This window comes from Corvus cornix, chromosome 3, assembly GCF_000738735.6.
Source record: "Corvus cornix cornix isolate S_Up_H32 chromosome 3, ASM73873v5, whole genome shotgun sequence".
Taxonomy (NCBI): domain Eukaryota; kingdom Metazoa; phylum Chordata; class Aves; order Passeriformes; family Corvidae; genus Corvus; species Corvus cornix.
Genome location: NC_047056.1, coordinates 13052503 through 13122539, shown reverse-complemented (window position 1 = coordinate 13122539; position 70037 = coordinate 13052503). Strand labels below are relative to the sequence as shown.

General features: G+C 43.7%; 3 protein-coding genes across 8 annotated transcripts; 2 read left to right on the top strand and 1 right to left on the bottom strand.

Moving 5' to 3' along the window:
* Positions 1–4211: 4211 nt before the first annotated feature.
* On the top strand, positions 4212–10586 carry SDE2 (SDE2 telomere maintenance homolog). Its single transcript, XM_039568662.1, has 7 exons — positions 4212–4356; positions 5208–5325; positions 6313–6424; positions 6937–7106; positions 7777–7888; positions 8493–8886; positions 10297–10586. The coding sequence occupies exons 1-7, from the start codon at positions 4231–4233 to the stop codon at positions 10513–10515; spliced, it is 1251 nt and encodes a 416-aa protein (XP_039424596.1). The 5' UTR covers positions 4212–4230; the 3' UTR covers positions 10516–10586.
* Positions 10587–17109: 6523 nt separating this feature from the next.
* LOC104685567 (left-right determination factor 2-like) lies at positions 17110–33422 on the bottom strand. 6 transcript variants are annotated; one of them, XM_019282260.3, is made up of 6 exons: positions 33344–33403; positions 24387–24507; positions 20785–23362; positions 19665–19902; positions 18645–18884; positions 17110–18344 (listed from the first exon to the last, which is right to left on the bottom strand). In XM_019282260.3, exons 3-6 carry the CDS (start codon positions 21047–21049, stop codon positions 18005–18007), a joined length of 1083 nt encoding a protein of 360 aa, XP_019137805.1. In that variant the 5' UTR covers positions 21050–23362; positions 24387–24507; positions 33344–33403; the 3' UTR covers positions 17110–18004. The 6 variants fall into 6 exon arrangements, with proteins under 6 accessions (XP_019137805.1, XP_010391787.1, XP_019137807.1 ...); XM_010393485.4 differs by lacking the exon at positions 24387–24507 and having other exon boundaries at positions 33344–33422; XM_019282262.3 differs by lacking the exon at positions 24387–24507 and having other exon boundaries at positions 23075–23362; positions 33344–33422.
* Positions 33423–36662: 3240 nt separating this feature from the next.
* TMEM63A (transmembrane protein 63A) lies at positions 36663–68309 on the top strand. The gene is made up of 24 exons (XM_039569331.1): positions 36663–36773; positions 37569–37909; positions 38599–38795; positions 41016–41095; positions 42584–42647; positions 43855–43892; positions 45016–45158; positions 47683–47734; positions 48876–48984; positions 49369–49439; positions 50204–50284; positions 50914–51037; positions 51391–51524; positions 53739–53876; positions 55669–55822; positions 56563–56669; positions 58280–58366; positions 59002–59064; positions 59931–60093; positions 60947–61052; positions 62020–62187; positions 65464–65579; positions 66543–66605; positions 67205–68309. Exons 3-24 carry the CDS (start codon positions 38610–38612, stop codon positions 67373–67375), a joined length of 2418 nt encoding a protein of 805 aa, XP_039425265.1. The 5' UTR covers positions 36663–36773; positions 37569–37909; positions 38599–38609; the 3' UTR covers positions 67376–68309.
* Positions 68310–70037: the final 1728 nt, after the last annotated feature.

Below are 70037 nucleotides of genomic sequence, written 5' to 3'. Positions count from 1 at the left end.
TACTCATCTGTTTCATACTTTTAGTGAAGTCCCTCATCCTTTCTCTTACCTGTGTCTAGGAGCATTTTTAGAAGTGAGAAACACCGAATTCTTACCAGAACAACTTTTGACCCATCCTTTGCTAATGTGGGCACCTCGTGAACAACTGGGTTTGTGTTCTTCACTCCCACAGGCATCTTTCAGGTGTCATTAGAAGACAAGGGCCAGCGAGTACCTTACTCTTTCCTTGTTACAGTCTTGCATAATGTGATCCTGGTCTTGACAGACCGTTAAGAAACACCGGGAAGCACTGATACTACCATTGAAATGGAACATACTGGAGGAAACAATGAGGGTGAATGAATGAACAAGTGAAGCAATAGCAGTGCTATGACAGTTACACGACTGATGGCTCCAGATAGACTGAAAAATCTGTGTTCCATGTTAAATCAAGTAATAGATTTGAAGCAGATCACAGCCTGGTCTCCCACACTGCATACTGCAGGCCACAGAACCCCACCCACTATGTCAGGCATCACACACATGGATATCAGGATGAAATATGAAAAGGATGGGTGGTCTTATCTCTTAAATTATGTCAAGAAAGCAGGAAGTTTTAAATTCTAGACTTGATCCTTTGACTGACTAGAGAAGGTAGTATAACCAGTTTGCCTGAGTGTCACCATTCAAATAGTCAGAGTACTTACTTATCCCACAAGAATACTGTCAGGTTTAATTAATTATGTCTGTGAAATCCTTTCTAAATGAAAAGTGGCAAGTATGATTTAGTAACTAAGTCTAAAGCACCACTGCAGAATCAGAGTGTTCATTGTTTTATCAAGAGAATAACATTTCTCATAAAATACATTTCAAATAGGAAATTATAATAACAGCCCTTTTGACTTATTTAGACTTTTCTGTGAGGAGCAAGGCAATAGAATTTTGATGAGTTCTAGGAATAGAAGCATAATCAAGAACAAGAGACACAGGAACACTCGCCCACTGACATGAACGTGGCACCAGCTAAACGGCATTGCATAAATCCTGAGAGCAGGGTCTGCTGTAGGGCTGAGCTGAAAGAAAACCACTCCTCTGCCTGCTAAATGCTGCTTGCTTGTAGTCTGACTGTGTGCAAGGATCTGGGCAAGTCTCATAGATGCAATAACCCAAACCCAGACCCCAGCACCGGACAGAGAATGGCACTAGTAGCCCAAAACCACCTGTTAGGTGGTAATGTACAGTCTGCAAAGGGCCTGATCTGTGTCAGTATGACTCCACTGCTGTCAGCTCTCCTGCTCTCAGGGTGTCACAGCTCTAACCTGCAGGCAGAATCCGGGTGTCAGAGTTAGGAATGACAGGTTGCTGTCATGGATGGGCATCTCTCAGGATGCAGTGGGACCTCTTTTTAGGTCTGCTTTTCACTTCGATGACATAAAACCCCAGAGATAAAAGAGTAGACTGAAACATTCAGAAAAGCCACGGCTCAAACAACCTGTGAATTACAGTGATTCAGAACATCCACAGGGCAGTTCAGCAGCCCAACTCTTTCCTGGACAACTCCACCTATTTGCCCTGTACTGGCAAGCTCCACACCCTCCATGCCAAGAACAGGAGTTTCAGAGGAGGAAATTATTCATGCCCTCAGAATGCAAGTGAAATCCCACAGATCTAAGAAAACACTTACTCATCTGCATATGTATACATGCATACCTCACATTTGCCCATTACATTTCAATTAGGTACTGCACATGAATAAAAATACCCCCAAATCTAGTGGAATTTAACATCAGGTGGCATGCCACAGATATGGCAGTGATTATAAGTGAAACAAGCAGTACCATGTGACTCAAAATACAATGTCAAATGAATTTGGGCCTCATCCAGCAACAAATAACCACAGCTTTTGCAGGCTACAGACACACAGGGCTTGAATGGCTCCACTGTGTCAACATGACGCATAATTCAGAAATATCAACTTGTTACAGCAAATAAAGACAGTAAGGGATTGTCTGGACGGGGTCAGAATCCTTTACAAAATTATTTTAGCTAAAATTATAGTGTAAGAAATGGTGGGTGATGTTTGATTTGCAAGCTGGCCAAGACAAACCCATCAGGAGATGCCCTCAATTAAATTATTACTCATTTGTTTACATTTTGAAGTCTCCACTTCGAGTCATCTCTCTGCCTCTTTGTTTCTCAGCTTCCTCCTTCTTTATCACATCCACTGAAGACAGCCAAGCACGAGAGCCACTTACCCATGCTGGCACAGGCCTGGCCACGCAGCACAGCTCTTCAGCAAGCTGAAAAGGTGGGACAGCCACGTCACCAAACTTTCGGGAACATCCAAGGAGCTCAGACAAAACCCCCATCTTCCTAAAACAGCACCAGAGACATGCTTAAGAGCTGATTTCAGCTGCAAGCTCCAGCACAGAAACTTATCGCACTTGCTAACAGGGATTTTCAGGGTGCCAGGTGCCACCCTGGCAGGGAAGCCCCCACCTAGGGTGGGGACACACCTGAAGTGGGCAGATGACACCGTGAGCAATAGTGCTTGCCCATGCTGCCGTTAAACAAAAAGGCACTGCAGGTAACATTGTTATTTGGAAATAAAGTGACAGGTGTGTCACACTGCAGATCTCAGGGCAGTCCAACCACACCTTTGCTAGTGTTTGAAACAATTCCCACCAGAGACATCTGGGAGCAACCTGCCTTCAAATATCCTCTAGCTAGATAGTTGTATTGAAGACATGGAGGAGATTTGAAAGCACCAGAGAGTACAATGGTTGCACTGCCTGGACCACCATCATACCTCTGTAAACAAACTTTCCTGAACAGGTAGAGGTGGGATTTTTTTTTCCTAACCAATTCTTCAGTTTCCTCCTTCCAGGTAGTTACCATATGCCATGAAGAGCTGATTGTGAAGTTTGCTCCAGATCAACTTTCACTCTGATTTAAACACATTTTATGTGACTACATAATCAAATCATAGAATCATAGAAAGGCTTGAGTTGGAAGGCACCTTAAAGAGCACCTCCTGCCAGCCCCCTGTCATGGGCAGGGATGCCACCCATTAGACCAGGTTGCTCAAAGCCCCATCCAACCAGGCCTTGAACACTTCCAGGGACAGGGCATCCACAACTTCCCTGGGCAACTTGTGCCAGTGCCTCACCACCCTCTGTGTAAACAACTCCTTCCTAATAGCTAATCTAAATCTCTGCTCTGTTAGTTTAAAACCATCCCCTCTTGTCCTTTCACTATCTGCCTCTGCCTCTTTTAAATAAGCCTCTTTTAAGTCCTGGAAGGCTGCAATGAGGCCTCCCCAGAGCCTGCTCTTCTCCAGGCTGAACTCCCTCAGCTCTCTCAGCCTGTCTTCATAGCTGAGGTGCTCCACCTCCACTGAGCATCTTCCTTGCCCTCCTCTGGATCCACTCCAACATGCTGCCCTTCTTGTGCTGAGGATGAGCCAGGCACAGCCCTTCAGGCGGCGTGTCATGAGGGGAATGGGGGCGAAACGCCTCCCTTGGCCTGCCAGCTGTCCTTCTTCTGATGCAGCCCATCAGGATGTCTTTGGTTTTTGGACTGGAAGTACACACTGCCGGCTCATGTCCAGCTTTTCACCCACAAGAACCCCGAAGTCCTTCTCCGCAGGGCAGCTCCCAATAAATTTATCTCCCGGTCTGTCCTCACGCCTGGGATTGCCCCGACCCAGGCGCATCGTCCTTAGATACCAGAGCTCTGCGCCTGCTCCCATCCCTATGCAAAACCACATGGGCGAGTAAACAAGGCGAAGAATCCACGGAGACTGATTCCATCACCCTGCAAATCCTTGCGTGAAATTCGCACCGTGTTTGACAGGCCGATGCAGGGCCGCGCATCTCCGCTGCATCTCCTGCACTTGCGGCGGTCGGCGGCGCCGCCGCTGCCCCTTCCCTTCCCTTCCCTGAGGGGGCACGAGCGCTCCCGTTCCCGCCCTCCCGCTGCCGCCGCCAGTGGGAGCCACGGCGCGCGCTTCCCGCCGCTCGGTCCGTGACGGGCTGTGGAAGGGCTTTACGACCTGGCGGGCTGCACGAATTCCGCGAGTTGGAATGGCAGGGCTCCCTGGATTCGCCTTCAGCCGTTTACATAGAAACCCCAAACTGCAAAATGAGATAAAAACGGGGCCGAGAGGCGCCGGGCGGGGCTGAGGGAGCGGGGGCGGGGCCTGTCCGCCCCGCCCGCTTCCGCGTCACGTGACCGCGCGGAGCCGGAGCGATGGCGGCGCCGGGGCCGGGCCCGCTGTGGGTGCGGGACCCGCTGGGGCCGCGGGTGCGGCCGCTGCCGCTGCCCCCCGGGGGCGGCTCCGTGCTCTGCCTCCGCCGCGACCGCGCCCGGGAGCTGGTGAGTGCCGGGGGAGTGGGGGGCCGGAGGCGGGTGTGGGGCCCTCCGGCCTCGGGAGGCGCTGCGCTTCCGATGGCGGCGGCTCCGCGCAGGCCGCCCGCGGCCCTGCCCGCCCGCCGTGAGGCTGCTCCGGCACCCGCTGAAGGGCGGTCGCGATGCCCACCTGTGCGCCCTTGCTTTGCGTTGCTGTCGCTGAGCAGGAGGGTTTGCTGTAAGAGAGCCCTTTAGCCTCTTATCTGCAATATGTATATGTGTGTGTGTGTGTATATATATACAGATACACATTGTGGTGGGTTGACGCCAGGTGCCCACCAAAGCCGTTCTCTCACTTCTCAGCTGGTCAAGGGAGAGAAAACGGAACAAAAAGGGTCAAAGGTCGAGATAAGGGCGGGGAGAGCTCTCAGCAGATCACGGTCAAAACAGACTTGACTTGGGGAAATGAGCTTAGTTTATTACCAGTCAAAATCAGAGCAGGATTATGAGAGGTAAAATAAATCCTGAAAACACCTTCCCTTCTCCCTTCCCTCTTGCCCAGGCTCTATCTCCTTCCCACCAGTGGCACTGGAGGACAGGGATTGAAGGTTATGGTCAGTTCATCACAAGTTGTTTCTGAATTTTTCCCATGTTATTGCTTTTCCCCGTTCATGTTTACAAGTTGATTTAGACTGCGTTCAATCCTTTGGTGACCAGGAATTAAAACAAGCACCGCAGAGAGTGTTCATGCTTTTCAGATTGTCTGATTTTTGCTCCCCTCTGGAAGGAAGAAAACACGACTGCTTAATGATTTGCTATGTTAGAATGTTTCATTTTCTCTGCCTCAAGGATCTGACTCAATTTTGCTGCTTCTTTAGAACATCCCAGAAGAAAGCTTGTATGTGAAGTGTAACGGGCGACTGGCCAGTGATGAAGATGAGTTGCAGAGTGGAGTCGTTTATAGCCTGGAGCCAAGGCTTTGTGGTGGAAAAGGAGGTTTGTTGTTTATACTGTTTTTAGATTATTAGGTTAAAAAACTTCTGCTGTGCCATAGTCTATACTGATAGCAGGAGTCCTCAGGTATTGGCAGATCTCTTGTGTGTGTGACTGATACAAAGTCTCAGAGCTGAAACCAAAGTGTACGTGCAAAGCTGAGGATTGACCAGGGAAGCTGCAGTCCTGATCTTCCTCACATCCCTTTTCAGCTTATCTCTATTAGTAGAAATCTGTAACATGCACCAAAGTGACTTCAGAGTTGAAATTGTGTTGAAAAGGACCTGTCATCTTAGGCTCTGAAGCTTCATTCGTGGTCACTTAGGACAAGTATTTCAGGCACAGATAGTCTGTGATTTGCATCTGTTATGTGACCTAATTGATTTTATCTTCTCTTATTTAAAAAAGAACGTATAAAGGCCAAGATGCCAAAGTAGCCAAAGAACTAAAGAATTCAACCTAAGCTGTACTCGTTATATTGATGAAGTATTTTAACTGTGTTACTGAAGGTGTTTATTAGCTGAACACAATACTTTTTTTTGCCTCACGGTACAGCAGGCTGCGTGGCCTGTTTATAGCACTCCTTAAAGGTCCTTTTAGGGCGCTGAAAAGTACAGATTTTTTTCAGTTTCCAGTTCAAAAACAGTGCTTGGCACTTTGCAGTTGCATGAAGAATTCTGTTGCTATTAATCCACACTCTGAACTTGTTAAATGAGGGTCTTTCTTCAGCTGGAGACAGAGTAAGGTGGGACTGAGTGAGAGAAATTAACAGTCTTGCCATGAGTAATTAGTGGCTGAGGAATGTATAGAAATCTGTTGGGGGGGCTCTCTAGCATAACACTGTGCAACTTTTAACTTTACTTCAGTTACATTGAGGGAAAGGGCTGAATTCTGTGTATTCTTTTTCCATAATTATTCTTCTGTTGTGTGCCAGCTCATCTCCTTTTGTTTCTGTTTAGCTAACTCCTGATTACTTTCTTTCTCTGAAAGGGTTTGGGTCGATGCTGCGAGCCCTTGGTGCTCAGATTGAGAAGACGACAAACAGAGAGGCGTGTCGGGATCTCAGTGGAAGGAGACTGCGGGATGTCAACCACGAAAAAGCGTAAGGCATTTTCTTAGAAGCTGAAGTCATGAAATAACCTGATCCTGTAGCTCACTGTTACCAAAAGAGGCCAAATGACAGCCTGTTGTAGTAATGGAATGGTATTTTGAATGCTAAAAAGAGCAAAAGTGAAATCTTAAGTGCAGGTGGATTGGAAGCCAACAGGGCTCTCCTGGCAAAATAGATGTGATTTTACTGCGGCCTGCATCTGAGAGACTGTTCTGCACCTCTTGGATTCCTCGTCTGGAATTCTCACAGTTCTCTCTGAAGCTGCAAAACCACAGTCTTGGGGATGTGTGAACTTAACTGCTGTTTCTGGCTTTCAAAAGAAACTCTACTCTCTTCTCTGCAGCAGAATGTCTGTTCCCTTGGTATTTCCCCTGAGTGCCGTTGTCTTTTCCCATTGTCTCCCATGCTAGCAGGTGGTGGAAGCGTTCTGTAACTGCCAAGCAGCGAACTGCTGTTACAGCAGCTGCTGGAAGCGCTCATTTTGGTGGTTCTGTCGTGCGCAGGATGGCTGAGTGGGTGAAGAAGCAGGCGGAGCGGGAGGCGGAGAAGGAGCAGCGGCGCCTGGAGAGGCTGCAGCGGAAGCTGGCGGAGCCGCGGCACACGTTCACCGACCCCGAGTACGAGCGGCAGTACCGCGAGATGGCCGAGCGCCAGGAGGAGTCGCTCCGCATCGGTACTGCCGCCTGCCCTCACTCTGGCCTCACAGCCTACAGCAGATTAAGAGCCTCTCTAGCCTCACTCCAGTAGGAAAATGTGCAGAAAAATTGGTTTCTTTCAATTGAATGAAATTTTAAGTTCCAGTGAAATTTGTTTGATTTGATTTTTGCGCTTTGTCTGAAGTGTGTGTTAAATTTTATTGAACAGTGTGATGCTTCACCTTGCTTTGCGAGGTCACCTCATAACAGCCAAATTCTGTGAAGGTGGTGTTGCTAGTTGAGCTGTAAGAATTACACAGTGAAACTATAAAGAGGTTGGACATAAAAACTTGACTTTGGATCCAACTACAGAATACCTTGTTTCGCTTCCTGGTCTTTGTAGTTACTTTATTTATCTCCATATTGTTCCCTTGCTGTCAGCTAGATAGTGAAACTTGAGGCTGAATGGGTTGAAGAACCTGATAGTTCAGTTCAGGAATCCAATTTTAATTGACTCTGTGCCTTAGTAAATCCATGCAGGAAAGCTTTTGCTGCTACTGAGTTTATGTTCAAGTTTTGAGTCTATATCAGCAATAGTGATTCTTTCCATTAGTGTTTTAAATTACATCTGAAGTGAAAAGATAAGTAGAACTTAGGACAGGTATGAATCGTGTACTGATGAAGTTCACTTTCAAATTTGTTTTGAAGGCTTGCAGGTTATTGCCAGCAAAGCAGTGTCATCAGAAAGTGGCAAGAGTCGGAAACGTCCCGGTGAGCCTGGAAAGAATGAAACAAAATGTGAAAAAAGAAAATGTCCTTGGTAAGAGTTACACCTTGTTTTTATACTCAAGTCTTAAGCCTTGAACAGGATGAAACTATAGGTACATCCAAGTAAGCAGAATCTAGTCTGAGATGTAGACTGAAATGGAAATAAGAAAATTGAACTGATTAAATCAAAGAACTGAAAGTAAACATTACTGCATTCCTATAATTCTGTCCCAGGTGGAGCGGATAAATTTCATTTGCAAAAACAGACACTTTCTTCCCCCACCCCTTATAAATGATTGTACTCTACAACTTCCTATTGTCATTTTCTTCATTAATGAGTTCTATTTACAATGAACTTTAAAAGATTATTTTTCTCCCCTGGCATCTCTCAGCTAATGTAACATGAAAGAGAAGTCAAGGATTCCAGTCATTTCTGTATTGGGAATGCTGTAATACCTGTTTTGGGGGGTTGTAGGTCCTGTTCAGTATCGACAGCTCTTCCATTAACTAAACTAACCTAAATAGCTGTTAGAGTAGGTCGTGAAATCTCTCTGAAGTGGGTTTTGGAAAGAGAAATGTGTCAATTAAAAAACTTATTTAAAAGAAAAAAAGTTAAAATAGATGCATGTTAATTTGTAACATATTCCCTGTGCCAGGCCAGGATTGGATGAGGCCACAGGCTCAGGCTGTGAGGATGACAATAAGGATGACTCCCCTTGTGCATCTGACAGAAGTTGTCCATCAGGCAGCAGATCCAATGAAAGTGTTGGAAATTCAGATGAGTGTTCAAGCAGCTCTGTGGCTTCAGCAGAGGATAGTCCATCTACCAGTGCAAGCAAGAAACCACTGGAGCAGCCAGAAGGTTCTGGAAGAGATCTGCAAGGAGAGGTGTGCACAGGGCAGGCTGAAATTCTGGCTGAAGAAAACAGTAAAATGACAGAGCCCCCGAAGGAAGAGGCCCAAGGAAAAAATGGAGTGACTCAAGCTCAGAAAGAAGAGCAAGAAAATGTTCCTGCTAAGGCACAGGAAACAAACCAGTCACAGAGCACAGTAAGTATGAAGCAGTACAAAATGTGGTGTGTCCTCAGCTGCTTTTAGAGCTGAAGAAGCAAGCAAGCTCCAGCAATGTAGCTTTTACCACTGATGAAAGCCCAACTGATACTTGGCAGCAAAGGGTGCCAATACTTGTGCTTTTTGGGTTCTTGCATGATATTACTGTTAAAGATTTGTGAGGGTGATGAATCTGGGCTTACTCTAGCAATAAAACAAAGTGTAGCTCTTTTTTTCAGGCTAGTGAGTTACTGGGATTTTTTTTTCCACCTTGGGTGGAAAGTCAGCCACTGGCAGTGACTGAACTCTGATGTGTGAAAGTTTATCACAGTTCAGTGGGAAAAAGACCAAAGATGTAATCTGATCAATTAGATCCTTGTCATCTACTGTACTATTAGAGCTGGCAAATTTTAAACAGGATGTTTACCATTCTTCACTGTTTACCTTTTGCTCAGTATTTGCGAGACTTTCTATTCCTAGAACAGGAAACTCCACCAATGCTGTGGCAGATTGTTATTGCAGGTGGAAATATTTTTATAGGAGTCCTTGATGAATATATTTTTTTTAGAAGTAGGGTGAGAATAATGAGGCAACCAGTTGGGGTTTTGTATGCTTAGCAGGACAAAGGTTCTGATTCTGCCAGCAAGAATTGTTTTTGCTGAGTGCATAATGGGGTACACTCATTCCCACTGCTGTTATTACTTGCTCTGAAGTCTCTCTGGTACAGACTATAAGACCAATATGTGCATTTAGATATTGAACAACATGGGCTTAGATTTTGGTGTCATTTTTAGTGTTAGTAAATTCCAGCGCTTGAATTATCCCATCTATTCCATGTTCTTTTGTGGACAAGGCCCTGGGCTTGGACTAGACAATCTGCAGAGGTCCCTTTTACCCTCAATCAATTTGCAAATATACCAATTCCCTTTCCAGATGAAATTTTAGTCCATATTTTCTTTTTGCAGCAGAATGAGGTGTGAACTTCAGAACTTCTTTGGGTTAGTCTTACTGAAAAAGTGGTGCTTTTATATCTATTTCTTTTATTACAGTGTAACTGAATTAGAAAAACCATTTCATCCTCCTTCCTGCTCCTGCTGGAGGTATATTGGTTATATTCTGCATCAGGCTAAAAAGGGGCTGTCAGCTTTGCTGTGCCTCTGGAAGCTGAGGTTAAGCTACTGAACTGCTGGGCACGATGGTGAACTGTTGTTTTGAATTCAGTTTTCCTGGGAGTATTGAACTTTCCTGGGGATAGTCATAGAATCTTCTGAGGTATAAGGGACTCACAGGGATCAAAGTCCAACTCCTGGTCCTGCAAAGGACAGCCCCAATAATCACACCATGTGCCTGAGAGTGTTGTCCAAAAGCTTTTTGAACTCCTGTTTTTCTCAAACATTTTTCTCTTTTCAGGAGGCAGAACCAATAGACCTGCTGGCGTTCAACTCTGCTTCAGAACTGGAAGCCCTGGGTCTAGAGAAGCTGAAGATGGGGTTGATGTCTTTGGGACTGAAATGTGGAGGCACTTTGAAGGAAAGAGCAGCAAGGCTGTTTTCAGTGAGGGGTCTGTCTAGAGACCAGATCAAGCCATCCTTATTTGCAAAGCCCCCTAAAGGGAAAACCTCTGGTTAGATTTGAGAATATTTACCTTTTTTGCATGTGTATTTGATGTCATTAAATAAAAGCTCTTGGTGTCCTTTCAACTGAGTATTCCCAGCTTCTAAACTCACATCCACAAGCTTTGTTAGCATCCCAAGGAGTTATGGAAAGGATGGACAGGTGGTAAGGATATCATCATAGACACAGTGCTTGGGGATCTGTTCCACAGTGTTCTGGAAGGAGGAGAGAAACGCTGAGGCCCTGCAAATCACATATGGAGGTTGTGACAGGACAAGTGGACTCTGTGTAGAAAGGAAATGGGTGTGTTTACTGAATGTTTCATTAGGAAACTGGGATGGAGGGTGCTTGGGAGGTCACCTTAGCATGATGAAGTTTTGCTGATGTAGATCCATTGGCTGGGGATGTTAGATGCTGGCAGTCCCTGCCTGGATGGCAAACCTTTGATGTCACCAGCTCTGAGAGGCAGGGACAGTGAGAGAGAGGAGAGCCTTTAGCTCTGAGCACACTGAAACTCCTCTAATATGGGATGGGTAGTGTGGGACAAAAGTGAATTGACCATGTTAATGATGTGTCTGGGCAACAACCCTTACCCAAGTTATTTCCCCTCCCTGCAGTTGCTCTCTTGCTTCAGTTGCACTGATGCAGCCACGTCCAAGCCTACCCTATGTGTCACCTACTTGCCTTTAGTGTTGTGGGTTCCTTGTGAAACCAGATCAGTTCCCTGGTGTGGCTCTAACAAGTTTGCGCCAGCACAACGGAAGCGGGATTACATAAAACACCGGTTGGTGAAGAGAGATCGGAATATTTTAGACCACCAGTAGCACCTAACACTTCAGTGATGATCTGCATCTTCAGTAGTGCCAGAATTGAAAGAAATGCCCTACATCTGTCTTGGAGGACAAGAGCTATACCTTGAACCAGCTCCACATTTTCACAAGTTTGTTTGGGAATTGTTTAGCTCCTGCTGAGTTAAAAAGGAGCAAGCTCTTGCTCTGGGATGTGCCCACATCAAAGGTTACCCTAGAGCATTATTGTGTCTGGAGAGCCAGAGGGGTGCTCAGTGACAATTCAGGACTTTCACATGTTTAAAGGGTATCCTTTTGAAAACAGCTGGATAACAACAGGACTTGGACTGATCCTTCAACAGATGTGAAACAAGTAGGTGAAGTGCTTGAAGCTTTCTAAGAATTTGGACAAGAACAGAAGAGTCAACAGTTGAAAAAAAAATTGTAAACTAAAAGTTCCAATGTTTCCAGTGTTCTATGGGCTATTTCTGTAGGACAGAATGGCCTCAGTAGAGGTGATCTTACTGGTCCAGGGCCAGAGGATAATGCAGCTGGCAGCCTGTGTCCGTCTTTTCCTGAGTATTTATGTAGTTTTGGATTTCAAAGATGTTTCTGGTTGTAAATGCACCAAAACTGTGAATATCTTCCCAGAGAAAAGGTTCATCCTCCCACGGAATCACTTCCCCAAAAAGCAAGTGGTGCGACTCAGTCACACTTCTGAAGTGTCATTTTAAATGCATTTATTTCAAACACCTAAGCACTGCCTCGTGTTTCACTGGCATCTCAGAGTTACTGACTGAGAAAAAGTAATCAGTGAAAACACTGGCACAAGCCCGAGGGAGGCCTTTTCCTCACTTCATACGGATCCATCTCTTCCCTGGCATGAAAGAAGTACATCTAATACACAAACCAGCAGGGAACAGGGCAGGTCACAGAGGGAAAGAACTGGTGGAGGTTTAGGAATATCACCAGCAGCAGACACAACAGCTGCCAGCCTTCAACCAAAAGGCTCCATTCCATTGTCCTCACCTCTACAAATAAGCAAGTTGCTCAAAAGCCACTCGTGAACATCCCTTTTGCTGGAGCGTGCAGGAATTGCTTCCCTTGGTTTCCCGAGTGCTGCAGCTTCTGCTCTCGCTGCTGTAGGTGGCACTGGACTGACGCGGAGGATGTGTCCGGCTCCAGCAGCGCTGCCAAAGCCTCGCCCCTCGGCACAGGGCACCTGACCCGAGTCCCGCGGGTGCAGGCACACGGTGCTGCTGCGGAGCAGGGACACTGGGTCACCTTTACACCATTCTGCCCGTTCCTGTGACTGTCACAATCAATCCTTCTGATCCCCCCGCAACTCATTCTTGCGCAACATTTAGCTTTCTGGAGAAGGTTGGCGTTTGAAAGGTTTATTTGTAGCCATGCCTATTCTCGGGAAGGTGCTATTTTTAAATCCTAAGGTTTCCTCCAAGACATTTAACTGGAAATGGCAGTGCCTGCACCCCTCTTAGTTAGCACTGCCACCTCAGCTGGCTCGGCTCTGACTATAGCTGAGCAATTAGAGTGGCTTTGCAGATTAACATGCCTAATGATACCTGAAGGGAGGGAGGTGACAACTCTGACCTCACCCAGCTGCAGAGGAGGGGCTGGGCAGGCACCATTGCTTTCCAGCACTGCTAGAGGCTGGGCAAATCCAGGACAGTTAGTCTGGGTTTAAAGCCAGAAGCTGTGCCTGCTTGGAAAGTGTCCCGGTGGCCTGAATGCACGAGCTGCCTGTCCTGCTTCTCCCTGCTGCCTTCACTGGGTGCCTCTAACCAGGCACAAGGAGCCAGGAATTTGCACAAAACTTGCAGGGCAGAAAGGAGCAAGGAGCTCTTGAAGGACCTGCCGGGGCTGTATGGAAAGAAATGTTTATAAGGAGCCAGCCAGCCTGTGAAACGTCTGCTGGGAACATTGCACATCTCAGTGAAAACATGAACTGGCTGCCCAGGGAGGGGGTTGAATCACCATCCCTGGAGGTACTTCAAAGCTGGGTAGATGTGGCTCATGGCTTAGTGGTGGGCTTGGCAGTGCTGGGTTAATGGTTGGACTCAATGATCCTGGAGGTTTTTCCAACCTAAACAATTCTCTGAGGTCTGGTGGTTATAGATGGCACGTTATGGCCAGTGAGATGCTGTATCCATCGTACAGTGACCAGCTGAGACCTCATAAGGTGACAGAGCTATTGACCACTGGGCTGGAAGTTGGCAGTCACCTGGGAGGTAACGATTATGAACTAAGTGCATTCATTTTCAGCAGAGAGCAGACTTTCAAAGGGGATACAGGCATCCCAGGCTTTCAAAGAGGCAGATTTGTCATAACTGAGAAAATTAGAAGGAAAAATGCAAACAGAAAAAACCCACATACAAATAAAGATCAGGAGGAGCTTTAAAACGAAATTTAAAAATAGGTTTGGAAAAAAACCCAAACAAAAATATCCCAAAACATTTTCTAGCAATTGTCAAAAAAGGATATTGAGAGCTGTGGATTATTGACATGACTTTCCAGTGCCCAGCATCTCCAGATAATTTATTATCTCCTGCCATGGTTAAAAACTGTTTCTTGGCCATTCTGCACCTGCTGGTTTAACCATAGGAAACCAAGGCAGCCCAGCAGTTCTGGAGTGCCCAGCATTTCCAGAGCACAGGCCAGAGGCAGCAGTCACTATGAGCTTTTCATTCTGTTTTATTCTGAAATGTGCTGATGCTGTTCACACTGCTCCAGGAGTGGACAGAGGAGCTCAAGTCCTCTAAAAACATCAAAGTCCTGCAGGATCTCTGTCATACTCCCTGCCACCCCCGTCACCTCCCCACCTTCCCCCCTCCCTTTTGCCCTGGCTTCTCCTTTCCCAGACTCCAGCTGTTGCCAGCCAAAGCCAGAGGAGCTCCCTGATTATCACCTTTGCTGGGATGTGGATTGGGCACCTGACTTTCCACTTACACAGGCAATTAGAAGGCTGCCCTGAAAGGCAAAGTGTCAGACACCCTCGGTAGGAGTCTGTGAAGTGCAAAAGGGAAAAAGCAGGAGAGGGAGAGGAAATAAGGTCTCACCAGCCAGGAAAGGCTGCAACTTCTCACAGATTTTGAAAGAAAATGGGAAAACAGCCTTGGTTTAAATAAAACTGTGGAAAGATCACACAGGGCAATGTAGCCTAGCTAGCAGTGGCATTTAATGTGGCTTGAAACTTTTTTCTCTCTCCTAGAATGGAGATAATGGGTAGAGATAATGGAGAAAGTGCTGCTGGGCATGCCCAAACCGCTCTCTTCAGGAAAGCTTTCCCAAGACTGATAGGGCCATCACCAGACCTCAGGTCCAGCTCCATCAACTACAGCAGGCCCTTAAAGGTCACCCTGTGAGCAGTGCCATGAGGGCCAGCCAGAGCTCACACTCGTGATAAGCTCATGCTTCTGATAAGATTTAGTTCAGGCACTGCCACGCGAACACTCACACAAGAGCCTAACCTGGAGTGTGGGACTAACAGGGCTGTTGAAGTCCTCCACATGAGGAGCACACACCTCCTGCTCCTTGAGCAGCACCGGGGCGCTCTGTGCTTTCAGCAGTGCAGGAGGAGGCCCAATGGTTTAACGCTGCTTCTGCCTTAAATCACCTTTCATTTTTTAATACCTTTTCTGGTTTTATGTGGTTCATTACGCCCCTGCGCTGCTCTTCCTTTTTATTTTATTACAGCACAGCATCAATGACAGTGCTGAACCACACTGCTGCCAGGTATGGGAGATGTTCTGCCTTTCCTCAGAGACCGTGGTGCTGCTCAGATGTAAAGGAGAACATGACAGCTTGGCAGGCTTTGTGTGCATTACAAGTTGTACCCATGCAAGTAGCACACAGAAGGTGTCACAGCAAATGCAGACTGGATTGAAGATGACAGGCTGGGAGATAATTTTCTGTAGCACGGGCTGATGTCTGAAAAAGCCCCGGGTGTGGCAGTATTTCATCCACAGCCTTCTGCCCAGGAGTTTGCAGTGTGGAAGTCTCTGGAGCCTTCTCCACATCAGCCCAGCCTCCAAGTCTGCAACGTTTTCATTGCAAAGCCAGCTGGAGTTTAGAGGAGTAGTGTCCTGTCTCCCCAAAAGTGGGGAGCTCCAATCCAAATGTCAGCTCAAAACCAGCCCCAGCAGAGATGCTGTGACATCTGTGCAGCTCCCCTAGCAATATCCAAGTGTCCATGCTGACAGCAGGGCAGGTATAGCTCACAAATCTGCGCCCTGTCCCTGCCCTGCAATACCCACAGTTCTCCCCACAGTAACACCAGGTGTCCTTGGCCACCGCCTCTCCCTCCCCACCTTCCAGGTGTCACAGACACAGACTCACCGCTCGCTTCTGTGTACCTCGTGTCCGCAGGACACCCGAGCAAAGGCAGCCAGACGCAGGGCAAGGGGCGCCGGACACAGCACAGGATCCTGGCGGAGGGGAGGAGCCTCGTCCACCGCGCGGCCCCTGTGATGCTCTGCTCCCCATTTCCCGCAGCAGCCTGCCCCAATCGCACTGCATGGAATTTCTCCTCGGATGGAGAATGAATAGCGTCTGAAGTGCAAGTGCTGGAGGCTGGAGTAAAGCCAGGGTTAATGCTCTTCGTTCTCAGGCAGCAACCAGCTCAAACACTTTCTTCTCCAGGCACAGTGTGTGGCTAAACCATCGGCTTTGTTCTTCGTGGTGATAACTGAGCTCCTGGCCTTCAGGCTATGCCCTGGCAAAGGATCTGGGGCCGGATTCCAATGCCATTAAGATAGATGCTAGGTAGTCATGAGAAGGAAATGGCCAGAGGTCATTCCGGCTCATCCAACTCTGATTCCAGCCACCCATGGTGCTGTAGCCCAGTGCTGATGAATGGTGAGTCTGTGCTTTTGTGGTTTTTTTCTCCCCTTAAAGCTCTTTTGCCACAGGTGTTTACACAAGTGAGAGGTGCCAGCCTACCCACGAGGTGATGGCAGAGATGCCTGGGTGACCTCAGACTTGGGGTCCTTTAGGGCAGCAGGAACACTCACATTTTCCTGATGGATGACACTGCAGAGTCAACAGGTCCCTCTTTTCCTCGGTCCATGGTCACCCTGTCTAGCCAGACGAACACATTCCAGAGTCCTTGCACCAGCAGCAGCTTCAACCAGAGCCTCAGGGACCACATCCCACCACCCAACAGAGATGGTCAGCAGCAAACATTTCATCCCCAGAGCCGCTGCTATCTCGGTGGCTCACAAACCAAGGCGAGGAGTCTGACATGAAGGTGGAAATCATCAGCATGGGTGACATCCATGCCAGCAGGTCAGAACAGTTCACAAAGGGATTAAACCACATTATCATGGCATTTCTCCAGGGGATGTGTTGGTCAGATGTCCAACAGGAAGGGTCAGGGTTAAAACGCTTCACCAGGGGACGAAGGGGGAGGGGGGGCAGCTCCTCCCTTTCTGCACTACAGCTGCAGCTGACCCCTGTTCTGTCACCGCTGCAGCTCACGAGGAGAGCATCACCTCCTGCTGGCAGATAAGATTCTAGGTTTTCTGCTTAAGAAAGTGTTGTCTTAAACTCGGCAGTGTTGTCTTAAGCTCAGGATGAGGCGCTGGCAGTTTAGGCTCTGCTCTGCCTGCTGATTCAGCCCAGTCCCTGGCCCTGGGGGAGCAGATAAGCTTCACCAGGAGCAGGTGGGATCACACAGGTAGCTGGGAAGAGCTCCTACTGTGTGTATGTTTATAGGAGCTGGGCATTGGATACTCTCAGAAGTAGGACAGATCTTTTCCCCTCCACTTTTAGATCTAAGAATAAATATAAGCAAACACACAGCTACTTTAACACTTGTATTTTATTGTTTCCTTGATTTTGACAGCACACACAACTTCAAAAATATCCCAAAACTGAAATAACTGTAATACAGAATCAGAAAAACAAATTATTATTCATACAAGCAAAACTAAGTCCTAATGTTCCCGTTGATTCCAGGACTCTAAATCCTGCCTAAAACTGTGTTAAGCCTGTGGGGCCAAAAATATAATCCTTTGAATTTCAGATAGTGTTATATGTACATGCAGATATGTATATGTGCATTCAATACATCTGTTCCTTTGAGCTCTAGGCAATATTTTATGTACATACATATGTGTATATAGTCAATATGTATGCATCCAGTATGTAGACAATACACACATATATTCATATACTCTGTACATGTATGCACGTGTGTGTGTATTATATACATGTATTATATACATATACAAGTGCTTCTGCTCTCCAGCTCACCATAAACGTGGCTTGGATAGACAAGGACCAAACCCAGCAGCCTAGGAATGAACAGCTGAGCCCATGCATTTGTTCTTCACCTGGTGATGGGCGCTCTTCTTTTGCCTGGAGCTGTTTGCAATACTCCAGGGTGGCGACTGAAATAAATTCAGTGAAATTCAGCTGTCATGGAGGGAGCCCCGAGAAGCACTAGGCTCCTTAGGTACCCCTCACATATGTGAAATGCTCGCCCCTCTGAGCCCATCTACACGGACAGTGCCTCGAAGTGCACCCTCTCTGCAGGGCAGCAGGGCGCAGGGGAGCCCCAGCCCCAGCTGCTGCTGACCCTTGCAGGCAGGAACCCCCCAGGGCCTTCACCACTGGCCCCGGGGATGGGGGCCGGGTGCCGGGGTGGCTCTTGGCAGGGCTGCGGGGAGTGGGTGACCCCCCAGGCCGCCCATTTGTCACACCAGCGCCACGCCGTCCGTGACACAGCTGCATCTCTCCACGATCATGTTGGGGAACTCGGCCGCCTCAATCTCGGTGCTGTTGCCCCTCTTGACGAGGTAGATGATGGGCAGCGCGGAGCTCCCGGCCGCGGCGCAGGAGCGCTGCCCGGAGCCGAGGCGGCGCAGGGCGCGGGGCGGCTGCAGGCAGCTCCCGGAGCAGCGGTACGCCTGGAACCCCGCCGGCTCCAGGATCCAGTGCTGCGCCCAGGACAGCTCGCGGAAGCTGATGTAATGTTTCTGCCGGCAGCAGGTGGATTTCCCCATCAGCGCCTCCTCCCTGCAGTCCCCAGGGCTCCTGGACGCCAAGGGAGAAACAGGAATGGGTGCTGTAACTGGAAACTGGGAAGCGGGAGAAATAATCCCTGCTGCTAATAGCACAGGTGGGCTCTGAGATGTGAAATCTGGGCCGTGCTCAGGGTTTGTTTGAGCATTCAGACAACAGATACGGGAAGACAAGACGTGTGACTAAGCAGCAATTTTCTAACTCCTCCATTCACAGCTGGTAAACACTTGTGAGGGTAAGAGTTTCCCCTCCCCCAGTAATTCAGGGGCAAAATTACACCAGAGTCAATACAGATTTAGGCTTCATACATACCCATAGTCATCCAAGTTGAGGGTGTAAAGCACCAGCTCAGGCTTGCCTAGGGCTTTATCCTTGGGGTCCTGTGAGGTGAAGCGCACGGCTTTGGCCATTTCTGAGGCGTAGCTGCCCACCCTTTCCCCTTCGATCCACACCTCCAGGAACATCGGCTCCCGCCTCTTGTTTCGCAGCCAGTAATGCACAGCCTGGGTCACATCAAAGCTCTTCCAGCCCGACTCATATATAGGAACCAGCCTGTGTGACAAGGGCTTGGCATCAGAAAAGCCCATCAGATAAATCCCGGGCTCGCAGCTCTGTTATTGCAGCAGAATATTTTACTTCCTGTAGATTGTCACATGCCTTGATTACATGATCATTTTTGCTCTGGGCAAGCACCCACAGCAGTTAACTGCCACCTCAGAGAGAAGCAGACACTGAAGGGCCGGAAAAAACCCTCTCTACAAGCTCATACAAAAAATTAGGCGGTGCAGGATCATGTGCAGCCTCAGTATTGATGACAACAGCCTGGTGAACAGCCTGAGCTCCCACCTGCTCCTGTCTGAGCTGCAGTAGGGCCATAAGTTTCTACCCACCCAGGAAATGGGTTTCATGTCTCATTCTGCCTTTAAGGGTTGTGAAAATTCCACAGAGCTCATGGCTACAGAATCAGATGCCTTTTGCATAATTTACTTATTTAAACCATATAATGAAATGGCCAGTGGAAAGAATACCAGCAGCCGGTAACCCACTTGAGTTAGTGACAGAGAATTGAACCAGGTGGGGGATTTTAGAGGGGAAGATGTAGCAGTACATGGCATCATTTCATACATTATTTCAAAGAATCATCATATATTGCCACTTTAGCATAATATCTGCTCTAACAAGCTCATTCTGGGTTTAGAGGCCATACAGCCTGGTTGCACAGATGCAACCCCATCAGACTGAGCTGAGGCACAACCATGATACCCAAATGCACCTCAGAGGATCCAAACTCTGTAACTAGAGTCCTGCCTCCAGCAGAGGCCCCTTTCTTACCTGGAATCTATCAGGGAGGTCCTGTTGGTACCATCGTGCACCCAGTACACGCTGACTCTGGCGTTGGAGACGGTCCTGTGAGACTGCTTGGCAGGCAGGTTTGCTCTGTCCAGAGGCTTTTGGAAGAGTTTCAGTTCAGCCATTGTGACTTCGCTGTTTTTAGGTATTCTGCCCTCCATGTCAAACATCAGCTTCTGGCGCGTGATTGTGTCGGAGTAGAGGACTTCTCCTGTCATACCTGTGCAGTTGGGGACAGAAAAGATGGCCTGTCACTGCCATCCTGCTGAGCAAAGCCCCCACATTTTGTGCACAATTATCATCACAACACTCTCCTTCCATGCTCCCAGTCGAGCCCTAGTGGCAGAGACAGCCACTAAACACATCTTTTCTAATGCATACTTGAATCAGTGTCTTGCAAATGCTCTAATTCTTCTCCTATGTCTGAGTCTCTGCAACCTGGAAGAATGAGATCTCCGACACAATATGACCCCAAACTGAGCAGACCTGAAAAGGTGTGCATCTCTTTGTCAGTGCTGGGCATGAAAGCAAGCAACAGCACCACTTGGAATGGAAAAGTATTTTCATTTTCTGGCAAGGGTCCTGTGTATGTCCTTTGAAAGCAAAATAAGCTCTAAGCACCCTTGTACAGCCACCATTGTGTCTGTGTGGCTATTTTCCTCCTTGATAATTTTTCCTGTTAAAATAAAAATCTAAACAAAAAAGAGATGAGAGAGAGTGGAACATCCTCCAACGGGTGTGATTCCTATTAGAGGACTTGCTGTAGATTTGACCCAAAACCTGTATGGCCTGCCCTGCCCCCTCCCCTCCCCCCCAACCTGCCCAGACTCCTTCCAGGCTTCTATCAAGCTCCAGCAGCATCCTGCCCTTCGGAAGGACTGCGGGACCCCCTCTCCAGGTGCGAAGAGTGCTTGTTAATCTTTAAGATGCTGTTGCATGTACCTCTTCTGCCCAACTGAGCTTTGGAGCCAAACCCGACCCTCATTCCCCCTTCCCCCCGGGGGTTTGCCTTTGCCCATCCTGCGGCCGGCCAGCAGAGTCCTGGCAGATTTCCCTGGCGGCAGCAGGATGCTTGGGATGCTCCCAGCAGAAGAAACGTTACCTGTGTGTCCCGGGATCGCCCTGAGGATGCCAGCCAGGCTCGGCAGAGCTCGGCGCTTCACCCTCTGGCGCTTCAGCATGGACATGTACTTGTTCTTGACGTGCTCTGGGATAACCAGATCCACCAAGTCTCTCTTATGAAGTTTAGGGACCTCAGACAGCCCCAGCTGCTTCAGCACCACCTCCTTGAACCCTTCCTGGGTAAAGGCTTGGACCGTGAGGTTGAGGCAGAGCATGAAGAGCATCCCGGCACACCTCAGGTCCATCCTCCTCTGTCAGCGAAGCAGTTCCCTGCCCGGCAGAGATGAAGGGGGGGATCTCCCTGGGGCTGCTCTCAGCAGAGATGTGCTGGCAGGCTGCCCGAGCTGGATGGAGGTCCCCAGTGCCGGGGTTTTATAGCCAGCCTCGTCCCACTGGCACAACAAATTTCACAAGTGGGGACGAAGCAAAGGACTTAAAAGGATCACTCCCCTGTTGGTAGACACATGCCAGTTTAACACCTTCATCCACTGCAAAGTTAATACAAGAAGGTTTAGGGGCTCTCAGATTCCTCCATGGGGAAGAAATTTCCATTGTTTTTTAATTCCCTGTAAATATTTGCCCAGAAGCCCCCTGAGCAATCAGTGTTCCCTGTTCAGCCTCGCTAGGGAGGTGGCACACCTGCAGAATACATTGCTTAATGTACTATGCCATATGATTCTTAAAGGATGCATCAATCTTTACTGCAGAGAACTTGGACCTAAAACAGCCAATATCAATCAGGAGAAGCTTTAGCTTTAGCTGGAAGTCCATCTTTATGGCAAGCACTGAAAAATCATTTAAATCTTTGGTGGGGGGTGTTAGGTTCCACTTTGATCTCTGAGTATTTGTATCAAGTGTATGAATCAGGGCAGTGAATCACAGCAGTTGAATGATTTATGGCCTTTTATGCTGCTTCTGAATCATAGAAGGTGGAAGATGTACGGGTGTGACATTTTAGAAAAATGTCCCATCCCTCTTTATGGATTCCTGTGGGTTTCAAAATAATAATGCTTAAAAGAAGAAGGCTTTATGTAAAGGCAGATCACTTCTCAGTGAACATGGGAAACCACTGCACTCTTCCCCAACATGGATGAAGAGTAGCAGTATTTTGAATGCTATTAACAGCCACGATAGAGTGCTGGCTCTGGAGAGTGAAGCTGACCTGAAGGCTGGGGTGGGGAAGGCTGGATGTTTACCTTGTAACATTTAAACTCGAAACTTACACCCTTTTCTTCCCTGGCCTTTGCTGGCACAAGATGCGGAAATCTATTTCTGGCACCAATCCCAGGAGAATTGAAGACATAAAATGTGATTGATAAAAGCATGAAGGAGCACAGCACTTGGGGCAGATTCTCATCCTCTCCAGCAGCCACATACCTGAGCCTACATACAAATGTCTTCAGCATCAAAGGCCCTTTGGATTTTATATGTCTCTGTAAATGATTTGAAATTGGTCCAGCTTCATCCAGTGCCCAGGCTGAATGGTGTGCCCTGAGGACTGTCTGGCTGGAGGATGCCATGTAATGAACTTGTACAAAATCACTCCGTTGTGGCTCATCCCTCGTTGAAACCAGTGTCAGCCGAGGGAGGCAGCCTGGTTTGTACTCAGGGGAAGGCAATAAAGGCGTCTGAAAGAGTCCCACTCAACACTTCTGTTACTGCTCACTTTGTCTTTACAACCTCTTAAGAAACTTGTCTCCTTAAACATAATAAAGCCGCTGTCAGATGTTAAAAGGGCACTTTATTTAGCTAAACTGAGTTTTAAGATTAAAATGGAACAGACTACAAAGCAACACCTTGTGCATGGCCCAAGGCAGTACATTCTTTAATCCTGCACTTTGTGTAGCATCTTTCTCTGGAGATGAGTTTTAGACATGCATTTGTATATCAATTCAAAATACACCCATTCCCAAGACACAAACAGCAGTGAAAAATATTCACTTCACTGCTTCAACCTCTGCTCATGTCAAACACTCTTGCTCTTGTGAATAAGAGAGAAGGTTTTTTCCTGAAATCTTTTTGACCCCTCAGCCATTTATGAAAGCTTCATACACCCAGCTCTTCCCTCAGGACTGTCTCCCCAACCAAATGGCACATTACTGATTCCCAGGGGCTGGGGCAAAAGAACTGGTTCTACAATGAGTATGTCAGAGGCTTGGAAACTGCACCTGAGCAATGTTCAGGTGTCTGACAAAGTTTTCTGCAGATGGGCTCTCTAAGTGTTGGCCAGCTCAGTTCCAGCAGGGAATTTGCTGTGTTTATATGATCACCTGGATAAAACTGCAGTCCATGGATTTGTAATGGTCTCTCTCTTATATCAGAAGACATAATCCCGTAGTTATTTATCCATCCAATTAGTCTTTGCTCCAGAGAGTGGTCCTACTCTGCAGTGAGTGTTCTTCAATAGACCATGACAATGTGAAATGAAAATGCCTGATTTCTGCAGCAGCACCCAGCTTTCCTGTATCCGGATGTGATTTCTCCTGTGGCTGATGCCAAATCCACCAGGACTCTCCACTGTCCAATGTGTATTGGAAGGTGATTTATGGCCTTCACACCTGAAATAAAATTATTGACCAAACACAGTTGAAGCTCAGCTAAGAAGAAAACAGAGGATGTGTATTGCAGGCTTTTCACAGGAGACTGATTATCTGGTCCAATTGGAGGATTTGCCATTCCCCCTTTGTCGTGCAAACAAGAAAAAGTCGGGAATTTTATAATAGCTCTTTCTGTGTAATGTGTATTAGAACCTGCATGGCACTTTTGAAACATCAAACAGAGGATTCAAAGAGGCTGCAAGGAATGGAGTATGAGCAACTCCCAGTTTTAATAAAAGCCAGTACTTAGTGGAGAGAAAATCTCTCTATTTAAGCTTTTAATTTTGTTACAAGCAGTTCTGTAGGACATTTGCTGGGCACATCCGTGCAATGATTTTTGGTAGATAAATCCAGTGGGATCAAAGAGAAAGTGTGAAAGGCTTACACTAATTATGTAGCTATTATCCTGGGAAACAAGAATGTTTGAAATGTATTTGCAATATTGAGGGTCTGAATATTTAGCTTTTCAGATTTCAATTGCCATGGACATAACTCTTTTGTATTACAGCTGGGCCCATATTCAAACAGCCCTTGCTTGAGTGATGTGAAAGGCAACAATTTCTGTGTGTTCCAAGAAGTGCCCATGTTTGTGCAACATGTTTGTCCTATGGAGATGGGAGCACAACTCTATGTAGATTTTGGTCTGTTTTTCCCTGAAGTCAGGGCCTTCTGAATCTAGGAGTGTAGAAGTAAAAACAGGAGTGGTTAAGAAGCAGGTATTAACATGCCGGGTCAAAAAGAATACAGGTACAAGTTCTCTTTTATATTCTTTTTCAGCCTCAAGCACACCAAGTTTTACATAGCTAACAAAACCCTGAGGAAGAGGCTGGTCATGTGAAGAGCTGGGTCAGAGGCTTCAAAATTGGATGTAAAATGTGGGCTATGCATGAAGGCATGCCCCTCTCACTGCCTCACCCATGCACCCACCAGCCACCCAACAGTGCTTCAAACTGAATATTCCCACCAGCAAACCCAGGCCACACACCTTTAAGTGGGATTTCTTCAGGTTATTTCTTGGAGGAATCTTTAGCTTCTTTCTTGGCTGTCATGGCCTGTGCTGGTGCTGGGGCCTCTATTCCTCCGCAGGGACTGGCCCTGAGTCACAGCTGTAGACAGAGAGCATGGAGCTCACCAAACCCTGCTCAAAGCCCTGTTCAACCTGGTCTTGAACACTTCCAGGTATGGGGCATCCACAACTTCTCTGGGCAACCTGTTCCAGCGCCTCACCATCCTCGCAGTAAAGAAATTCCTCCTAATACGGAATCTAAACCTTCTCTCTGTCACTTTGAAGCCATTCCCCCTTCTCCTGTCACTACATGCCCTTGTAAAAAGTCCCTCTCCAGCTCCCTTGTAAGTCCCCTCAGGTACTGGAAGGTGACCTAAGGTCTCCCAGGAGCTCTTCCCTTCTCCAGGCTGAACAGCCCCACCTCTCTCAGCTTTCATAGGAGAGCATGCATAGCTTGCTCAGTGTACAAAGACAGAATAGAAGTGCCCAGGGCTTCTGTGGGGCCAGTACAGCTCACTGGAGTTTGCCCCCATGGCCTCAGATTGCTCTGCAAGTATCTGGCATGGGAAAGTTTCCAGAAGGTGAGGCCTGATAAAACAAGACATCTGGGTGTCTCCCAGGGCTAGACTGAAAACAGGCAGAGCCATTCAAAGCAGTGTGTTGATCTTTCTGCTGGTTGTGATTTGTTCCAAAAATTTGGCCGTGTTAATTTTTGTGCCAAAAGGCTTTGTGCTCAATCAGGTATCACCTGACTTACCTGCCTCCCATGCATTCCCTCCCCTGCTTCCAGCTTCTAGATCTGTGTTGTGAGCTCTGACTAACACAACTCTGGGAAAGAGAACTTCATATCCCACGTCTGAGAGGAATCGTGGTTGCTCTGACCTGAGCGCACAGATCTCATTCCGAAGATGCTGCAACCACAGCCTCAGTCCTTAGTATTTATCTTCCTGCTGAGGAGCCAGTTTCAGTAGCAACTTTTGTGGTCCAATCATTCACCTGCTTGAGCTGTACAGAAATTGTCCAGCTCATTTTATCTAGGCAGGGACGTGAGACTGTTTTTCCTCATCACCAGTATAGGCCAGACCAAACTGGCCATCTCCAATGGAAATACCTGAAAGATCACATCCTATTGGGTTCTTCTCACAAATGCTGGTGGTGAAGCCCCAGGCAGCAGTGGGGATAATGTTTCCTTATGCATTTATCCCACAGTGTATCCAGTATACTAAACTAAATTTTATCTGAGAGAGATACTGCAAACCTGGTTTGATCTTGAGCTGGGTTTGTGTAACTTCTGCTGCTGTGTATCTCAGATTGCACTGACATAAGCATGTCTTCCACAGGCAGCTTCTGCTTTTACTCATGAACTTGTTTTGGTCAGATGGCCAGGACAAAAGGCTGTCTGTCTGAGGAGGAATGGATAAAATGTCCAAAGTCCCCTCATGTCCTTGGTCAGCTGATGTCAGCTGGCCCGCTGGCAGGGTTTGTGTTGGCAGTGTTTGCAAAGTGCCTGTGTTCTGGCAGAAAGGAGATCTTCAAGATATTTTTTTTAACAGAAAAGCAAACACAACTGTTTAAATACAGCATTTTCTATGCCTTCAGCAGTCTCCTCCCCATCGCCCCAGTCTGTTCCTTCTTTGTAGCTGGGGAAGCAGGGCTCGTCACCACTCTGATGGCTGCAGCATAGGCTGCTGGCAGAAACATTGACATTTAGCTAATGCAGTTGAATCAGATAAATAAGCATACAGCCCTAAATTGCTTGCTTTACACCACAGTCCACTTCATTAAGGAATGTCCTAATTACTGAGAAATAGCTGAATTCTGTGGGAGCACCACTTAATTTCTAATCAGAGCCCATTTATCGGCCTAGTTAAAGTGCTGCTTTTTCCTTGCAACTGTATTTTCACTCTAGAAGTTTATCAGCTTTTTTTAAAAGTATGCTGCTCCTGCCTTAATGATGCAAGTGATGCCCAGCTCTGGGCTAGGCAGGGCTGGTGAGGCTCAGAGAGGCTGTCCAGGCTGCCCCTGCCCTTGCCAAGGAGAGACTTGCCCTGCTGCCACGCTGGGCTGTAACCAAAGTGCTCCAGTGAATGTCACTGTGAGGGCTCAGTGTGTGACCAATATGTGGCACTCAGGGACATGGTTTAGTGGTGGACATGGCAGGGCTGGGTTAATGGTTGGACTTGGTTATCTTAGAGGTCATTTCTCACCTAAACAATTCAATGTCCCATAGCCCTTACTGATTCTGTGACAAGTTTGTGTGGCAATTGGAATTCCAAAAACTGAGTGATGTCCCCGTTTTCCTGTCATGCAAATACAGTTGGAATAGTATTCATATTGCATCTGTGGCAGTGAGTAACCTGGCTTAATTATGGATTGTACTTCCTCCTGTTAATTTTAGCTCTAATAACTTTTGCTTCACTGAACAGACTGTCCTCTTTTGCTAAGAAAAAGAGAAAATGAATCACTTTCCCCCAGCTCAAATAGAGAAAGAATAACACTGTTTTCTAGCAGCTGTAATTTATTTCTATTACCAGAAGAAGCTGTAAAGGCAGAAAGATTATGAAGTATGTGTTAATGCAAGTTGAATAATTTTCACTACTAACTTTGCTGGAAGATATTTTTTGTCCAAAGGCTGAAAATAAGGAAGAAAGGCCAAGATGAATGGGACCTAAAAGCAACCTCTTATGCTAAAAATGATGAGCTGTTGTGCAAAACAGTAATTTGTTAGTGGAGTGCAAAAAACCTCTAAAAAAGGGCTGTTACTTGCACAGAAAATTACAAAACCCAATGCAAGATTGTAGAAGGCAAAATTAAGTGATAACAAGCACAGAGATGACAGGACAGAATTGATAAATAGTTTAGACTTCTCTAATCTGCTATATCAGATGGAGTGAAGAGCAGCTGCCCAAAGACTTCTGCTAGTTCTCACTGAGATATTCACAATTGGGCAGTGCCTTAGCAAACCTACTGATTGGCAAAAAGATACCTGCAACAACAGGAAAATGAGCTAAACTACTCACAGGGTTGTTTTCCATCTGTAACATCTGTCGCTGAAGTGATCTTGAGGCTATTGCATGTCAGTGGGTTTTACACCATGGAACTCAGATGTATTCGATTTCAAAAATAATTACTTGCACATGGCTTTTGTCCTTGGTGTTAACAGCACGCCAGGGCTGTGAGCAAAAGGATGCTGAGGTAGAGTTCTGAATGGGCCCAGCAACAACGCTGGGCCTGCCTGTCTGAGCTCTGAGTGAGCTGGGCTCATACTGGGACAAGATGTCTGAGAGGCTTCCAGGAGAGGCAGGAGTTTCAAGAGATACAAAATAATCTTGGAAATTATGATCTGGATCAGACTATAATCCCTCATTCTGATGTTTAATGTCCATTCTTTTTAAACAGAAAGATGCAGGCTTGCCTGGCTGTAAACACTGCACTGAACTTTTTGCAGGAAGCTTTTCTTTGTCTCCAGAGTGCTGACACATCTTCGGAGAATGGTCTTAAAGGCCTGCAGCTTTCTTGAAATGCATTTTAAAATATTTTAGATCTGTTAATAAAATTTCAAATCATTAACTCATTTTTAAAATCTAGTGAGCTGGTTACTATTAGTGGTGATTTATTATTTATCCTGTTCATTCATTCCCCTTCTGTCTGGATTGGGTACTTCGTTACACCTTTGAGAATTGCACAGCAACAAATATCAAAATAGCCTCCTAATTTTCTTTTCAAATAGTGCTGCAATGTTCAGAAAGGAGGGTGTGTGGATAGACTGCTCCTACTCAAGCAGCTACAACAAAGCTGTTTTCATTTACATATTTATATTATCGTGATATTGATTTGTAACATTCTTTAATGTTATTACTCTTTAATTAAAAAGTATTCAGCAGAAAAGAACTGAAGAAAACACCATTTTTTGTGTATTTGGCTCCAAAACAGAACAGAAAAAAGTATTTTACTTCATGAGGCAGGTTAAATTATATAATTTCCTGCCATGTACTCATATCTATGTAAAGAAGGAGTGTAAGATCTCAGATATAACATATCCCTTAAAAGAGCAAAAAATAAAGCTCTGTGACCTGACTAGTTTTAATCCTTTTAGCATTCATACTGCAGCACCCTGGGAGATGCACCATGGTCACTTGATTTTAAAAGGGAATTTAGCCACACTTGGCCAAGTCACTTGAAGAAGCGTGAAACACAAACTTCAGTTGCTTGGGGTTTTTTTTCTCCTTTTCTTACCTTACCATTTGCTTATTCAAAACCATTAATCCAGGAATGGCCATCATTTCCACATAGCAACCAAATGCATTTCTGAACCTTAAATTTGACTTTGACATGTGACTCTGCAGGAAATGCCATGCATTTGAAGCTGGCATCTGTCAGCCTTCCAGGCCAAATAACTAAAGACATGGTGACTAAAATTTATTTTATCTATGCAGCATGGCTCTTGGCTTCAGCAGCTGCCAGTTCAGAATTCAGAGTCTTTTGACAAATCATACACGTAGAGAAGATTTTTCAAAGGTACTAGAAGGAATTTAGAGTCCATTTTCCATTGAGCAAAACTTGGGTGCTTAGTCCCTTTTCTCTGCTTTGACTCTAAAATAGAGCAAGGAGTATTTTACCCTGTGACAGCAAAACTAGAAATAATTACTACAATTTGAGCAGAGACATAGATAACCTGAGAATTAATTTGAAACACTTGATCATTTTGACCAGATCTGTTGGAACACCTTGGTGGCAGACTACATGAAAACAATGTTTGCAAGGAAGTTCAGTGTCTGCAAATCTGATGGAAGGAATCTAAAAATCATCATGTGAAGCAGACAAAGAAAATGGGCTCTTAAAACTCTTTGAAGGCTTCACTGTTTGATTTGTTTTCAGTCCCTTGTGGTAGGAAAGCTTACCTCTGCCCTTCATTGTGTTCCCAGGCTGGTAAACTGTTGAACACTTGCTGTCCTGAGTGAGAAAATGCTGTGATTCATAACAGGACATGAAAATATACTATTGCTTGGGCTTGCCTTGAAACTGATCTAGAAACCACAGCAATAACAGAACACAGTTGTCTTGTTTCCTAAGTGGATGGGAACTGGCTCCTTAACAATTCCTTAACAATTTCATGTCCTCTGAGAAATGCTCTCACGATGATAATTTGATTAGTAAGTTCAAGATCTTACATTCATGTATGAAACTCTTCTAATCTTCACAGGAACTACAGTGTAAAGGAATTACAATCAACCTGGCTTGCTGTTGCCTAGAACATTTGGCCTTAAACCTTAGGTCTGCTCATGCCAGGGTTCTGCATGCAGCACCTGCTCTCTTAGCTGTGGCTGTACAGTCCCAGGAACTGACCCAGACAGGGTGTAAAAGAAAAGGTGCACCATGTTGTGAAGGCAGGAATATTTTGCCTAGGCATTCCCATGTAACACTGACCCTTTCTTCCATCCTGGAGTTCATCTCATTCCAGAAACTGGGCCACTTTACTGGACCTGCTCTTAACTTCTCCCAGGTTAATTCTGACAACTCACTCTATCATAATCTGATATATAACCTGAATATATAAATATCTACTTTAGTGAATCTAACTATAAACATCTGCTTTACTGAGACAGTACATAATATCAGTAGGAAAGGAGAGCTGAAAACATCTGGGCTCTCTTCCCAGTTCTGTCCCTGAGTGAGGATTATGACCTTGAGCAAATTGCCTTGGCCAAAATTTTCAAGTCCATATTTAGACACCAAAATAAATAAGCTGATTTTCAAAGGCACCAGCCAACCACCGCTTCTATCAACAAAACTCTAATCACCAACAGACTCTAATAATTACTGTATGTAATCAAGTTAGTAAAACAAGCCATGTCCCTCTTGCCATCTGTTACAGGGAAGGAAGTTCTCCAGTGATCCATCGATCACCTGTGTGTTCAAGCTGCTCAGCTTGCAGTGACTACATTACTTTCCCTTTTTACACAGATTAGGCCACACTCCCACTCATGAGGCAAAGTCAAACATGCCAAGTCCAGCTGGAAGAGATGTGAGGAAATACCTTTATATCCTTTGCATACATTTGAAAGGACAAAGATCAAGCAGAAAGAAAAGAAAGTAAAAGAATCAAAGAAATGGAAATATGAGAATGGATGAATGGGGGGAGGAAATAAAATACCGTAGATAGAGGAAGGAAAGAGTGGACAGGGAGGGACAAGAATGGGAAAATCAGAAAGTATGGTGGTAATATGTCCAACATGTAATTACATACTAAGGAATGGACAGATTTAGGCAACTCTGCTTCCCTGAAGTGGAGGTGCCAGAAAGCACACAGCAAGGATCCACGTGCCTGTGGTGTGCCTCCAGCAGCTGTCATGCACTTGGAACTGCTTGGATGCTGCTGCTCCCCACCATTTCCACTCACGCTCTGTTAAAGCCAGGCCCCCGGGTTCAGCACCTTCCTTGCTGGAAAAGGCCTCACTGCCCTTGGTCGTGGCTCTTTGCCACAGCCACAGCTCTTCACAGCTTCCTGCTTAAGCCAGTTTGCATCCTGACACCAAGTCACCCCAGCCACTTGCCCCTTGCATCCCTGGCACCTGACCCCCTGCTTGGGCTCACCAGGATCATCCTGCATTCATTAGGGGCCCCCTGTGCTCGTCTGCTCTGTCTGCAAAGGAGCCAAGTCGCTGCTGCAGTGGAAATTGTAACACAGACATTTCCAGCTCTTTGAAATCCTCACAGTTTGGACACTGAATTTTTTTCATCTGTAAATCCAGAAGTGGGAAGGGGGAATTCTTGCCCAACAGAAAAAAAAAAAGACTATTCATTATAAAAGTCCTTGAAAAAACGATTTCATCTATAAATTTATAAATGATCAAGTAGCATGCTTGATGATGATATTTTAAGGGAAATCAAGCCAGGGAACCAGGAAGAGTTGTCACCAAGGCCTTGGAACAGACTTCTTATGTCTAAAAGCTGGGAATCTCACTGGGCTCTCTGCAGATAGAGAGTGGATACAGCAAACCAACCAGTTTAATGAGCAGTTTCTTCAAAGCTGTCAAACAGAGTAGTGTTTGGAAAGAAAAAAATAAAAAGGGAAAAACTAGTGCTCCCCTTCTGACCTATTTGGATCAAACCCAGGATTTCAGAGCTTGCTTCACAAAAATTTACTTTCAATCCAAGACTGCAGCAAACCCAGCTGAATTGACCCACCAATGGTTTAGACTGCAAGATCTCCTGGAGTGTTCTATGGCTCCTGCACAAACAACCACTCGTCTTGGTGCTCCAGGGAAAGCAGAACCTAAGGCAAGGATGATAAATTCTGTCCAGGGCTCACCTCAGTACTGTTGAAACAGGAGTCACTATGTACAGTGAGGACACCTGTGGAGCACAGAGGCTCTCAAGGACACTGGAGTTCTTCCCTAAAACTAATGTATGCTGTGCCTGGGAACGTGAAAACTTTACAAGCTCTGAGTGGTTTGATATTTCAGACTGGTAAAAAGTACACCTGGTCTCTGATAAATAGCTCATGTGGCCGGGTGCTCTCCTCTTCAGTGGGACAAACCAGATTGTGACAGATGGTTTCTCCATCTCCCTCTCTCTCTCAGGGAGCTGCCTTAATTATGGCTAGTGCTGTGCCACCTATGCATGAGGTCCCTTCAGCTTCTATACACCTGGGGTTAATGCACAGATGAGCATTAAGATAATGTGTACGTTCAGGAAACAATGAAGTCACCCACCTTGCCACCTTGCCCTCATTTTGTACCAAAGTGTGTCACACCAACAGCGGTTGCATTGTGACATGCTACAATAAAGCTAACAATCCCATATATCAGGAGGAGGTTTTCCACACCTGCTACTATCCCAGAAAAACAAGGTTTAAAACCTCACCCTGCCCAGAGGTGAGTGATGAGGAAGCTCATGGATTCATCATTTCATAAATCAAGTTTATGCAAAATATGTTGCAATAAGCCTGCTTTTTCCTCCTGTATTTTTCAGCATTGCTATTTTAGATTGCAGTTTCCTGTGTATTTTAATAAAATTCCAAGTATAACTTGATGGAGATGACATGAAAAATGAATCATGCTCAAGCATCAATACCAATGCTCCATTCACCATTTCCTATCTGACACAAAATGTAAAAGAAAAGCAAATTTTTATCATCCATGGCTAGATATATTAGGTTAGATATTTTATATAATAGTTCTATCGATTAATCAAAATACATTCCAACTTTAATGCAAGGCTATTTCTACCTTGTAAATCAACATATTACCTGTGAATGAAAAGCAGCACGACAAAAACAATTAAAAAGAATAGAGAGAAAAGAAGTGTAAATTGTCAGTTTAAATCAAGACTTGCTGCTTGCTGATTTGCACTATGACATTTAAAGCTGTCTATCGTTGTCTGGGTTTTTCTATTTGTTTGTTTATATTATAAACATATTAATGCTCAGACCTTTCAAAGGAAAACCCCGTAATGCCCACACTGAGCCGTGTGGTCTGCTGAGGCTTGTAAACAGATTGCCAGATGAAGGCAAAGACTAGAAGATAGCAAAGGGCTGCCAGGCTGGAAGCCTGAATTAAATCCATTAAGGTATATTTGAATAGGCAGATAAGTAAGGAACAGCAAGCTGGGCTGATGAGTTTCTTCAGAGAGAAGAAACCACGGCGAGAGCAGCCACGCACGGCAAAGCATCAGGCCACCTGCTACTCACCTCCAGGGACTATTGAAGTCCTGTTGGGAGTTCACCCATCAAGGGCCTTCCTGCTGTGATAAATCAAACTAAAGTGACAAGGCAGTTCTTCAGCCATAAGGTCATTTAATAAAATAAGGGAAGAGTCACACATGGAAGTGTAAATACACTGCACACTTGTTCAACCTGGTGCTAAAGAGCTGTTGAAGTGGATATGGAGGCTGCAAAATAAAAGAAAGATGGAAGGATTTTAGATTCTACTGACCTGCTCCCTAGGTCCTGAGGGTGGTTTTCCATCTGCTCTAGGCAACATAATTAAACGTTTGTGAACTAATGACAGTATGTGGCTTTTGTCACCAGAAGAACAGACAGTGGTAAACAAAACCCTATTTACAAGAGGGAGGGAGGAGGGAAATGTGACTCTGTTGTTGAAATTAGAGATAAACAAAATCACACCACTTAGCTAAAGAGCCTGTCTAGACAGAGGAAGAACAAAAACAAATGACAAAAGTTTGATGTTATTCTTGTGAGAAAGAAAGAGAAAAATTATTTTGTAGCTAGGCAAAAGTCATCACACTGAAGAATGTCAAGACTACAACGTTGGGATCACTGAATATCACACATTTTACACTAAAGAGCAAGACAATCTAGCCAGAGCAAGGCCTTCTTAATTTTGGAAAACCTGGCAAGAATCAAGAGTATGAACAGCTTAGGAAATCAGTGAGAAAACCAACCAAACAGATTTTGGTCCTAGAAGTGCAAGAGCTGCAAGCATACACCGAGGCTTCACCTACATGGTAGATCTACTCTGCTGCACCTACATCAGTGAAATTTAATTTAAAAGAAAGTGATTATAATTATTCCACCCTGAAATCCTCTTTTGAAATAAGTTGTCCACAGGAAGAGCTGTTCCAGAAAAGGCAGGATGGAACAATAACTCTACTACACTCACGCCAAAAAACTTTCCCACCAACATGGCCCTAGAGAGGAGAGAGTGTCTTTAAAGGTAAAACCATTATCATCCTTCAAAAACAGTGGGATTTCTTTATTCCAGCAATTAATCTGAACCACACTGAGCTGAGAACTTTCATGTCATTTTCTAACTAGCATAATTGTTACAGCCAATTTAAAACTACGGATTACCTACAGTGCATCTGCTAGGTAAATCATGAAATTCTGTCTTGAAATGTCTCTCAGTGACTGTAGATAACCTGGAACTTTTCTTGTGGGATGAAGTGCAAGAAGGCAGATAGCACACATACAGCCAGATACTGACCTCCACTGAGCAGGCATTCCTGAAAAGTGAAACAAAGATTTGGCAGAGCAAAAAAATGGTGGGTTAATAAAATGGCAGGGAGCAGGACAGCAGCCATGCATGCAGGGCCCTAAATAATCCATGGAGACTGAATACACAGGGACACAAGGAGTTAAAGTTGGAGACGCAGGATCAGGACTGTCAAGCAGAGCAGATAGTGGCTTCTTGGCAGCTGGGACATTAATTCCTTTTAAACATAAAAGTCAACAGATAATTGAGGTTTTGATCAATGTAACATCAGACTGAACCTTGCAATGCCCTAATTATTTTTAGTTGGTTTTAGAGTCAGTTACTCTTCTAAGACATCACTGCTGCTTCACCCATGAGACTGCAGGTTGGGGTGCAAACCTTTGAAGGCAAGTGGTCCATGGTTCCCTCTGAACAGGTACATTTTCATCATTACCATAATCTTCTTCTTCCTCGTATGCCTGCAGCTCATTGAGGGCAGTCATGCCAGTCAGGGGCAAAGGATGAAGACACGGGAGGATGAGGATGGTTGGCAATGCTGGGTATCAAATGGCTGTTGAGGGAACACTAAAATAAAGGGTAGAGAAGAGGCAGAAACAGCTGTACAGTGCTTCTGGCCTGTTGTCTGGAAGCAATTAACCCCTGCAAAGGATGTCTTGGAATGGGTCTCATCCCAGCTCTATCATAGACTCATTAACTTAAACTCCCTAGGCCTTGGGTTTTTTCCCAATTTACAGCGTATGAATAGGTGTGTGGAGATAAGGGGCTATGCATATTTCATGGAAAATTCATGCTACTACCATTAATTTATTAATTTATTTCAGAGCTACCTGTCAAAAGAGGTGTGGCCAGCAGGTCAATGAAAGTGATTCTCCCCCTCAACTCTGTCCTCATGAGACCCCACCAGAAGTGCTGAGTCTGGCTCTTGGGCCCCCAGCACAAGAAAGATGTGGACCCGTTGGAGTAAGTCCAGAGGAGACCATGAAGATGCTCAAAAGGCTGGAGCACCTCTCTTACAGAGATGGGCTGAGAGAACTGGGATTGTTCAGCCTGGAGTAAAGCTCCTGGGAGACCTTAAAACACCTTCCAGTACCTGAAGGGGGCTACAGCAGAGCTGGAGAGGGAGTTTTTACACAGGCAAAGGAGGGACTTTTACATGGGCATGTAGTGATAGAACAAGGGGGAATGGATTCAAACTGAAAGAAGGTAGGTTTAGATTAGATAATAGGAAGAAATCCTTCACTACGAGGGTGGTGAGGCACTGGCACAGGTTGCCCAGAGCAGCTGTGGATGGCCCATCCCTGGAAGTGTTCAAGACCAGGTTGGATGGGGCTCTGAGCAAGCTGCTCTAGTGAAAGGTGTCCCTGCCCATGGCGAGGGGTTGGAAATGGATGATGTTTAAGGTCTCTTCCAAACCACCGTATTCCATGATTCTGTGATCTTAGTGTATGGCCTGCTCCACTTCCACCTGCGTGCTTGCCCACTTCACCAGACCTGGAGTTGTGAAATCTCTCTGGAAATCATATCTCACATTTCTCGAGGATTTTTTTTTTTTTCTGTGCTATAAAATGCTCTGTTTGGTTCTGGTTTTAGGCACTGGTAGGCGCTAGCAGGTCTCCCCGCAGCCTTTTCTTCTCTAGGCTGAACAGCAACAGCAGCTTTCCCTCGATTATTTGAGGGTCCGTTCCGTGAGGGAGGCGCGGGGGCGGCCCTGTCCCGGTGGGAGCGGCACTGTCCCGACGGGGGAGGCACTGTCCCGGCCGCAGGGGCACTGTCCCGACGGGGGAGGCACTGTCCCGGCCGGAGGGGCTCTGTCCCGGCGGGGGCGGCTCTGTCCCGGCGGGGGCGGCAGTCTCCCGGCCGGAGGGGCACTGTCCCGACGGGGGAGGCACTGTCCCGGTGGGAGCGGCACTGTCCCGGCCGCAGGGGCTCTGTCCCGGCGGGGGCGGCTCTGTCCCGGCGGGGGCGGCTCTGTCCCGGCCGGAGCGGCAGTCTCCCGGCCGGAGGGGCACTGTCCCGGCCGGAGCGGCTCTGTCCCGGCGGGAGCGGCACTGTCCCGGCGGGAGCGGCACTCTCCCAGCCGGAGCGGCACTCTCCCGGCCGGAGCGGCTCTGTCCCGGCGGGGGCGGCTCTGTCCCGGCGGGGGCGGCTCTGTCCCGGCGGGGGCGGCTCTGTCCCGGCCGGAGCGGCCTGTGGGGCCGCGCCGCCGCGGGAAGCGGGGAGCGCGCTCCGGGGGCGGGGGAGCGCTGACCGCGGGCTGCGCACGCATGCGCAGACCCGGCACTTGTTGCGGGTGCTCGTAACTCCGGGGCCGGGAGCGCCCGTGAGGTGACGGGACGGGAGGGCAGGAAGGGAAAGGCGGAGAAGGGAACGGAAGGGAAGGGAAGGGATAGGAGAGCCCGCTCCAGCGCAGGTAAGCGAGGGCGGCAGCGGCGCTGTGCGGGGCCGCGGGGAGGGCAGCGGGCGAGACGAGCGCGGCCCCTCCTCAGCGGGACCCCCGCAGCTCCGTCGGGGCGGGCAGCGCCGGGAGCAGCGTCCCCTCCCCGCGGGGGGCTGAGCCAGCCCACCCTGCTCTGGAGCGGAGGGACCCGCTCCCTGCGCCAGAGGCGAGCCTGGCGCTTTCCAATGCGCTCCTGGGGAAGCCGGCCCCGCCCGCCGCGGCTCCACGTCCCTGCCGGAGCCGGGAGCGCAGCCGGGCTCCCAGCGCTACACTGGAGCCCGTGCCTGTGCTCGCTGGGTTCCTGCGGCGCAGCCCCACCCGTGGGAGCTCTTCCCCTGCCCTTTATCTTCCTGGCAGCTGGCTTGTTTAAAAAGAACAGCTTTCGAGAATTGGAAGCCGTGACAGATAAACTCCAGTGTGTTACTTAGAGTTTAGCGTGCAGGCTTGTGCTGGAGATACCCGAAGGCTCTTCAAAAATACTTTCTTTTCCGCCAGCACTAAATTTCAGTCCTTAGAAATCAAGGATAGAGTCACGGCACAACTTTTGTGGGCGTTGTTGGGGGTTTTTTCGTTCTCTCTCTCTCTTTTTTTTTTTCCCCTGTGATGAAACACATCAGCTGAGACAAAATTTCTTCCTCCCTGTGTCACACGGTCCAACATTAAACAAATGCTGTTTTGGGAGGAGTATTCTCCATGCTGTTTCCCTGCTGTTTAAAAGGAGAATTTGTAGTTATCTGTACTCTTTATTTTGTTTTGTTTTATTTTCAGCATCCAGAACAGTGCTGTCGCCAGAGACATGTGCATTCTTCTTAGAGGCACGACATCCCAAAAGTAGTGTCCCTGGACCTGTTTGATGAGGACCTACAATATTTGCTTTTGAAGGATTAAGTTTTTATTTGGGAAATGGTTTCTTTGTGAATTTATCAGTCAGAAGTGTGTTCTGCATGAAGCAGTTCTTGGGAATCAGCAAGTTAATCAGATCCAAGAAAGGAAATGTTTGAAGTGGAAAGCCCCAAGATAAAAGAGCACTTGCCTGCACTGATAAAAAGAACTTTGTATCAATAGCCAAATCTCGTGCATTCTTGTATGTTACCACGTTATCTGATCAGGTCAGTTGACTAAAATTAGGTAGATGGCTGTTCTCTGAGAAATACTCCTTGTTCTTTCTTGTTTGAAATGTACTGTAGTTACTGTGCTGTCCTTTCTGTTGAATTATTTTGAAAAAGGAAAATCACACAATATTCCAAGAACAGAAAGGAGCATATGTATTTGTGTAGTAGTTCTTTTCTGTGGAATTAGTGGTGAATTTGTTAATGATCTCAAGGTTTTGACATTTAAATACAAAGTTCACAAGCTGGTGCATTCGCACATGCTCATCAACTAGGAACAAAATCTTCAAACTACTGTTGGTGGAATATATAATGCCCTGTGTGATTCCTAGAATCACAGACCAGACTGGAATAAGTAGTTTGATGACATAGATTAAATGAGAGGGAGGTTTTTTGGGGAGGGGTCTTCTGCTGTTGTGCTCAGATGTCTGTAGAGGATGTGGTTTGTTGGATGTCTGGAATTCTTGTCTGGACACTGCTGGTAGATGAACCTGCCAGTTATTACAAAATATTTCACATGTGAAAGGAAGAGATTGTCAAAGGAGGCACCTTCTTTTCCAAAGCAGTTTTCTGGTTGGATCTTCCTGCACTTTTTATACTTGTAATATTAGTATATCTCACAAATACCAACCAGGCTTTTCACAGGTTGGTTTCACCTTTTCTTTTCTTTTCTTTTTTGTCTTTTAAAGGGATAGCCAAAATGAACCCTTTCTATTTTCTGGGTTTTGGACAGTCTCATCTGGGCATCTTTGGGAATAGGAGTGAACCTTTCAACAGAACAAATGAGACTTACTGCTACAGCACTGCCCAGGGCAGCACGGTGCTCCAAGGAGTAACTTTTGGTGGAATCCCAACTGTCCTGCTGCTTGACGTAACCTTCTTTTTTGTAAGCCTGGTTTTCTGTTTCTTGTATTCAAAGCACTTCTGGCCTTCTCAAAAGTTAGATTGCTCAGAATTCTCTTATTAATCGAGTTGGGATTTGTTTCTGAGAATGTTCGGGATAAGAAATGAGTTGAGGCCATCCTGGGAACATCAATGCACTTTTCAAGTGTTGGTAAATGTTTGCATGCAGATGGGATAATGCTGTCACTGTATGCTGGATGTGTAGATGTAGGGAGAGTGCAGTGTTATAGGGTCTGTGTGTGGATTCACAGTGAATCTTGTGGTGGTAACTCAAATTTTCATGTTTTATCTTAACTGCAAGAACATTTGGGTTTAAGTCCTGGGTACATTTTCAGGCAGGAGACACCATTACTAACTCGATCATGAAATGACAGATTTTCCATACTGTATTGCCTTTTGAAAGACAAACTTTTTAAAAATTAGATTTCCTGAAGCTGTAGATGAAGATGAAATAATGTACTGACCAGCTCAGTCCTGACAAAAGGTGGAATATGATTAATTGCTGTCTGGGGGCTCCAGGATAGGCCTGAGACTGCAATAAAACTTGTGGTTATGTCTGTAAGCTTGGTCTAGGTGGTCTTCAGCCACCAGACCTGCAAATTGGCCTGAGAAGTGAGTCTGTGGTAGTAAAATAATACTAAAGGTATGACATAGTTCTCGAAATCTGCGGTAAAGAAACTTAAAGTACCTGTGTTCTGAGCTGGTAGCTCTGTAGGAATGTAGAGGATGTTCCTAAAGGTTATGTAGTGGCATTCTTTGCTGTTGATTTAGTGTATGCTACCATAAATCCATTTTCTGAGGATGTACAGCATTTGCAGCTCTGTGTGATCAGCATCTCAGCATTTAATAAGATTTAGTTGAAGTGTTTGGAGGGACTTCGTTTTTTTAAGCTGTGGCTCAGTTTTAAGACACTGAGTCTCTGCTTTTGAGTTTCTTGCTGTTGAGCTCTGCACTCAGTGTTAGGTAGAGAGTTGGCTGCAGTGCAGAAGGCTCCTCTCTTCTTCAAGTACCAAGTACTGAAAATTACTTATCCACTCCTGTGTTCTTATTTTCGTGACATGTTTACTGCATATCCTTTTAGTAACTGTCAGTTGATGGGTTTCTGATAAGTTATTTCGAGGCTGGTTTCCAAAGGAAGTGAGGTTTATATATTTCATTGTCTTCCCAGTTTTGTCTGGCAGTCCTACCTCATAACTGTAGAATACTATAGCCAATTTCAACCAAAGTTGTCAAAGAATCTAGAGAACTTTCCTGCTTTAAGTTTATCAAGTTTAACGACCAGATGAAGGAGGAAGATCAAAATTAGTTCTTCCTGTTGGGAGGAAGGCTCTCATAAGAAGGTTATATTAATTGTGAAATGTGGAAATTAGCTGTGTAATCTTGACACAGAGATAATCTGGACGTGTATCCTGGCTTGCCAGTCAGTATTTGATCCCAGTAAGTTACATCACTAACACCACTTTCCAGCCAAACAGGAATGGGATGTAGGAGGAACCAGAAGGTGAGGGCGTATGCTACACATGTATAGAAAACAGGCTTTGTTGCTTCATTACTTTCTACAGAGCAACTTGTTTCTTTAAAAAAAAAAAAAAGAAAAAGAAAGAAATGAATCTATGAAATACTCACTGATGGAGCCTTTTTCTTGTTTTCTTAGTCTCTTTCAAAAAGGGAAATACAGGGTGCGGATAAGAAACACATTGCAGAGATCAAATACAAGTTTCTGGGGTTTGAGAATTAAAATAATACTTTACTTGGATAAAAATAATTCTTAAACTTGAGAAAATAGCTAAGCCCCCTGCAGTCTGTTTACATCACTGTTTGAAAAGCAAATAAAATTGCAAGTGTCCCATCACAGTTCTGGTCATTAAGTAATGAATTACAGTAAAAGTATGTGCAGGAAAATTTTGACTTGCTCCCAAGTACTGCTTTTACTTTTCCTGTCACAAACCTTCATACACTTGCAATTCAGAAGTAGTTTTGCATGCAGCTTTCCTCCTTTTTAAATTAGAACAGGAAGGCAGCTGTCCTGGTCCTTTGGTCGCAGACTGGTTGGTCTGTAGCATGGGCACCACTGAGGTGGCTGGCATGTGATAATTGATTTAGGAGCTAGGACAGCATTTTTTGTCAGTTCTTACACACCTAAGAAAAATTATTATGAAATGGGAAAAATAAATATTTGAATCTCTTCCTTTTTATTTTCTAGATTTTAATATTACTGTTTTCCATTATAAGAAAGAGATTCTGGGACTACGGTCGTGTTGCTCTGGTGTCAGAAGTTGAAAGGTAAAAAAGGAATGCAATCAGACTGACTTGTTGAAACCATTTGGGGAGTGGGGAGGAAAGTACAGTAAATGTGGCTTACATTAGGTGCATTTGTATCAATTAGATGTGTTTGTAATCACATGCACTTGTTTGTTAAAAATGCCCTCACACTGCTTTGTGTGGAATAGATCCCCCTCAGAGAGTTACTGTTAGTGGTTTCAGCCCAAAGTCCTGTGTTTGCCATTGCCATGAATTTCATCCCACAGCTGTGAGTTAAGGAAGTGCGGGTAAGGAAGTAGGCTGCTTGTCATGTTAGATGACATGCTGCACATTGATGTTTGCAGTGTGTTTCTGTGCAGAGGGATATTAACCATTTTGTTTATCTTGGCTCAAGCCCTGTTCCTTGAGCTCCCTGCACAGCCTGTGCCACAAAATTTCCCAAGGGCTCAAAAATAAAAAGATACTGTTGCAGGTTTCTGAAATTCTTCACTGATTTTTAGTAATATTTCAAATGATCTTTTGATTTTTTTTTTTTTTTTCTGTAAGATGATATGTTGGGATGTTTAAAATCTAAGCTGTCTGTCTGCGAAGTGGAGAAACTTTAACAGTGAGCCTCTTCCTGGTGCAATCAAGTTGTGGTAAATTCACAACTGAGCAACAGGAAAGAACTCAAAACCTGCTTTTAGGAATCCATGTACAGTTGTGAAAGGTAGATGATGTAAAATAAAACGGGCAATAACTGAGAAGGCTTTAATCCAGCTGGCTGAGGCAGCAATGATGAAGGTGCTCTGGTACTGGGCTGTGGAGGCCTGGGATCAACAGGCCCTGGAGCAGTCAGACACCCAGGAGTCTGTGTTTTTGTCCTGCTGGACTGTGAGCTGAGCCTGCTGGCCAAAATTATAGAGACACCTAGGAACACACTCAATTCTAACACGTGTTGTTCTGTAATTACCATTGCAACATTTCTTTTTAGCAACAAACTGAAAACAGGCACTCTGCTACTTTTGAGGGCTACAGAGTTTCTAAATGTTTCTAGCCTTGCTACAGGACTGTTTGTGCGCGGAGGTGGCTTTGCAGGGATTTAATTGATAGGAGAAATTGTGAGTAGTGGCCGAAGGAAGGAAGGTGGAGGGAAAAGAGGTGCTGTCTTATAGTGAGGAATATCCAAACAGGAAGCCAGCTTTCAAATTTGATCCTGGCTAGGCTCCCACACCTGTGTTGCATTCTCTTATATCACTGTAGGTTTAATATCCCCACAAAGTGTTATTTTCTTTCTAGTTCAGTATGTGCTCTCGTGTCGGGAGCTCACGTGTCCTCTCTGTTCAACATGAGACATCCACAAGTTACTATAATCAGGTGTGTGCTACAAGGTGAAAACCACAGCTCTCATAAGTGAAAAAGTGTGTTTGTACTACTTCCCTAGTCAGGATTGTTAAAATTGAAACAGTTCTGTAGAACTCCATCACCTGTTATTAAAGATACTTAAAAGCATCATTTAATGTATTTTAGTGAATCAAGGTACAACCGATTGTCAACATCATCATCAGTACCTGAAGATCTTGAATATGATAAGGTAAGTATTCTAGAGTTCAGATAATACTTTCTGAATGGAATCTGTTTAATGGAGTCTGCAGTTATTTGCCATTCCATATAGTCCAATGAACCATCATTAAACTGGAAATTCATCTCTATGCAAAAGTTATTAATGCATCGTTTGCTGTGTTTTTATAGAGCCATGCATAATCTCTGTTTCCTGACAAACTATTGCCATATATCATAAACCAGTATCTTATGTCTTTGTTTCTAAGTCTGGTTTGTTGTTTTGGTTTTTTTTTTTTTTAGTTTAGAGAGGGACTAAATGTTAATGTTTCAAAGGGGGAGGGGAGAGTGGAAAAAACTAGTAAATAATTTGTATTTGGATAACAGTGGGGAGGGGAGAGTGGAAAAAACTAGTAAATAATTTGTATTTGGATAACAGTTCAAAAACATACATTGTGTTCACATTGCAAATAATACCTAGTTGCTCTGTATAGTACATTGTTTTCCTCACAGTGCTGAGAAAACTGGATGCCAGTGTGAGGCTAATAATAGTGCTGTGCACTCTTAATAATCAAATTGGTTTGGAGTGGAGGGTAATATTTTGGCCAAACTTTTAAATGGCTCCCTCCATGGTCTTTCTGGTGCCTTTGAATTGGTACACCTCTATAATTTCATGTTGCAACTTCAAAATGAACCATGCAAGAGCTGTCCATTGGTGGCATCCTGTGTTTTAACATTCTGTACATGCATCAACTTAATATCTAGCCTTGAAATTAATTATTTATGTGAACATCAAAAGCATACTAGTATTTGATCAGGATTGCTCTGCTATTTGTGTATTTGTGTACTTTTCTTCATCTTTTTAAAACCCTAAAGCAACTTCAGCTGTTGAGTAACATGTTTATTTAGTTGGATAATGTTCACTTGAAAGAAGAGCCCTTTTGAGAAAGAAGGGGTTTTTTTGAACCACAGTGGGACGCTCAGAGATGTGAATTCTGCTATCCAGTTTCACTGGAGGATTTGTAAGCCTAAATAAGAAGCCTTTCTGTTAATGTAATCACAGCAGTGTTTCTAACAAGCATTTAACTGATTAACTTGTATTAGAGCCTTGTATTTCAGAGCAACAGACTACTGGCTTTTTAGCTAAGAGCTTGGCTTAATAGAAACACTTCTCTTAATTGGATGGATTAGACTCTGGGTTTTGTATGTTATCTCCTAAAAACTTCTTTCGTTATTTATAGGGGTTTTGTTCTTGGATAACAGCTGCTTTTCGGATGCAGTAAGTATATGAAACAGAAATAGTGAGCTGTGGTTTGCTTTGATCTTTTTAAATTTGAAAATGCAGTTTTCATTCAAAAATTTGGGGGTTTTTTCCCCCTTTGAGTAGATAGAATTTCAATACAAGCACTGATACAGGTGCCTCTGGCTGAGTGAAAAAAGAAAGTGAAAACAATTATGGGAATACTTCTTTGGGTTAAGCTAGCAGCCCAGGGACTTTCCAATCTTGGGACAGTGTGTGAATCTAAGTGAATCTATGGCATTTACATGGATTCAGAGCTAATAATTACACTCTAGGTTTTTACTCTTCAAAGAGTACCTTGTGGGTGTTCCCCTGTTTGAAGCCAGTAGGGCCCCAGGCAGGCAGTGTGATTTCTCTGCAAGGGTTTCTGTGGAGAACTGGTGGTTTAGTTGGGGCTTTAGTTGGAATTGACTAACTAGCCATCCCAGTGTATCCCAGAAACAGAATGTGATGTGTGTTCTTTGTGTCTCTTGGGGCTTAGTAGATAAGGATTTTTATAAATCAATTTTTAGCTTGGATACACTGAAATATAAAAGGAGTAGGGGTTAAGCCTATCTATTTTTGCTAGTTCAGTTCCTTCCTTTTCCAAGTTCTCCTGTTTTAATGATCTAATCTGCTGACAGTGGAGAGATGGTGAGAGTTCATTCCAAAGCCTTTTGTATCTCCTGTTACCTGGGTGTCATAAGAGTGAGGTGATTCTGTTGTAATTTTCCTCTCAGGGGAGCCTTTATGGAGATGAGTGAATACTGTCACTGATCTTAAATTTGGGGAGCTAGGCTTGTGACAGTCATAAAGCAGGAGGTCACAGAAAATGACTTTGTCCTTTTCTAGTCCAAAAGAATCTGGATTCATATTTGCTTTTCAGATTAGTGTTTCAGTCTTAAATTCCCTAGTGTTAATTTTTGTATGGTGGTACTGCACAAGCAAAATACCCTTTTGAAACCTGAATTTACACGTGAAAGAACATGGCCATTTTGAAAGCCGATAGGGATTGATGAGGATGGGGATGTCACTGAGTAGAGTGAGGATTTAATGTGTGTTCATAAACCACTCCCAAGAAGACTAAGTAGGCTGACCATGTGCTTTTCTGTGTCTGATGCAGTGATGATGAGATTCACGAGAGGTGTGGTGAAGATGCCATCCATTACCTCGCCTTCCAGCGTCACATCATCTGCTTGCTGATTGCTATCAGCATTTTGTCCGTGTGTGTGATATTGCCTGTCAACCTATCGGGTGATCTACTCGGTAAGAATTTTTGGTTTTTGGATTCTGAGAAGAATTCTTTATTTTATGTATTAGTAAAAGCTCTTAAGATTTTTTGAAAATTTATTTTGGTGGACTTAATAAGGTGGTGTTTTAACCACTGTAATGGGTTGCCCTGGCTGGATGCTGTCTCCACAAACTGCTGCACCAGAGGTCACTCTTCTACAGGGTGCAGCCCTTCAGGCACAGCGTGGGTCCCCCACAGGGTCACAAGTCCTGCCAGGAAACCTGCTCCAGCATGGGCTCTTCTCTCCATGGGTCCACAGGGCCCTGCCAGGACTCTCCTCCAGCCCAAGCCTCCCACAGGATTACAGCCTCCTCTCAGGCATCCCCTGCTCCAGAGCAGGTCTTCTCCACAGGCTGCAGGTGGAGCTCTGCGTCCCCATGGTTCTTCACCACGGGCTGCAGGGGAAACTCTGCTCTGGTGCCTGAAGCACCTCCTGCCCCTCCTTCTGCACTGACCTTGGTGTTTGCAGAGCTGTTCCTCTCACATATTCTCACTCTGCTCTTCTCTGACTGCAATTAGATCTGCACAACTACTTTTTTCTCCTTTTTAAATATGTTATCACAGAGGTGTTACTATCATTCCTTACTGGCTTGGCCTTGGCCAGCAGTGGGTCTGTCCTGGAACTGGCTGGAATTAGCTTATGGGATATGGAGAATGCTTCTCATAGAATCCACCCCTGTAGCCCCACCATTACCAAAACCTGGCCACACAAACCCAACACACCCCCTCAGTCTGATGTGAAATTTGTGTGAGTGTAGGGGGCTCTTTAAACAGTTGTCAGAAACAAGATTGCAGACCTCATGCAGACATAGATGACAAGACTTAAAAGGCTCAAGGCAGGATTAACTTTACCCATGTCCTCTTAACTGGTGTTTGTCATTGTGATTTTTATTGGTGGTGATTGTCAATGGAAAACATCTTCACTGCTGAGAAATCTTTTTCTAATAACCAGTCTGAACCTCTTTTGCTTCAATTAATTTAAAATCAGGTTTTTTTGACCTGTCACTGGAGATAATACATTATTCTTTTCCTCTTTGCAAAATCCTTGTAGCTGTTTGAGGATTATAAACATGGGGTTGTTTGTCTGCTTTTTCCTTGTTTTCATAAACTGACCAGTTAATTTGGTCTTTAATGAGAAATGTTTTCCATTTGGCTGATCATAAAATCATCAGCCATGCCTTGAATTTTTGTTTTAATCTAGCTACACAGTCTCCCATTGTTCCTTTAAGTCTTGGTTTGTGTCTCAAAATTGGACAAATCTTGCAGAGACATTGCCAATGCTGACTAGGTAAAGTTAATTTCATGTTTCTTGCAGTCTAGTCCTGATTATGTCTTCCAGAGTGGCACCTACAAATACAATAATCATGTCTCCTAGTCTGCCATTCAGTTTGCTGATGGGAATACTGAGTTCTTTGAGTGAGAACTCTGTTAAACCCTGTTTATACACTCTTCCATTTTTGATAATGGGCCCTTACAATCCCATTTTATACCTGGTTTTGTATCAGTCTCATCAAGATCATGTTTAAAGTGTTGTTCAGGGCTTTTAAGAACTTTGTGACATAGCTCTTGTCTGTAGTAGGATACATTGTACCTTTTCCTTTTTGTATTGTTTCCCTGTGGAACTTCCATCTCTAACTTCCCTTTTATGAGCTCTTTCTTGGTAATTCTCTGTTTATATAATTATTAATAAATATTTATTAATAATTATAATCTATTAATAAATATTTATATTAATGTTTCTATTAAAGCAGGACAATACAGCTTCTGTTTTTCTGCATTAACTTTTGTGAGTCTAGGAAATACAGCTGAAAACCAAAGCTTTAGCATCTCTCCCCTTCTTCCTCCTCTTCCACTGTAAGCTGATTTTGTGCATTTGCAGTTCTTTCAGTTGTGCTAACGTAACTTGCAATGTGGTTTAACAGTCTGGGCTAGAAGGATTGTTTAGCTTTCCAGATACACTTAACTCTTTTTTCTTTATGAACATTTACTCAATTTTCCCTCACTTGCATTATCATTTTCTAAAATACTTGACAGTCTAGAGAAATAATGTCATGTAAACCCATTTTTGACCTTATCAAGGTTATCGGCCTTGCTTTGTCAGCATTGAATTAATGCATCTTAAAAGCCTGAGATAAGAAATCAGTTAAGATGAAAGAAAAACATGAAGGAAATATGTTCAATCCCTAAGCAATGTTGTTAATGGACATGAAGGGAGGGAGAAAAGGAACTGCTTCAAAGATCTAGTGTTCAGATTTTCAAAACAATCTACTGTTTTTCTTGATGGCTCAAAGGTGGTATAATCTAGGGGTGTTTTTTCCAACTTTAAAATGCAGTGCAGAGTAAACCAACATTGATTATCATTCTAAGTCTTTTTATCAGTGAACTTGCTCAGCATTAAAAAGAAATATAACAACTTCTTTAAAAAATAGAATAGAAGCTGGGTTTCTGACAGTAACTGTTGCACCAGTTAATTTTCCTACTTGTTTTTGTTCTTCTTAGATAAAGATCCCTATAGTTTTGGAAGAACAACTATAGTAAACTTACAGACTAGGTAAGTAAGTCTTGCAGAGTCCCTTCATGCTGATGTTTCCTGCCATGGTCTCTAAACACAGGAATTGCTATTTGCAGCATTGCTCATGGGGTTAGAATAACTTAATCCCCCTGCATCAATTTAAACTGGGATATGTTCTGCTTCAGGATGTGCACTTACAGTGCTGATAAGAAATCTTGAGACTGGGTTTCTAGTCTCTCAGCTCCCTCTTCTCACACAACATGTTTCTCTTGGCTAATGACTGCACAGCTAGTGATATTATTTTCAGAAATTTCCCCATGAAGAGGAACCATGCTTCAGAAGGAAGGTGAAGCTGATAGCTGGAATGTGTTACTGGGATGATTTAAATTCCCTTACATTAGATTTATGTGTGTGCATGTCTCTGAGATTACAATTAAAATGACTTCTATGTCTTTTAAAAATCTGTAAAATAGTTGCATCACGAAGCTGCACAAGTCTTCTAATTTATTATTTGATCAATCCACACCCATCCATGATACTATGTCCAACAGAGTTTCTTCGTTTTGTTAAACCACATTATGAAACCAAATAACTAAGGGAGATTATTTTTCTTGTTGGGTTGGGTTTTTTTCATCTGTAAAATAGGTTCCTGTATTTTAGTTTAATTGCAATAATTAATGCTCTTCACAAAACTGAAGAGCTGTTCACAGAACAGAATTTCTGTCAGCTTTGAAGAAGGAGCTATCAGAAAAGCAGTATTTACTCCCTTTATGAGGCTGTTTTCAATTTGAGTAAGGACTGTGTTCAAGGAAAGTTCAGTTGTGTGCTCAGCACAGTAAATAAAAAAATGAATAACAAACATTTTGGCAAATAGCATCATACGTGCTATAGGTCATCTGCATGAAAAAGTGAAAGCCAAACACTGCCTAAATATGTCTGTGTCATAGAGTATCTGTTTGCTTTGTAGCTCCCTGACCCATAGAAGTTTATGATAAGCAAATTATCCTGTTGGCTGTCCAAGGCATCTGCATAGGTGTGTCTGACTACCAGTAACTACCTTTTTCTTCTTGCTTTGTGTTCAGTGAGAGGTTTTGATCTGATTATCATTTTAATAGCTGCTTGTACCAGTTGGACAGTTACTTCTTCCTGTTTCTCATATTCCTAATGTTTTGTCTGACAGCAATAATCTGCTTTGGCTGCACACAGTTTTTGCTGTTGTTTACCTGATTCTGACTGTTGTCTTCATGAGACATCACATGAAGTACGTCACATATAAAGAAGAAAACATAGTAAGTGTCTGTGTTGGAGTGAAAAAAAAAACCATACAGCTTATTTGCTAGGGGATAATGCTAAAAAAGCAAATTGCTAAGGTGCCTCCTACATGCTAGAATGTGACATGAATGTGAAGGAATTGACTGAAAGCAATGCTCTATTGAGTGAATTGTGAGAATGGATGGAGAGAAGGGAGTTGGGGAGGGATTTGTGAAATTTTGCTGTAGCCTATTACCAGTGTATAAAGTGCTGTCAAATAGATGCAGCTCCCACCAAAATCCGAATTTCCTACCTTCCCCCCCCACACACTACACAGCTAATTGTGCTTGGCCTTCCTTATATTCTTGTTTTCTCTTTTGTGATGTGGTTTATCCAAATGTGACTTGCATTTTCTCTCCCAGGTTAAGTGCACGTTGTTCATAACTGGTCTTCCAAAAAATGCGAGTGAAGAGACAATACAAAACCATTTCACGTAAGTTTCGTGCTTGAGCAATAACATTAGAGTCATAGAATGGTTTGGGTTGAAAGGGACCTTTAAGATCATCCAGTCCCAATTCCCTGCCATGGGCAGGGACACCTTTCCCTAGACCAGCTTGCTCAGAGCCCCATCCAACCTGGCCTTGAACACTTCCAGGGATGGGCCATCCACAGCTTCTCTGGGCAACCTGTACCAGTGCCTCACCACCCTCACAGTAAAGAACTTCCTCTAATATCTAATCTAAATCTATTCTCTTTCAGATTGAAGTCATTCCCCCTTACCCTGTCACTACATGCCCTTGTAAAAAGTTTCTTTCCATCTTTGTTTAGGAATAGGAGATATAAAATTGTCCTGGTAGTTTTACCTGCCCAAGCAGATAAGGTTTTTTAATTTTGCATTGTTTAAAATTCATATTATAGAACCCACCTTGTAAAAGTATACTTTATTCCTTAGCCAGAATTTAGAAAAGACTATATTTCAGTAAAGTTAGTTAGCTGATCTTAAAATCAGAATTTAAGAAAGTGTCTGTGTATCCACACTTTCCATTCATGTTCCCACACAACTTTTACTTGGAATAAAGCTGCACATCTCATGTTAAAGTAACTTCCCAACTATCTGTGGAAGTCTCTGCTCTCTGATACCTCATTCAGAAATTAAATGAGAGATGAGATGTCAGTTAGATATCAGTGCTGCTCTTTGGAGCAGTTTCTTCATTGTGCTTTCTGTTCTTATTGGTCTCATGTGCTGCTTCCTCTCAGGGATGCCTACCCAACCTGCACAGTGCTGGAGGTCCAGCTGTGTTACGACGTAGCCAAGCTGATTAACCTTTTCAAAAAAAGGTACTTGTTTTTGTAACCTCCATGAGTTTAGCATAATTTTATTAATGTTTTGCTAGTCCTTAATCAACATGTACCAGCAGTACTAACCTCGTGTGTACTAAAGATGAATGCTCTGGTCTGGACTTCAGTTAGGTTCAGCTGTGTTTTAAAGGGAGTTGTGGGGTTCAGCCCATCTCTTGTAGGTGTGATATGTTGTGTGATGCATAAGTTAAGTTTTGACTTGCTGATTATCTATTCATGTATGTACTTAGTTATTTATAGTCAGGCAGTGCAATGTGAAAAACTGAACTATTGAATTAATAACTCTGTTAACCCTGCTTCTTTGGTGAGAGGTGCTGATCACAGGAGACACAAGTGTTGTCTTCTGGGCTCTCAAGAATAGCATTAGTTTGTTTGTTCTTTTTCCTGTAACCTCACTGCAAGTGTAGGCTATATAATGATATTCCAGACGTGAAAATAAATTATACTTATATGATTAACCAAAATAAAGTGTGTGTAAATATCTTTGGTGACTGATTACTTTGCTATCAGTCCATGGCATAACTTGTTCTCTCAGGGATTATAATCTTTTAAAGCTTGATTTGATACTGTTTTCTTGCAAAATGTTATGAATGTATTTTCCTGTGCAGAAAACAGGCAGAAAAAAGCCTGATTTACTATGAACATCTGCATCAGAAGTATGGCAAGAGGGTCCAAATCAACCCTAAGCCATGTGGTCAATTCTGCTGCTGCGAAATGAGAGGATGTGAAAGGGTAAGAGATAGTGTTCTTTTTTAGTTATGGCTAAGTAGGTTATTAGAGGAGCAGAAAATAGTTTTTGTGTCATGTTTCAGTGGCCTTCAGAAAGTTCTTTATTCATTCATTGCCTATAGGTCATCTGCCATGTTCTCGTACTGTGTGGTAAAGAGGAATTCCCTGAAACTTTTGAAATGTAATCTTAGTGCACGAACTGAAGTACAAGAGAATCTTCCTGTTTGCCTTGTGACATGATCTGTAATTTGTGGGAATGGTATGAGGAAGGGTGACTATGGTTTGTGTAAGCTGTGTGTTGATGAAGATACTGGCCATCTCGTACTTGCATGTAACAGTCATCAATTTCCCCACAGGAGGATGCTGTAGATTATTATACCAAAGTTAGAAATGAACTTGAGGAAGAATATTCAAAAGAGGAACAAGCTGTTCATAGTAACCCGCTGGGAATGGCTTTTGTAACATTTCAAGAGAAATCCATGGCAACCTAGTAAGTTTTGTCTGTTGTGATGTTTGTTCTCTTTTTACTAAAATAGTACAACTGATCTCTTGTTTGTGTCCCTGGTTTGCTTATGTTGGTTCTTCCTTTCTTCTTTTTCACCATTCGGTGGATTTGCTCTGCTTTGCTTTCTGGTAAGTTTTCCTGTAAGTGTGCATTTTAGCCTCTATGCTGTGAGTGAAGAAACTACCTAAGGGACTAAAAGGCTTGGGGCATTTAATGGGATAAAGAGCCTTTCTCTTCTGTGTGGGATCCAGTCCATCAGTGTAGGTTAATAAGAGACCAGACTGATTGGTTCTTGAATATGAGTTATTGATATCTCCATTTTCTACTGTGCAAATGGTCCAATTACCAAGCTATCAGAGTGAGTGCAAATTACTCTGCTGGTTAAGTCATCTCAGAAGTGTAGAGTCAGTGAGGGACCTTGCCACAGGTGATAGATACATATTCTGTGCATCTCTTACCTGTTGTTATAGATATATGTGTAGATCTAATATCCAAAGTTGTTCTGTGCTTTTATTCAGTCATTTGTAGAGAAAATGTGTGTAGCCTCTCATGTTCTGTTGGCATTTTGTGACCATCTTTTGCTAACACAAGGTGGGTAAAGGAAAGCAGAATAATATTTGTATCACAGCATAACACATCATGCTCTTTTTAAATTCTTCTTAGCCTCTGTCACTTAAATTGTCTGCATTCTTTTGGCCTTCAAGTCGTGTCAGAGACACAGTCTTCCAGGCTGTTTTTCAAGGAAGTGCAGGATGCAGAATTTCTTGCAAGAATTTGGTGTGTTGGAGAAAGTTTTGCTTGCTACTCCTTAACGGAGTAGTGATTGTGTGATGAAATCTGCCTCCTCTTGTAATTTTGTAATGAAATAACATTTTGAGATGTGAAAACGAAAGAAGAAATAAGCACTGAAGTTCCGTCTCTAGCTACTGATGTATTGTGTACAATTTTGATGTGATAGTCTGTCCTTGAGCATGTGTTCTGAGCTGCACTGCAGGCATCTCTCAGTTGAATCATCAAGGCCTGAAAACATTTTTGTTTTTTAGCTTGGAATTAATGTGGTGGGCTCCATTCCCTGGAAAATTAGACAAGATTACGTGCGAAGCTGAGGCTCCCATCAAATTAGAAAGTTACTTGGTGCCCTTAGGATGCTCTGCTCCACAGAGCCCTGAAATAGGATGGGAGAAACAGGGAGCCAGAACTGAAGTTCTGGGGGCTCAGATGGTTGTAGAAGCTTGCTAATGATGGCTGAAGCTTGCTCTGTATGTATTTTTGAAATAAACTGTCAAAGAATAATTAACTTTCTTAAATACTTGCTGCTGCAAGATGCTGGCAATCTGACATCACTGCTTGAATTCTGGTAAGGAAAAGATCTGGGGGTTATGTTTGATAGTTTAGTGTTTGTGTGTGTGGTTCTCTGTCTTCTTTACGTTCAACTGAGAAACAAGCATGTTCACAGATTTTAGAATCTCCCCATTTAAATATAATATCTATTGTTTCTATGCTACTCTAATAAAATATTCTCTGAATGTGTGTCTCGCCCTTCTACTCGCCCTGCTGTCCTTTGAGAGATCTTTGAAAGTATTTATTCTGGGCATGTTTAAACTTTCTTTAAATATTTTGAGTGTCGGTCAACTCATAATATTAGAAGATAGAATTAAGCACTGTGATTATTTTAGGAGTGGGTGAAAGAGGCTAATATTTTGAATTGTGAGAATACCAGCATGCTAAAAATTCTTCTGAGAATTGGTACTCAAGGCAAAATTGGCTGGTTTAGATAGTAAGGGATTAGTCTGCAGTCTCATTTCATTAGTCTAGTTTGATTTGAAAACAGATGTATTATGTAAAGATGTGTTTAGGAAACTGTCTGTCTTTAATTTTTTTCCAATGCTCTCAGGCTTTGATTTTTTTTTTTTTTTTAATATGACCCATTGCTGTTGTTCATGTTGGTAGAAACAGCAAACAGTTTAAACCAAGACTGCTTTTTATTTCTAACAAAACAGATCTCAAGCATGTGGCAGCAACTGTTTATATAATGGTCATTAGTGCATAATATGTTACATTGTTGTTTAAATTCTATCTTGACTGCGGGTCATTAAAATAAAAAACAACCCTTTATCACTATTCCCAGACTTTCTCATTACATATTCAGCATTTTCAGGTGTTAAAAAATTGGAAAAATCTTCCTCTTCTTCCTTACAGCATCCTTAAGGACTTCAATGCCTGCAAATGTCAGAGCATTAAGTGTAAAGGAGAACCCCAGCCATCATCCTACAGCAGGGAGCTGTGTGTATCCAGCTGGGAGGTCAGATATGCTCCTTATCCTGAGAATATTTGTTGGTAAGATTTCTGTCTTACATCCATTGATTGGTGATAATGTAGGTTTAGAATGGGAACAGGAGAAACACAGATGAGAGTGTTATTCTTTAACCCTAAACTAAAACTTTATGTGGTGGTGGAATGTGGCTGATCTGCCTCTTTATTTTCATTACTGGTGTTCTTCTTATCCTTGGGGTCTGTGGACATTGCTTGGGGTAATGGACTAGAGTTTTTCCTGCCTAAAATTTAAAGAAAACCCTAATCTTGTGTAAGTCTGTCCCTCAGTGTGCATATCTACTGTTGAGATCTGAGGAAAGCAACTTGGTGTTGGTGCTGAGTATCCTCAAAATATGTATATATTTTTCTGAGTTGCCACATGATGAGTGTAACTTGATCCACTCTGTAAACTCTGGTCTGTCTTCTAACATCTCTATTGACTCAGTATATGTCCCAGATAAATGCTTTTTGAATTAAACTGTTCCTGTGCTGTCATCTGTCATGCTTATAGGCTAAAAAATATCTAAGCATTTTCTGTTTGTTTTGCAAATCCCTTAGGTTTGAGTCAATATAATCCTTTCTTCTGTAATAGTAAATTTGTTGTGACATTTCCATTGCCCAACCCAAAACTGCAAGTGAGACACAAACATGCACAAATTACTGTATTTCACCTGTATGTAGTTTTTTTAAAAATCACTTTTTTTTTCTTAATGATTTTAATAGAAAATGAGTTTTAAGGTGACTGTGCTATTGATTCCTGGTAATTGTGAGGTTTTCTCTAGAACTACAATGCTGCAGTTGGGAACAAAGTTCAGAATCTTTAACCATGAGGCAAAACCCCATGATTCTTAGCTTAGTGTCTTTTGCAGCAGTCTTATTTTGAGATATGAATTAAAAAATCTCTTGCAAGCTGCTTTCCAGGTAGGGATTGTTTAATGTGCCTTTTTCTGTGTGTGTGCTTCATTTCCTCTTCGTTTCTTCAAGCACTGGACTGAGGAAATGGTCTGAGACTCAGTGCACTGAAGCACTTGCAAAACTTTTCTAAACATGTCTAAGAGAAAAAAAATGGTGGGGTTTTGATATTTTGGGTTGGTTTATTTGTTTGGGTTTTTTTCTGTTCTTTTTCTTTTCTCCTCCCCCCACCTTGAAGAAGAGGAGCCACAGGGATTTTCCAAGTTCACAAAAAGACTTGTCATAATTAGGAATATTACTGAGCTTCTGTATCCCTGTTTTGTTTGTTCTGAATATTTGGCTTTGGCTGGAGTTCAAATCATTCCAGTCCTTTTGACAACCATCTCAAATAACATTTAAGAACTTTACTTGTTTAAAATCTATGGTTGCTGTTTTAATATGGCAGGAAAGGGTGCAATATTTGTAAATTTGAAATTTCATTTCACATCACAGTTTTTTGGTAGATTCTGCCTCTGATAGGTATTCTCCTTGCAGAAATTCTCTGTGTCTTCTATCTCTGTCTCTCCTTGTTTCATTTCTGTTTAGTACTTCTGTATTACTGGACAATGGAAGTGTTTCATCCCAAACCTTAACTACATTAGACATTGTTTGTGTAATGAAAGAATAAATGTGTTCTTCTGCAAGCACAATTTATGTTATCATTCAAGAGAGCTTGCACAGTTCTCTTTACTTCTAATAAGGATCAGCAACTGGAACTTGTGTAGTGCTTTGTTATATAACTTTGAAAGCTCAGTTTAGAAAAAGCAGTGCCACCTGTCACTTGACAGATAGTATATATCTTTTTTTAACAGCAAATGCTTGCTGCTTGTTTTACTATCCTTTTTATTTTTGCTTCTTTCTCCAGGAAAAATCTTTCAGTGCATGGACTGAAATGGTGGTTTAGATGGGCTTGCATTAATTTGCTTCTTTTTATTGTGCTGTTTTTTCTTACTACTCCTTCCATAATCATCTCAACCATGGACAAGTTCAATGTCACTAAACCTATTCACTACCTTAATGTAAGTATTGCCATATGTTTGGATATAGCTGTGCATCAGACCAAAATTTTGATAAATTGGTAGAGTTTCATTGTCTTACTGTACACCTTCAGTTGAAATTCTCAGGATTGTTTTATGTGGCTGCTGATTAAAAACATAAGTCCAGAATCAGGTCTTTAGCCCTCTTTTGCTCCTGGATAATAGTCTGAAGTAATTTAATCTGAGGCTTTATATTATGATAACATATTTATGTATTTGTTTGTGGTAAAAATTTGCAATCCAAACAAATAATTCTAAACTGTGTAATCAAAAAATCTTTGCAAAAAACAGAATTTCAAGTCCAACTTGTATTTTGATTTTTTTTTTTTATAAGGAGGGAGGAAATTCAGATTTTTAACTCTGATGTAAAATGTTTTTATTTTGCTCATAGGGTTCAAAGCAAGATGGCATATATATCTGATCCTAGTTTGACCGCAGCTAAAGCAACTTGCAAGATGTTCTTTTTAAATATTTCCCCAAGCTAGTGCAAACTACATAAAAACTCCTTGTGAGACTGCACTTTCATGGAATTTAATTCCTAATCTCACTTTGGTTTTGTGTCTTGCATGCCAGTGCTAAGCACTTATTACTCAGTTTAAGATTATCTGAATATAATTTCCCCAGTTCATCCTGCTATAATTTACAAAAAGCAAAATACTACCATCTCTGTTCCACCACTACTGCATTAAAGTGTTTTTAATACTTATTTTCTCCCCCACTAGAATCCTGTCATCAGTCAGTTTTTCCCAACACTCTTGCTCTGGTCCTTCTCAGCTTTGCTACCAACAATTGTGTATTACTCAACTTTGCTGGAGTCCCACTGGACAAAGTAAGCAACCTTTTCCCCTGTTTTTACCTTATCTGCTGAATTACTAAAATAAAGGAAATTGCTGATCTTTCACAGAACTGTCAAATCCGCAGACCTCTCATAGCAGGGAATTTCCTGTTCTTGTCTCTTTCTAGTGTTATAACCACATTTCAGGGTTTAGGTAACTTATAACCCACACAGCAAGTGTAATCTGACCACATGATTTGCTTATGCTTTCCCCTACTTCCCACTTTGCTCCTCTTTGTGTTTAATAAAAAAAAAAAAAAAGTATGAGCAGGCTCAGGAGGTGTAGCTTCAACAGGAGCATGGGAAGTGCCTCTAATCCCATAATTAAGTCACTCTCTGAGAGGATAGGCCATGTGGGTTTGGATCCCTTCCAGGCTGACAATTTATGAAAAAGGGCATCCATCTTTTTGTAGTTTGGCATGACAAAATGGTCTGGATGTTACTCGTGGTGCACAACTCAGCTCTGCTGGATATTAGTGGTGATCTGAGCAGGCTCATGGGGCCAAAGGCCCAGCAGATGTGTTGATGCATGGTTTTCACATAGAACTGGTGCACCCCAGAGATGTCAAGCCCACTGATGTGCTGCTGACTTGGAGACTTCATCACAGCTTGGTTTGGAATACCAGATTTGATGCCCTGTTTGCCTTCAGTCAGATAAAAGCACAGTACTGCACAGTCAATCCCAGCTTCCCTCAACTTCACTCAATCTTTGTCAATAAAGCTTGTAGCCATTTTTTTGTTTGTTTTTCTATTCTAAGGTCAATTTTGTTTTTTTCCTTTCAAATTTTTGTACCATTCCTTTCTAAGACATGTCCAGAGCCTACCTTTTATTTGCCACAGTTGTATGCTTTTCATCAACTCTATTTTGGTAGTTGTGCTACACACAAGAACTTTGAGCCCTTCTCAATCAGTCAAAATAACTTTCTGAAGTCACTAGAGATCATAGGTCTGATTTCAAGCCTCAGTGCAGTTACACTGATAGGTCTTGCCATGCCCAAGAGTTCCTGTAATAAAACCCCTATGGTTTTAAAGCCCTCTCAGATGCCACCTCTAAGAGTCTGAATTGTTCATAGTGCTGCACTTTTCTGACAACAGGGTGTCACTAGATCCATGTTCCTGCTGCTGCAGTAGGGGTATGGTGTTAGTAGTGTCATGTTGTTCCCCAAGACTTGACACTTGGCAAGGAGGTTGTCTAAGTGTCTGGTTTCTTGGCAGTGGTGCCCTTTTCTGAACTGCTTAATCCCTCCTGGCATGACACTTGAAGAGCTGTTTGTTTACAAGCTGTTGCAAGGTTGAGTGTCTTTGGGTGAGAGACCAGCTGTGGTGGTTGCACATCACCGTGCTTGTGGTACAGACCTGTAGTGATGCTCATCCAGAGTCTCGATTTACATTCAGCAGTGTTTTTGTTGCCCAAGAAGCTACTGAAAGTCTGCTTGGTCCATATTGGTGAATATCTCAAAGATGTTTGTTTTTTATCTTGTAGCAACGTGATATGGTAGGGGAAGCTGGAAGTCTGACAGGTGTTGGCATTGTCCAGGCAAGATCCTTCATGTGTGGCAGCTTTTTGTATGAGTTTCTTACTCAGTGCCTTTTTATGTTGATAGATCTGCAGAGAACAGAATAATGATGCATAAAGTCTACATATTTTTGATCTTCATGGTATTGATTCTGCCCTCCCTTGGTCTGACCAGGTAAAGAATCATAGTTAAATGAAGTAATGACTGAGTACTTTTATGATGAGACGTCTTTACTTGTGTTTTCTAGTTGTGAGGTATAGTCAGTGTACCCTCACTCCCCCCAGTGTGTGTGATTATGTTGTCATTACACATTAGATTTCAATGCTCATCTTACATTTGGGGGTCCTCAGAACCCTTAAAGTTTCCAAAGCCTGACTTTTCTTTTAACAAAGAAATTTAAGACCTTGTAAGACCAATGGCTAATTAAAAGTTGCCCATAGCTGCAATCTTAGCTGAGAACCAAGTTTCCTGAGTGTTTCCTGTACTTCAGTTGGAGTTGTCCCTTTCTTTCCACAGTATTTGACTGTTTCCTTGGCTAACTGGGCGACATGTACTTGTCCTATCTGTATAATAATTGCTAAAAATTAATAATTAAAACTTTAATATGGAGTAGATGTTTCTGTTCTGTTTGATTTTGTACCTTTTGTCTTATTTCCAGCTATCAGTACCTGTGACAGAGCCAAAGTAGTGTTCAGATTATTTGATTAAATTCTCTCAACTATCTTGATTTAAACTACTTGAAAAGAGAAGCTATTTTAGACAGTGCTAAGATGTGGGAGACTGAATTACATTCACCATCTTTCTTCCAGCCTTGATTTTTTTTTCCGCTGGCTGTTTGACAGAGAATCGTCTGATTCTGCAGTTAGGCTGGAGTAAGTATTAGCTAAATAATGTTCCCTCTATGCTATTCCTTTGTAAAGGAATACTTAGGACTTACATTTTTTTTTTTTTACTCTTTACTGGACTTGGTTAGTGTTTATTAGAATTTGCTCAGGGTTGCTACTCTGGGATGATGTTGAGTTGCTGAATAAGGGGAGGAGACAATAAGGTTGGACATTAGGAAGAATTCCTTCACAGAAAGGATGGCAAGGTATTGGAACTGGCTGAGGATTGTTGCCTATCATGGACAGGGGATCTTCCCAAGGATTACAGTGAGACCAAATAACTGCAGCAGTTCTCTTTCTGTAATCCAGTGCATCTTGATTTTAAGGAAAATGTATGTTTTTACACACATTGCATTGCAAATTTGCAGGTATTGGTTATTTTCAGCTCTCGTGCCTGTGCCTGGAGGGAAAGAATAGAATGCAATTGTTAGGATATAGGTTTCCAAATGCTGTTTCAAAATTAGTAACAGGAGGACAATTAGGAGTTACTAAGTTAGGAGAGATGATTATTCTGTTGCAGTCTTATTTCATCTTGTGGCAGGTTGCTGTTGCAGACATCAGATGATGCTCTTGTCTGCTGTCAGCCACCCATCAGGCTGCTGCATCTTTTTGTGAACAGTTTATTCCTCATCTGAACTGCAACTCAGCCAGGCTCTTATATACTACACTGGCTGCTTTTATAGCTCTGCAGTATTCTTTTACAACAAGGTTATCACAGCTCTTCTGGCCACTTCCTGAGGTACATAGTGCTTATCCTGATGGTAAGAGATCTCCAAAGGCAATAGGGATAGATTGTATACCTCCTGTGTTTGCTTATCTTCCTCCCAGTCAGTGTCTGGTGTCTCTCCTGGCAGATGTGTCTTCCTGCCTGACCAGGGAGCCTTCTTTGTGAACTATGTGATTGCCTCTGCTTTCGTGGGCAATGGGATGGAGCTGCTGCGCCTGCCAGGCCTCATCCTCTACACCATACGCATGATCATGGCCAAGTCCACAGCAGAGAGGAAAAACATCAAACAGGTATTGGAGCTCCTCCTTAGCAGGAGGCAACTCAGTGATCGATCCTTGTCAGAAACGGTGGGAGCACCCATCCTTCACACCATTAACTATCATCTCCTGACGTTTGTGGTTTTTTAGCCTTTGTTTTGCTTGTCCACGACAGGTTCATGTTCCCTTCATTTGCAGCACAGATAACAGGGAGGGAGTTATTCAAGTCAGAGATGGTCAAAAATCAAACCTCAAGCTCTGAGCTTCAGGTATCAATCTCTTCATAGCTCTAAGTCAGAGTTTTATGATTAGGATTTTATAGAATAGTTAATGATTTTATCTTGTAGTCTGAACTTCAGGGGTTTTTTTAATTCAAATCGGTCTAGAGTTAGTTTCTTCTGTCAGCCAGGAGGTGTGAACAGCTTGCTTTAATCTGAACATACACCTAGCAAAATATGTATTTTTTGCCTGTATTCCATTTTAAGAGGTGGACTTCCAGGTGATGTGTCATCCCTATAGCTTGAAATTCCAGGTGTTACAATGGGAACTTAAGCCTGTGTACAGCTGCCACAGTGAGGTGAAGGTTCTGAGTCTGGCACAATTATTCTCTGCTTTGTGGTTTTAAGGGGCTGCTTCTTGTGGATGCAGATTCCCTCAGAAATTACTTTAAGGCTATGAAAGAAGCAGCATCTTTTCTGTATGTCCAGATAATAAAAACACATAATACTTCATCTAATTACATCATTTCTGCCTCTTAGGGAAATAACTGATCTCTCAGGGGGAGAGAATAAGAGAAGGTGAATTGTTGCTTTAGTGAATCTATTCTTAACTCCTGACACATTGATGGATGACTTGAGAGTTTTGGATGTTTTGTTTTTGTTCCTAGCAACAGGCATTTGAATATGAATTTGGAGCAATGTATGCCTGGATGCTGTGTGTGTTCACTGTCATCATGGCCTATAGCATCACGTGTCCCATCATTGTCCCTTTTGGTAAGTTTTCCAGTGAGCACTGTGGGAGTGAGATGGGGCATGTGGGAAGGTTGGAAGGCCCAGCTCTGCATTCTTATTCCTGTTCAAATGCTGATAATTCTTAGGACTTGGATCCAAGTTTCCTTCCCTTCTTGTCGAAGAACACCGAAAAAGATGATGAATTACTTAGCTCTTGTATTGCCTTTAGAGGTTGAAAGTGTATTTAATGTCTATTAGATGTTTATTTTATTTCTCAAATTTGAGTGTACTGGCTCTGGTGTTGAGAGGTTTAGATCAGACATAAGTAGTACTAAATAATTTTATATAGTTGGCATTTTCATTTTCTAATCCAAAACTTTACAGAGCTAGATACAAGATAATTATCTAAATTAGATACTGTTCAGAACTGGTTCAATCAACAACCTTATTACTGGGAGAATGTGGCCAATTTTTATGTAACAGTGTAATTGATATTTACTTCCATTCTGTTTTGTATGCAGTTGTAAATAATCTGAATGTGCCATTGCATCCCAGAGCTGTTGCAATTCATAGCTGCCACAGCAGTTCCTGGCTGTTTGTTTGGATAAGGAATAGCTGACTTGAAATCCACTCATGAATCTGGTGAAAGCCGAGAGGGAGAGGTTAAGCCACTGTCAGGCCATTCTTCCTCACCAGCACAGTGGAAGAAGAGTTAGGAAGTTTTACCTACTGGCTTGGCCTCATGTGCCAGCACTCAGATGGAGCTCTGGGCTCTCCCTGGGAGCACAAGAGGCACCACAGAGAAGTGTGTGGAGAGGGGAGGGATGGGGGTGCAACAGCCTTAGGAGCAGGTGCTGTTGTGCAGCTGTACCCTCCTCGTGTTTGGGCTGTACCCACCACTGGTATCTACATTTCCACTCACTTGGATAGTGTAGATCTCCTCACAGAGCTGCTGCTTTTTATCAAACCTCCAACAACCTCTGCTTGGCTCTCCTGCTTTCCCTGCCAGGTTTGATCTACATCCTCCTGAAGCACATGGTGGACCGTCACAACCTCTACTACGCCTATCTCCCTGCCAAGCTGGAGAAGAAGATGCACTTTGCAGCTGTCAATCAGGCCCTGGCAGCTCCAATCCTCTGCCTTTTCTGGCTCTATTTTTACTCCTTTGTGCGGCTGGGTAAGTATTACCTGTTTCCACCTAGAAGCTGCTCCCAGCTCTCTTGCCAGCTTCCCTGAATAAGATGTGAAGTTTCACAAGCTTTGCAGACTTTTCTTTTTCCTTCCCTAAAGGGGAGGTCATGGTGGTTGCCTGTGGGACTGAACTACACAAGATTTGCATAAGGGCCTTTGATGGAGATGGCTGATATATTAAACTGTTACCATGGGGCTCCATATTCCTTCATTTCACAGGACATCATGTATTCCTTAAATCAGGATACTTGGAATTGGCCAGTTGGGCTGTGAAGTGACAGACAGTAAAAATCATTACATAAACCAAAAATCTATTCAGAATTAGCTCTTTGTAGTAAGATGATCACTGGCTTCACTACCTGCACTTGTATAGCCTGGGCATAAGTTTAATTTGCTTGGGTGAATTGGTTGCTGCCATCACTCAGGAAAAATGCTAAAATATTGGCTGATGCTAGTCCTCGTGTGTTCTACATCATCCATCAAATTTTACATGGAAGACTGCAGTGAGATGATGACTCTCTTCCCCACATTGTAGTTTAAAATATCATGGGTTTTGTGTGTAATTTATTTTTAAAATAGGGACATTCTATGTTTTGCAAATACTTGGCATTGATAGTATTGGCTGTGCTGTACCAACACCTTTGATGTCAGAAAAGGTAAGAAACAGCGTATGGGTTTTTATCCATGATACAGCAGGAAGCATTTGGCATGGAATGGGGGTGTCAGTGATGGTGGAAGAGTCAAGTTTCCCTTCTTTAGAAGGAAGCTCCTGATATCTAACAGCATTGTGCCCTCATGGCAAATGATCATGTTTGCATGGTGTTTTCTAGCATACCAGTAGTCAGAAAGGTATTGTTGGCAGGCTGTCATCTAACTTTAGGGGTAGGGAAAGCTCCCTGTGGAGGTAAGAGGCACTTGGAACTATTGCTTCAGGCTGTCCTTGGATTTTAATAGGTTCTGCATTACTTGTATGTTTGAGAGCTTGTTTTTTTCCCTTGTTTTGAGAGCTGCTTTTGCAACCAGGAAGACCAACAAATCTGTGTCCTCTAAATTAACAGGAGAATTTCTAGAGCATGCTTTAGAAAAATCACCTCCAAGGGCTCAGCATCTGATCCACCTCTTTAATTATTAGGAAGGAAATCCTGGTGAAGTAAAAATGAAATCTTTTATTATAATGTTTTCTAGTTCTGCATGGTAAAACCATTATTTGTCAGGGACCTTAATAATGGAAAACACAGGCTGGATTACTGTGTTTGGCTTGAGCAGTGTAGAGGACCCTGCTTACAGGATGTTGTTTGGTGGTTTGTCAGTGCACAGGGCAGTCTGAGAGGTAGGAATTTGATACGCTGATTTCATTGCCATTGATTTCATTGCTCCTTCTAGTGCCAAAAAGAAGGAAGGAAGGAAGGGTAAGAGAGCTCTGCTTCCTTATCTGCAAAATAGATCAGTTTATGGTGTAAAGCTTGATTGCTTGGTCACTGGCTTGTATAGTTGGCTTGATATGGGTGTTTCAGTCTGGTTGCAGAGTCCAGTGACAGTACTCTTGTTTCTCACTCCTTATATATTAATGTAAGCCTGGAAAGACCCCTCTCCCAATTCTCAGGATCAAATACCACCTGCCTGCATACTGAAGGTGATAGGCTGTACTGGTGTCATCTTTCTCCTCAGTGCCTGTATTCCTCCTCAGCTCTTATGCCATCCATCTGTCCATCCATCCATCCATCCTACACCTGCAGCACCACTGGGCCTCTCACCACAGAGGAAGTGAGGTCCTATCTGCAGTTCAACCTCCATCTCCTGGGGTAGTCACTTGAATCCCATGTTCTCCAGAGCTGTTGACAGGCAGGAGTTCTGAGGACACAGTGCAGGGGAAAACTGATGTAGGAGACTTTTCCTTCCCTAATCTCTGCTGTTTGTCTTGTGGTTTACACCATACATTGGCTTTGGTGTAGACACACCTCACCATCTGGTAAATACTTGTGTAACCTGTGCTTATAAAAATAACCTCCTCTGAAGGACATTCCAGAATACCCATAGGGAGGTTTTTTCACTTCCTTTTTTTTGGTTTGAATAGTGATGTGTTTGTAGGGCTTTTCTTGGTTTTGTTTTTTTGTGTGTGTGTGGTGTTTTTCCCCTTGTGAACAGACCGGTGCAGGGCTTCTATAACCTGCTAAAGTGTAAAACTTGTCTATTCTGTGCCACTGCTTATGCTGGGGTTACCACAAAAATGTCTGAGGGTTGGTGTTGCCTCTTTTGTCTGAAGAAGCTTGGGAACAGCTAGGGTTTGTAGTGATGTTTACTTTTTCCTGTTATCCTATTCAAGTCATCTTTACTGCAAAATGAGATTAATTTCTTTAGAATATTCCCCTAGTGGATCTGGAAAATAAGACATCACTGTAATCTTTAATACTTCTTCCGTACTAGGCAACCATGTCCTTTCCTATAATTTTATTTGCACACTCTCTGAACTAAAACTTACTTTTCAGCCTAGTTCATATTTACTGTTTCTTCTCTTGATCTTTTTCCTTGGATTCTTCCCAATTCTGTCCCTATTTTATTACAGACAAGGCTACTCAGCTGAAGGCTCAGTAGCACTGAATTATTTTGTATAGGTGCCAGAGACTTGTCTTGTTTTTTCATTTTCCTCTCTTCCTGTGTTCTTTGATACCATCCCACTATTGACTGCTTTCCAGCAGTTGTATGCTGCAGTGCTATTGTTATCCCTCACATCTACATTTCATTTTTCCTTCCAAATTGTACTTATTTGCTGTTTTCTGCATACAGTTTTATCTTGCTGTTGATTTTTTTGTTTTGATCCTTTAAAGCAAGTGGGGTGGTCTTATCTACCAAGATCATTTTGATTCTTCTCCTCCCTTCATACCTTTGAGCTGTTTGCAAACCATCCAGCTTGGTACCACCATCATGATTAATCAATGTAATTAATATTATATTTCACAGATCATTAATGAAAGTATTTAAGAAGGGAGTGCAAATGGATGAATGAGGGAGGAGGAGAATCACTGTGAGTCTTGTCTATCATTTAAGTATTACAGCAACATTTCTTGGCCTCTAGAAGTGGGAGAAGTTTGTGTATAATGACATTCTCCTGTTTGTGGCTGGAAGTTGGCTGCCCGTTCCTCTAAGGAAAAATAAAAAATCCATGAGGCTTCTGAAAAAGAGGGAGATAAATAAAGGCTTGTTTTGGTTCTGTTGGTTTTTTCTGCTATGCATTTTTATATTTATTCTCTGAATATTTTTCTAGGTTTTAAAGCACCTACAACGATGTTTACCTTGCTTGTTGTCAACATCACTATTGTTATTTGCTTGGCTTACACTTGTTTTGGCTGTTTCAAGTACCTGAGTCCACTGAATTATAGGGTAAGTGATGGATACCTGACCTTTCAACACCTACCTGTGTGCTTGACGGAGCACCAGCTGTTCCTGTGGGGTTGTCCATGCCTTCCTGCTGGCAGTGTCTGTTCACAAAGGCTCTTGGTAAGATGGCTGAAGAGGGCCTGTGGTGCAGGTAGGCTGCCTGGCAGAGTGGAATGTCTCTCAGTGTCTGCAGGAAAGTCTCTCAGTGAATTTGAGAGAAAATAGCAGTATGGAAAAAGTATCCTGGGCTGCATCCCCAGCAGCGTGGGCAGCAGGTTGAGGGAGGGGATTCTGCCCCTCTGCTCTGCTCTGCTGAGACCCCACCTGCAGAGCTGCATCCAGCTCTGGGGTCCCAGCACATGGACCTGTTGGAGCAAGTCCAGAGAAGACAACCAAGATGATCAGAGGGATGGAGCACCTCTGCTATGAGGGAAGGCTGGGAGCAGTGGGGGTGTTCAGCCTGGAGAAGAGAAGGCTCCAGGTTGACCTAATTGCAGCCTTCCAGCACCTGAAGGGAGCCTACAAAAAAAAAGGTGGAGAGAGACATTTTACAAGAGTGTTTAGTGACAGGGCAAGGGGGAACGGCTTTAAACTGACAGTAGGTTTAGATCAGATAATAGGAAGAAATTCTTTGCTGTGAGGTTGCTGAGACACTAGCACAGGTTGCCCAGTGATGTTGTGGACGCCCCATCCCTGAAAGTATGAAAGGCCAGGGTGGATGGAGCTTGGAGCAACCTGGTCTGGTGGCATCCCTGCCCATGGCAAAGGGTTGGAACTAGATGATCTTTAAGGCCCCTTCCAAGCCAAACCTTTCTATGATACTGTGTAGAAGGATTGTAGGAGAGAGTACCAGCCCTGCACTGAGATCTGTCTGTGCAGGTTTTGGGTGCTCATGATCTGTGTGTATGGTTTTCACTCACCAGTTTGATATTCTCTCTTTCTTTCCCCACCTGTTGCTGGTTACAGATAGACGACACACAAGGTGAAAGAGGAAAAGACACAGATGTACCAACAGTCCCAACATCTTCTGTAAGAAGCTAAGAGTTACTAATACTCCCTTATGTTTCCTAGAAAAACTTAATTTCTCACCCTGCTTACCCAAGAGCTTGTGTAGGACATATTAGTCTGAATGGACTGTGGGATTTGCCATCCCATGTGGGACCAGAGAGTTCTGCAGCTGGGCTCCTTGCCTGCTCCCACGTGGTGTCCCAGAAGTACCTTCGGCTGCCATTTTAGGAGTAGTTGAGACACGTTGCTTCCAGCAGCTCTGTGTGCTGTGTTCTGTGCCCTGCCCCAGACAGAGCCTCACATCTGGACAGCTGCCAAATGCAGTCAGTGGCCACTGCTTTGATTCTGAAAGCTGTGACGTGTAGCAGGTGTTGCTTGCCATGCCACTGAGAAGGATATAGGACTGAGGTAGAAGGAAAGGCCTTGTGCCACAGTCAAGAGGTGCAGGTGAGTGTTGCACCAGGAAGCCTCCAGCAGGGTGCAAAAGGCCTGAGGTGTTAAGATGAAGAATGGGAAAAGGAGGTTGAAAAGAAGAGTGACAAGGGGAAATACTCTCCTGGGTGAGTTATCCCAGCGTTGTGCTTTGAGAGACCACTAAAACCCTTCACTTGTGATTTCAGATGTACGTCCCCCAGGTTTTGCGTCCTCATCCTACAGAAAGGACGGTGCTGGCCCCCACGGAGCAGCAGTCGTATGGCACCATGGACAACACTTGCTCCCAGGCAGAAGGAATCATGAGCTATGCCACTGGACCGGCAATTGTGGATCAGGCATCGAGAGCTTCGCTCTGAGTGCCGAGGACTAACACAAGGTGGAGCACTTGGCCCAGGTTTAGGAGAACTCATTCCCTGCCACCTCCCACTAAGAGTTAGGTGTTATTTATGTATTCCTGCCTGCAGAAGAGGTACAGAAATAATTCATTGTGTGGTCTGCAGCTGTGCTGGGAGGTTAAAAAGCAGATGCCTTGGGACTGATTGTTTTCCAGGCTGTCTACACACGTTGTGAAACAAACAAGTTGAACACGGAGATGCTGATCCTCAGGGACTTCACTTATGCTATCTCATCACTTGCCTCATGAAGATAACTTATGCTGCATACAGATAACTGGTCACCAAAGCCAATGCAGCTTTAGAGCTGTCATTTATTTATTCAAAATAATTCTTCCCTTTTTAAAAACCCCCAACATTTATTATTTATAAACCTCTTGGGATGTGTTAAATCCTGAGACAATGCCACTTTTGATGAAAATGCTGTTTGCATGGGTGCTGAGAATGGTGTGTGGGAGTCTCTCCTCTTGTCACCCAAAGTAGTCAGCGTAGTCTTGATCATGGTACTTTTTTTTTCTTTGAAATAGATGAGGGATTACTGTGCACGTGGATACTAAAAGTACCAAAGCAAAAAGACTGGTGTAAAGAAGGGAGTGATTTATCTGATACTGTTTTTATATATTTTTGGAGGGCATTTAGGTTGTTAGTTTCTGTTCACTATTTTTAAGGGCCTTCCACAATGAAAGTTCACCTGCCAACAATAAAGGATGTAAACATTTTATCTCTTTTAATCTTGGGTTAAAGTTACAGATCTCTGGGTTTTCTCTGTAGTGCCAATTATATGAGTTGGAAGATACTAAGTTTTTTAATTATGTACTAGGTGCTAATCTATTCCGAAGTGCAATGTGTCAAAGTGTAACTAATAATCACAGAGCAATAAAACACTGAGTTTAGAATACTTTCAGGCTGTCTTGATTTATTTATTCTTTTCTCTGTGTGTTGAAACAGTCCTTTTGCTGGCTGCCTCACAGCATGGTCATGAACTCTCTATAAGAGCACTGCCACAAGCCTTAGAATGACAGTATGTCCCATGAGGAATTTGAATACTTTTGCATTTCTCTGGGGGATGAATCTTGGTGACCTTTGGATAGGAGAATCTTTTGGCCCTCTGTTTCCTTGCTTGTTGTTAAACTGTTATTTCCTGAATTTGACCTTTTCTAACATGTCTGTAAAGAAGCAACATTTTGAGATTGAAGGAGACTTTGTGCCATAAATGTGTGCAGGTGTTCAGTGCCTTGCAGGGCCACCTTCAGTTCCCAAGAGCAGCACTCGGACACATGCTGAGCATGAGACCTGCCCACTGCAAGAAGGACCCTGTGGAGCTCTGATCCCTCTGATGACAAGCCCATCCTGTTAGCTGAAGATGCAACTCCTGGTTCTTAAAAGGCAGGTGAGGAGCCTTGTCTGGTGGGGGGCACATGAATTTGTCAGGCTATTTTACACTCTCACTTCAGTGGTGCAGTTTAGTCAGGGGTTTCTGCATGTGTGTGTGTGGTTTGATTTTTAGTGATCGTGGCATTACCAGAGGTGGTGTGTACCTTGTGCACACACTGCCATTCCAGGTTGGTGTTCAAACCAAGAAGAAAAAAACCTAACAGACTCCACAGTTTTTACTCATATCTGAGTCTCTCATACAGAAGTGAGGTCACAAGGAGGAGGCAGCCTGTTGTGTTCATTAGATCAGAAGCCTGTGATTGTTCTGACTCATTTCTAGCTGCACTACCCCATCTCATCCCGGTGTTTGCAGCAGCAGGGGATGCTTACATGTGTGCTTATTGAAGAATCAAATAAATCTTTCAGCTAGCACACTTGACCTGTTTGCTGTGCTGGCACTGTGGGGGTTTTATGCTCTGTGATACACCTCACTTTTGAACAAATGACTTCTGGTACTCGCCGTGACGTTCTACGTGCCGTATCGAGGACAAAAGCTCCTTAATGATTTGATTCCTTTTTGGGGCCTGGGAGGTTGCTGAACCTTGGTGGTGACACTCCTTGTTGCTGGCACAAGTTCAGTACAGGCAGGGCCAGCTCTCCTGTGAACTTGAATAAACCCAACTCCAGTCATGCTAAGGTGCTATGGATATAGAATATGCAAAACCTCCTAGGTAATGGAAAGTTACATCTTGCTAAATAGTCATTGTTGGCATTTGAGGAAACCAGTTCATGAGTCTGATGGGGAAACCACCTGCATATTTCACTTATTGTGTAGCAGCCATTCCTGTTTGCTGCTGTGCTCTGTTGCAGTTAAACTCATAGAAATGTCTATGGCATTAGGACAGGCACCGGCTGGAGAAAAGGCTGGGATCATCTATCAGTAGATTATCACAAGATCTGTGTACAGCAACACACAAATTATAGGCTGGTTTAGTATCTTTGCTTCACTATTATCTTTTGGGTCCCTCTCTGAGAGCTGGAAGTAATTAAGAAACTGCCCAGGCTCTACTTCATTCCTTCGTGCTGGTGGATATCTGCGAGGGGATAAAATTAGATCAGCAGGAGAAACTCCTTGCATTCCTGACTGAGCCTTAGAGAAAAGCTATGGGATGGAAGCCTCAACAAATGTGGATATTGGCTGCACTGTGTTTGAAATTCATATTTAAAGCCATGGCACATTCTTTACTGTTCT

Coding starts and splice junctions, on each gene's coding strand:
- SDE2 (XM_039568662.1), top strand. CDS start 4,231: ATGGCGGCGCCGGGGCCGGGCCCGCTGTGGGTGCGGGACCCGCTGGGG. Junction 6,425..6,936: donor GATGTCAACCACGAAAAAGC/GTAAGGCATTTT, acceptor TGTCGTGCGCAG/GATGGCTGAGTGGGTGAAGA. Junction 8,887..10,296: donor CAAACCAGTCACAGAGCACA/GTAAGTATGAAG, acceptor TTCTCTTTTCAG/GAGGCAGAACCAATAGACCT.
- LOC104685567 (XM_010393485.4), bottom strand. CDS start 21,049: ATGGACCTGAGGTGTGCCGGGATGCTCTTCATGCTCTGCCTCAACCTC. Junction 18,885..19,664: donor ACCTCCCTGATAGATTCCAG/GTAAGAAAGGGG, acceptor CTTGTCACACAG/GCTGGTTCCTATATATGAGT. Junction 18,345..18,644: donor CTCAACTTGGATGACTATGG/GTATGTATGAAG, acceptor CTTGGCGTCCAG/GAGCCCTGGGGACTGCAGGG.
- TMEM63A (XM_039569331.1), top strand. CDS start 38,610: ATGAACCCTTTCTATTTTCTGGGTTTTGGACAGTCTCATCTGGGCATC. Junction 47,735..48,875: donor ATAGTAAACTTACAGACTAG/GTAAGTAAGTCT, acceptor TTTGTCTGACAG/CAATAATCTGCTTTGGCTGC. Junction 65,580..66,542: donor TGAGTCCACTGAATTATAGG/GTAAGTGATGGA, acceptor TGCTGGTTACAG/ATAGACGACACACAAGGTGA.